Source organism: Lissotriton helveticus, chromosome 6, assembly GCF_964261635.1.
Source record: "Lissotriton helveticus chromosome 6, aLisHel1.1, whole genome shotgun sequence".
NCBI classification, from domain to species: Eukaryota; Metazoa; Chordata; class Amphibia; order Caudata; family Salamandridae; genus Lissotriton; species Lissotriton helveticus.
The window spans coordinates 747,010,332-747,082,420 of NC_136067.1; positions in this window are offsets into that span (position 1 = coordinate 747,010,332).

The window sequence follows — 72,089 nt, forward strand, 5'->3', positions numbered from 1 at the left end:
TGATCCGATTCCCTTCCTGCACAAACAGATTAAGAGATTGCTTCCCCCAGAATAAGCAGCATAAGTACCTGCTCCCTCCAAGCAGGAGCATTCCAGCTCCCACAGCATGCTCCCCTGTCATCCCACAATGAGGGTACGGTAGATGCGGGGTGGATTAGGAGTAAATCAATCAAGATGGTCACATTCAATTAATCCAAAAAGTAATCATAACATTAGCTTGTGCATGCAACAATGTAAACATATGAGGGCTCAGGAGGTGAGTTGGGTCCCAATGGAAACGTCATAATATCCAAAGAGAATGCACAATAATACCATATAATGACGTATCAACTTATGGGGGTGGAATAGGAGTAAATCAATCAAGATGGTCACATTCATTTAATCCAAAAAGTAATCATAAAATTAGCTTGCACATGCAACAATGTAAACATATGAGGGCTCAGGAGGTGAGTTGGGTCCCAATGGAAACGTCATAATATCCAAAGAGAATACACAATAATACCATATAATGACGTATCAACTTAAGGCTGAGTATCGGCCGCAACTCTCTGGGTTTTGAAATATGGCAAACCACTTTATCAGTAGATCTGGAGTGCATGTGTCTTCGCTGGCTTAAGCAGCAGACTTTATTGTGCGTGTGTGTGTATATATATATATATTTTTTTAATTTATTTATTTATTCTAAACATATACCAAATAAAATGTAACATAACTCCTAAAAAAATCTAATTTGAAAAAGAAGGCAATAATATTCAAAAGTAGAATAGAACAGTTAACAAATAGAGAACATCAAACTATTATTGTTGGTCAGAAATAGAACGGTTGCCAAACAGTCTAGCTGATACACAGTTGCCTGAGGCATGATGATAACTTCACTCTGGCATCCATTTTTTTTGTTGAATATTTTTATTGAAGATTTTTTCCCTTTTTTACATGCAGGGCACGGCAAAATATTACATCAGATCTCAATATAAAGCATTTCATTGATTCTTCTTTGTTAAAAAAATAAGTCACAATAAAGTCATAGGGGAAAGCAATTAACATACTACAAATCTTTCCAATACATGGAAAAAGATAAAAAAAGAGAATACCAAACAGCCAAAGGGGACCAATATCTGAAACACACTTATATATATTCCACTAGACAGTAAGCAAGTGCAATACTACAATTTAAGTCCATATTCCCTTCTTTCCATCGCGTAATGGGACCCCAAATTTGCTTGCCAAGCTTCCTACCTTTTTTCCCCTTCCTTGCATATATCTCAGTCTCCAAATTATATACTGCTAGTAGTTTAGCCAACCAATAATGAAATGAAGGGGTAAAGGGTCTAACCATGTAGATGCTATACAAAGTCTCATAACTGACAAAGCTACAAACAAAAATTCCCCCCCACCCTGCATTTGCCCCTCATCCTCATTTACTCCCAGAAGAATTATCGAAGGAGTTAGGAGAATTTCGGTTCCTATTACCTTATTTATAAATCCCTTTATATCTTTTTTGAGCAGTTGCAAGTGAGGGCATGTTGCAAACACATGTATCAAATCTGCCTCCAAACTTCCACACCTAAAACAACTAATCCCTGTTGTTGCTCCCCACTGAGCTATCTTTGCAGGGGTATAGTATAAATGGTATATAGTGTTAGTGTTGTGCCTGGAGAGGAGCCGAGCATAGCAGCGTATATCCCTTTTCTAAAGACATGTAGAAGCTTTCCCTCTTGATATCCAAACTATTTTTCCATTTGTCTGCCCATTTTTCCATATCATTCTGCTTCGAAATTATCAATTCAGCATAAAACCTCTTTATTGTACAATCCTCCCCTGCTTGAATCACTTCCATAATAGGATTTTTGCTGAAGCCCGCCGGTCCTCCCTTCTTTTTATACAAAGAGCTCCTCATTTGTAAATATTTATAAAATTGTCTAGTATCTAACAGAAACTTTGTCTGTAGTTCAGAAAACTGGTAGACCCCTTGTTCCCCCAGGACATCCCCTACCCTTCTGACTCCCTTCCTTTCCCACTCTGCAAAAATAGGGTCAGCGAATACCTCCTCTGGGAGACTTGGATTATCTTTCAGTCTGGTATAAAAGTTATATTTCCCCAACCCATATCTTTTTGAAAAAGCTTTCCAAACTGTATAAGCTGCAATGAGGGTCTTAAACCGAGTCCTTTTATAATAGCAAGTCTCCGTATGTTTCAGGAACACATTCTCTGCTTCTACTCCTAATACTAGTCCATATATGGCCAATGAACCAAACTCAGTACAGCCTACAGTCTCTCCCCCCCCAACTAAGCCTACCATATATTGTAAAGCTGCTGCCCAATAATATAGTTTTATCTCTGGCAGTGCCCACCCTCCCCTATCCCGTGGCAATGTCATAAACCTAAGTGCCCTCCTGGTCTTCCCCTTTGAACAGATAAATCTATTAATCATGTGTTCGATGTTCTTAAATAACTTGGCCACAAATAATAAGGGTATGGCTCTAAAAAAGTATAAAAACTTAGGTAAAACCAACATCTTAACTATGTTCGTCCACCCCACAATTGAAAGATGTAGATTGTCTAACCTATCTAAGTCCTTCCGCACTTTATTAATTAAAGGTGTTATATTCTTTTCTACCAAGCTATCTAGATCAGCCGAGATAGTCACCCCTAAGTATGTTCCTGCCTGTACCACTCGGCTATCAGTACAGATAGCATGACAATTTTTAATAATCTGCGTCTTGGCTGTGTTCAATTTATAGCCCGAGATTTGCCCAAACCTCAATGCCTCTATTTCAACTTGCGCTATAGCCTCCGTAGGGGTCGGTGTAATCACTGCCACGTCATCGGCGTATGCTAATATCTTACAATAGCCAAGACGTGTAGGCAATGGTGTTATTAGGTCACACATCTCTATTCTGCGGATCAATGGATCCATATACATTGCGAATAGAAGCGGTGAGCAGGGGCACCCTTGTCTCGTGCCTCTTCTTATCCGAAATTGTCCCGTAGACCCTGCATTCACTCTTACAGAAGCCACTGGATCAATATATAGTGCCTGGATCGCTTTAACAAATCGCTTTTTGACACCTGATCTTTCCATTACTAACCAGAGGTCCTGACCTATATCTGACAGCCGAACCCCCTAGAAAGCTTCTCGCACCCGCTCTCCACTATCCCTTTCTTAGTCCTGCATACATAAAGTGTGCTGATCCCTCCAGTTCCCTTCCTTCATTATTGCTATGTCATATGCGCTGTCTGTCTTATAGCTGCAACCCGGTCGCTTTGTGTCTTTCCTTCCCTTTGTGCCTTCCCTTCTCTTAGGAAGGTGAGGTACTCCTGTGCCACTATTTCAGAGTAAAATACTCTGAACTGACCATTAAATCCAACCTTGAGACAACAGGGAAACAACAAATATACCTCACATCCTACATTTTGAAAGGGTGTTATTAGCTGCCTCATGCGCCACCTTCTCTCAACAGTAGTATGGCAAAAGTCCGGACGAGCAAAAAAGATTATGTCCTTGTATGATCTCTTGGCCACTGGCTTTGCCTTACTAATTACTTCCTCCCTTAACAGAAAATTCCCCACATACACCAGTATAGCCCTTGGTTTAGAACCTGCATTGTTCTTTCTCTGAGTCAAAGGAAAGCGATGCGCTCGCTGCACCTCCTTATCCCAATCCCACTTATCCATCTCTGGGAAAGCCCCTTTCAGCAGATCAACCACAAAGGCACCCACGTCCCCACCCTCCTTCCCTTCCTCAATTCCCAGTAGCCTTATGTTGTTGCGTCTTTGTCTGTTCTCGAAGTCTTCAAGCTTCCAAAGAACGTCTGATGAGGTCTTTTCTTGCTCTTGTCTATACTCCTGTAATTTCACTACTTCATCCTCCACTTTGCCTGTCCTCTCTTCCACCTACTCCAGTCTGCCAGACACTTCCGCATACATTGTGTTAACTTTACGTAGAAACCCTTGAATTTTCTTATTTGCATGCTTAGCTCTCCGACTTTCAAGCCGAGCCTCCCCCTGCATTTGCTTCAGGGTTGAAAACAAAAGATCAAAGCTAGTTGCATAATCTCCCGTCTGAACCTGGGCCTGTGGCTGATCCTGACTTGCCTGGCTTGCTTGCTGGGGACCGCAAACTACTCCCTCCTGACCCGACTGGGAAGTAGCTGCATTGTCCAAATCCAATCTCTTAGCTACCCCTGTTTGCATTATGTTCCCGAGTTTCTTGGCTCTCCTGCAAGACCTTCCTTTGGCTCTATTTGATTTAGATACTGGATTTCGCTTCAGTGCGGTGTTGTGCTCTATCTCTAACTCTGACTCTGAAGTATCCATCGCTGACTCCTCCGAGCAGCTCTCTGTTGATGGTGATAGACCGTTTGACAAATCATCACTGAGATCTGAATCGTCGTCCTCTTCTTCGTTATCCTCATTGTCCTCTCTATCCTCATCGTTACCGGTGAAAAAGCAGTCATCACTAGGTGAGCCAGCGGCAGATAGGGGTATATCGTTTTTTCTACTCTCATCTCCCTCCTTCGCCTCTCCCATATCCTTGGTTTGATCATTGACTGGGCTTTTATAAGCTGCCTTGCCAGTGTTTTTCGTACTGCAGCCTTTAACTTTACTGGATCCGTCTGCTAACTCCGTGTTTAATAGAGCAACCCCCAGTGCTTCATTATTGCCCAGTGACAGCTGCGCTTGCTGGACCATCAAGATGCCATTGCTCAGCTGGTTACTCGCCTCTTGTGCCTTACCCGTCTGGAGTTGCTGCACATTTTGATCATTTACTGACACTTGAAAAACAGACACGGCCTCTGAAGCATCTGCTACCATATCCACCTGCGAGACTGTTTCCCCCTCCATAATACCAGTCCCGATACTTATCAGGTTGGAATCGGCCATCTGCTCCACGACTGTGTCTCTGAGCTGCGTCTTATTAATTAAAGTACTCTCGAGACCGGGAGTGACCATCCTGTTCACACCCCCTCCCTCTCGAGTCTGTTGCATCAAAGCTACTGCTGCTGCTTCTCCTACTACCTCCTCACCTCGTAAACCAACGCCGTCATTTTTGTCATCCAATTGCGCCGGGCGCTCACCTCCATGATTGAGCTGTATCACATCTGTTTCCCCGGGCTGTGTCCCGCTTAGTTCAGTGACGTCAGTCTCAACCTCCTGACGCGTGGCATTCCCTACAATAGACAGCAAGCTCAGCTGCTCTGTAACACCAGTTGGCCCGGCAACCTCCGAGGTCGTCGGCGCCAACACAGGCGCGGGCGTTTTCTCTGTTCTCGCCGCTGGAAATGACTCAAACAGTGTGGGCTGCCGCAGGTTGACTTCCCTCGAGGACTCAAAGCCGATATCCATACTCTTGAGGGGCTTTTTCCCAGGTAACTCCTTCTTGTTTTTTTCGGCTTCTCTGATCTGTTTTCTTCTGTCAGCTGCCGATAGCCTCTCCTCTTCGCGTAGTCTGGCAGCCTCCCTTCGTGCTCGCGCTCTGTGTCGGGCCTTTAATCTCAGGTTTGCCGCCGGAATATCCGAGTCACTCGCTGGTCGATCTTCATCTTCTTCTCTCCTGATCGTGTCTTTGATTGCTCAATGTACCTTCGGGGCCTTGATAATGTCCAAGCCCGAGTAGAAACGTCGGAGTGTCTCCGTGATCACCAGCCCGGCTATCCGCCAGATAACTCTTGTGTCGTCTTTATTGAGGCTATATACGTGATCTGGGGGCCACTCCGCCTGAGAAAGCCAGCTGATATAGTTCTCAAGCATCACTCTGCGCGGGTCGGCTGTAACTGTCTTTCTCCTGCATTCAATATTCAATATTCACTGTGCTGCATACTTTTACAAATGTTTCTAAGGAGAGGGTTTATGGCGTCTCAGGTCTAATTAAGCCAAGGATCAGCACGACAATACATCACGATGGGAGAGTAGGTTGGGAGCTGCTACCTCCTACGGTCTGTCGGCGGCCATCTTGCCTCCTACTGGCAACAGCAAGGCTGACTGTTCCATTCCACTCTGGCATCCTAACCTACATTCAACCCTTACTGAAGTAAGTGCAGTCTTTTGGAAACAAGTCTAAAATAAACATAACTTGATAAAAATACATATACCATAGACAGAAAATGTATTTTCATACTATTTCCCAATACAGATAGTTGATGAAAAACATAAATATAAAAAAAGCACATTAACTTGCAAGCAATATTTCACACTACATGTCTAAAGAGGAAACAAACATACAGCTGTAGTATAACATTTGTAACAAATATTTAGAATACAATAAATGTAAATTCATCCATGTTCTTTTAAATATAACACAAACATTATTTGTATATAAATGGTATCATTCACATATCTCACAATGACTTACCCAGCGAGCTAACTTATTTTCCGAAAAGGCCTACAATCCTAACTTATATGGAATATGCTTATTCAAAGGAATGCACCCTTAATAAGTGCACCCTTTGGAGGTGTACTGAATTCTTCCCCTAGTGGTGATATGCCACATGTGCAAGCCTTAAAGAAGGTATCTAGAAGCTCACCAACTCCTAAAGGCAAATTTTATTGAGAGTACGAACCCAAAACCCAACTTCAAGTGGTTGGACAAATGTAATCCAGTGCTAGAAATGGGAGGGATCCAACTGGATCCCGGATCCTGTTGCTAATATGAGCTGGAGATGGCCCAATTGAAATATGCTGAAAGCGTTCTGGTGTAATTTATCAACACCTGGACTTGGGCATTAGTGCTCGCACATTGTCTACTTTCCATTCAGAGCAACAACCTGCAGGGGCTGAAGGAGGTTTCCTATTTTGCTTTCCAGCTGGGCCTAACATAATGGCCTCACTTCACCTATCATCAGTCCAGCTTTTGTTGGTGTCTTATCCTTGCAGTTAACTATCTAGAGCCTAACACCTGGATACTGATGCAATGAATAGAAACAAAGTACCTCAGCTCCCCCCTTTACCTCTGGCATCTTTGCCATCAGGCAAGGGGAGCCACAGGGCTCCTCCCTGAGACCCCTGCTTTTCAATCTTTATGTACAACCCTTAGCCGTAGTAGCCAAGAGCAGAGGGTTGACCATGGTGTCCTATGCCTAAGACACACAGTTGGTGGTGCCTCTCTCCAGTGACTCCAAGCAGGACGTTTCTAAATTCCAAGGTGATCTTGCACCAGTCGCCGAGTGGATGACCACCAACTGTCTCCAACTGAATGCTAACAAGTCAGAGGTGCTGTTGGTGGGAAAGGACCATGGCCTATGGAATGAGCTCTGGTGGCCCAAGAGCCTAACCACTACCCCTGCACATAAGCAGGCAGTGAAGAACTTAGGGTTCTAGATGGATGCTTCTCTTAAGTTCCAGACTCAAACTAAAAAGGTGGCAGGAACCTGCTTTGGATTCTTGTGAGGCCTTGAACCCATCCTAGGCTTCATTGATGCCCTTACCAGGCAGATCATCGTCCAGGCCCTGATTATTTTGAGACTTGATTACGCATGCTCACTGTATCTGGGAGCGAACAAGACAGAAATGCATAGGCTACAGAGAGTTCAGAATGCGGCCGCAAGATCTCTCCTTGGTCTGTGTAAAGCCTGCTCAGTGACAAGCGCCATTCACCTTCTCCACTGGCTGCCTGTGGCTAGGCTGAGTGAGTTTAAGGCTCTCTGTATAGCCTTTAAAGTCCTGAAACTTGCATCTCCAAATATTTTGACCGACTTACTTCTACCCTATGTTCCCTCCTACCAGCTCCGCTCAATGGGACAACACTTGGAGGTGGTCCCCCGAATCAGGAGGGTTTGTGCCGGAGGTCATTCTTTCCAGAAGAGAGCAGCCATCCTTTGGAATTCGATCCCGGCCCACATTCAGGGGCTTAATAACTACCTTGAATTCAGGAAATCCATAAAAACCTTTCTCTTCCCCACTCTGTAGGTCTCCCTGGGCCCTCTCTGATCTTGGTGACCTCATTGCTGTTCAGCGCCAGGAGGCCTCTGTGCTAGAGCAGCTGTTGCGATTCATAAAACCCACTAACATAACATAACATTATCAAGTCACAACTGCTCATGAGACACTATGATGCTACTTTACGATGAGTAAAAACTATGACTGGACAAAACACAGATATCTCCAGCAAGTGCATTAACCACCCGAGTTATCTCACATTAATGTTATACTCTGGAAATGTCCACACAACAATCTCTGTTACAGGTGCCTTAAAGCTGTAATACATTTTAAAAAGAAGCCTGTTTAAGACCAATGAAGTATGCCAGAAATTATTTACTGTTATATTAGTCGTTGGTGTCAATTTCTATTCAGAAGAGGATTTTCATGACTCCACCCCTTTCTGCTGCCCCACCTTGCTGCTCTATTTATAGGGAGACAATTTTTCCATTTCCAGCACTGATGTCATCTATCTCAAACCTTAATATATTAATAAAAAGAAAAAGGAAATCTTAGAAAAAAGCAAGCCCTGCACTTAAAGCATAAGCAAAATAAATGTAACCTTGTATCAATTCTTAGAGATACTAAAAAAAGTACTTATCCTCCACAATCTAAGATAGAAATCGTCTCTAACCATCACTTTAAAATCAAAAAATCAAAGTAAAACAAATATATCATGACATATTTTTTAGCAAAATACAACTTTTTCAAAACTTTGAAGGGCTAGGTTTTTTAGAATCCATAGAATGTACATTATTTTAACTTGCACTAACAAAGCAATAATATGTCAACCAGATTTAAAATATCAAACCAAGAAAAGTAAATGCTGATCTGTCAATTTAAAAAACTAATTTAAACCAAATTGCCCAGTATAAACTTTTATTTTCATCTTGGATTTCGTTAAGCATGGACTGAAAATCCGTTCTGCTCACGGAATTTGTGAATTTTTGGCAATTTCGCGGTCTGCGAATCATGCAAAATTGTCAAAGAATACGCAATTCGCGAGTTGGTGTTTTTTTTTTGCTTGGTCGCGCTTCAAAAATACAATCGCGCGCGGCGTTGACTTGCCGTGATTCTGAGTTCGCCGAGTTGTTTTCCTCTCGGTTTGCCTGCGCTGCGCTATTTTGGATCTTGCTGCGTGATCGCGCGATACTTTTCGACTGCAAGTACGTCATGGCGTGATCGCGCGAGACTATTCGACCGCGAGTACATCATAGAGTCCCGCCGTCTTGCAATGCGAGACTTTCAGAACACAAATACGTCATAAGGGCTCGTGATCACGTATCGCGAGAGTAAACAAAAGCGAATACGTGGATGCGCCGGGCAGCTGACATCCGGCGGGAGATTTGAACATCTCGCTTTCCCGAAATCGCAAAAATTGCAATTCTGCACAAGAAATCTATCGCTGGCAGTATAAACCTTCTGAAATTGATGATTTGGATCAGAATAACTCCTCAGATTGACATTTGGCTGCACTTTTTTGTGCAAGGAGTGCATTTTTGGGGGGTTGGTATTAAAGAAGTGCCCCAGAGTCTCCAACTTCCTGTTCCTGTCCAGCAGGCTCCTCCCAGTGCTTTGTCGATGTCCTGGTCACTTTTCATTTGGATCTGGAGCTGGAAGGATTACTCTTTGTGGCTGATTCTGGATATTTGTATCTGAGGACTTTTTGTTTGGATCACTTTTGGAGTTGAGATTTTACAAGTAAGTTGGTGTTGTTTGTTTGGGGCATTGCAGTTGCTGCAACTACAATTTATAAACTTTTTCACAACTTTTTAAAAAATATATCGTGGGTAGCCCACAGTATACAGTAGGCCCAGGGTTAGTCATGGGTGCATGATACAACTGTTTCTGTGAGTTGTGTTGAACTTAAATATCATTTATGGCATGGATGGCATGGAATTGAATAGCTCACTGTTATATCTATGTGGAAGTTTTTTGTAATTTTGGGGTGCGTGTTAAAGCCACACTAGCCAGTAGGCCCAGGGGTAGTCTGTGGTGCATGGGCCAAGTCTTTCTGTGGGGTCTCTTGAATTTAAACATCATTTAGGGCATGGATGGCATTGGATTGGGGTGATTTTTGTGTGTATTTCGATTTTTTGGATGTTGTTGGGGTCTGGTCCGGGGCCTGGCCATGTGGGTGGGGGCCATTTTGAGGCCTGGTCCACGGCCTGGCCATGTGGGTGGGGGTGTAGGGGCCATTTTGAAGCCAGGCGGTGTGCTTTGTGCCATAGGCTTGAGCCCAGTCTGCCTTGCTTTCATCCATTATGCACAGGGGTAGTCAGTGGTACATGGGCCAAGACTTTCTGTGGGGTCTCTTGAATTTAAACATCATTTAGGGCATGGATGAAATTGGATTGGGATGATTTTTGTGTGTATTTTGATTTTTTGGGTGTTGTTGGGGCCTGGTCCGGGGCCTGGCCATGTGGGTGAGGGCCATTTTGAGGTCTGGTCCAGGGCCTGGCCATGTGGGTGGGGGTCTAGGGGTCATTTTGAAGCCAGGCAGTGTGCTTTGTGCCATAGGCCTGCACCCAGTCTGCCTTGCTTTCATCCATTATGCCCAGGAGTAGTCAGTGGTGCATGGGCCAAGTCTTTCTGTGGGGTCTCTTGAATTTAAACATCATTTAGGGCATGGATTGGGGTGACTTTTGTGTGTATTTTGATTTTTTAGGTGTTGTTGGGGCCTGGTCCGGGGCCTGGCCATGTGGGTGAGGGCCATTTTGAGGTCTGGTCCAGGGCCTGGCCATGTGGGTGGGGGTCTAGGGGCCATTTTGAAGCCAGGCAGTGTGCTTTGTGCCATAGGCCTGTACCCAGTCTGCCTTGCTTTCATCCATTATGCCCAGGGCTACTCAGTGGTGCATGAAACAACTATCTCTGTGGGGGTCTCTCTTCTATTAATTTAAACATCCATTTTGGATTAGAATTGCAATTTTTATTTTGGGTCTTTCCGTTTTTGGGTGTGTTGTGTAAATGCCTAGTTGCAAATATTAATTGAAGCACGACATATGCAAAATTTATTTAACTGATGTTTCTCTGGCTTCCTTTGCTTGTAGGTTCACAAAAACTGAGAACCAGGAATCATCCTCATCATCATCACTAGTTGTAGTGCCAGGAAGAAGTCCTGCTGCGGTGTGTGCACAACTGTCCACAGACAACTCTGCAACTCTTGAAACTGTGTCCTGCTGTTCTGACATCTGAAGAAGATGGGCCCAAAGAAAGGTGGCTGTAGCTCCTCTACCAAGAAAGTTGCCAGTGCCACTGTCGGTAAGAAGGAGCAGAAGAAGCAAGTGGCGCCACTCAAGGAGACTGGTGTGCCGACAGACACTTTTTTGGGGGAAATAAAATATGCCTGCAGCAGCGGTGTCTGCCGGGGACCAAGCTGGGAGCAGCACTTCCGCCTCAGTGCCACCACGCCAAGTTAGGCCCAAGCCCATGAGTGCCGCAGAGGCAGCCACTTTAATTGCTCTTTCACCATCGACCAGTGATGATGGGGTTGACTCATCGCAAAGTAGCATCCAATCAACGCAGGGTGTAACTCATCTGATGAGTGTTCAATCACAGCTGCAACGACAACCACAGGTGCAACAAGGAGAGGCGCAAGGAGAGGCGAAAGGAGAGGTGCAAGGAGAGGCGCAAGGAGAGGGGCATGGAGAGGCACAACTGTCCACAATGCTTATTCCTCCAGAAGTAGGGGCACATCAGGATATCGAGATTTATGTGGCGTATCAGCCGAGCAAGCCACTCCTCCTGATGATCCATTGTCTTCCAGATCCCCAGCAAGGAAAAGGTCAAGGAGGGCTAGTACAAGTTCTTCTTCAAGCTCCCTTCCTTCTGATGATCTAGATCTTGATTGGCACCCACCAATGCAGTCTGAGAGGCACGCCATGAACTGACAAAGCTAGGTAAAAGGAAGGTTCCCGCAAGGCTTTCAGTTATGGGTATGATGAAGAAGAAGTAGAAGTGGTGTACTCTGCTGCTTATGAACAGTCTGACGATGACGACCCAGTCATGACAGTCGTCACTCCAGCCCCAGCGGGCATGCCGCAGACAGACATTTTTACCCTATCCAAAAATGCTGCTGTGCAGGATGTGTGCGGCGTGGCACCACTGGTACCACCACCAACACAGGTAACTACTACACCAACACAACCAACAGCTTCCATATTTTCTCTTCAGAAGGGCCGGCAGGGACCTCCATCCAGCTCGACCTCCATTACCTCAAGTAGTGGTGCTGTAAGTGCACAACAGAGTGAAATTCCGCCACGCCCATCCTCCACTTCATCTGGCATTTAAAGTAGCACCTCCACCAGCACCAGAAATCTCAACTCCCCAGTTTGGGACTTCTTTAGTATTAGCAAAAAGGTGGAAAACCTAGTCATTTGTTCAATTTGTAAACAAGTAGTTAGTCGAAGTAAGCTTGGTACCAACTATGGTACCAGAGGCCAGAGAGGTCATCTAAAAAAACACCACATTATCCAGTGGGAGGCTCACCTAAGTAACATCCGGAAAGCCAAAAGTACAAATTCGAATGTATCCATTGATATTGCATCTGATGACAAGAAGCTGATCATGCAGGGGGGAGGTGAAGGACCGAGAAAAGACATTTTTTCCGGTACACACGGTACCCCTGGCAGCAGCACTGCAGTGGTAGCGCCCACACCCTCCTCTACACCTGCACCATCTAGGAGGCACAGTAGTCTGGTAGAGACACCATTTCGAAAAAGTACATCAATGAGCCTAACTGGGTTGAAGAAGTCTGGATCCTCATCACATATGAAAACGGTCCAGACCACCATTAAAAGCATGTTTTGGTGAGAGGCGCCATTTGAACGCAACCACCCAACGTCTGTATAATGCAATGCTGGCTAAAATGTTAGCGCTGGACCTTCTCCCTTTTTCTTTCGTGGAAGGGGTGGGTTTTCTAGAATTTGTGGCAACAGTCTGCCCTAAATGGAAGGTTCTTAGCCGGTCCTATTTTGACAGAGTTGCGGTTCCAGCACTACATCACGATGTGCTGGAGGTGATTGGGGCAGCTTTGCAGAAGAGTGCTGTTCACACTATCCACCTGACAACAGACATGTGGACCAGTTGCCAAGCCGTTGATTACATGTGCATCACTGCATACTGGGCCTCTTTTGCGGGGGATAGAGACAAGATAGCTGCAGGTGTTCACAGTGTCAAAATTGTTTAAGCTACTCAGAAACATGCAACAGTAGCCATGTTTGCCATGGAAATCTCATACTGCAGTAACAATTTTGGAGGAGTTTAACAGTAAGGTCTTTGAATGGCTGCAGCCAAGAAAGCGCATGATTGGTTATGTTTCCACGGATAATGGCAGTAATATAGTTAAGGCCATGTCTGATGGTGGCTATTTCAGAGTGCCGTGTTTGGCGCATAGTATTAACATTATTGTTCAAGATTTCTTGAAAAAAGAAAACACAGTCAGCAAGTTACTGACCACCTGCCGAAGAATCTGCACACATTTCAGCCATTCTTTTAAGCAGCTGAGGATCATTCAACATAACTGTAGAGTGCCAGTCAGAGGGCTCATCCAGGAGGTGGCAAAACGTTGGAACTTAACATTCTACATGCGTGAGCGTCTGTTTGAGCAGTACTTGGTAATCAATGAGTTTGTCTTTAACGCATGGGGTCCTTCTATAAAGACATGAGACTAGAGGTGGCAGAATAGGACCTAGTTAAAAGCCTGACAGACATGCTTCGTCCTTTTCAGGTTTTCACGCGTGAAGTCAGCAGGGATGGCTGTACTTTGGGCAAAGCTATCCCATTGGTGAGCATGCTAGAGCACCAACTGAAGGCGGTGTCTTCCACGTTCCGAGTTGATGCTGAAAAACAAGACGCATATCAGTTGGCGGAGAGGTTATTAAGCCGCCTAGTTGACAATGAAAGGCTTAAAGCAATACATTCAGAACAACATTACATTTATGCCACTATTCTGGATCCACGGTACAAAAAGGCACTGGCCAGCAATACATTCATTCCTTTTTATGAAGCAGATGTTTCAAGTACAAACATTGGCTAGCTCTGTCAGCCACTCAATTAGAAAAAGAGCGGCAGGAAATTAAAGGAACCTCCACAAGTACTACTGAAGCAGCAGGCCATCCGGCGTCAAGGTCCACTTCTGTGGCCAAAGGCAGTCGCTTTCCCTCACAGCCGTTACCGACCGCAGCAACCGTATCATCATCATCACCTGCACCAGACCCAGCCATAATATTGTCGGAAGCGGATTGGATAACTCATCATGAGTTTGCTCGTTCCAGTGTTGATGCAAAGGCAACAGATGGTATGCAAAGTGGAGCACCCATGGAGGACCTTGAGTGGATGGCGCAGGCCTATCTGGATGACCCAACAGAGGTCTTCCTTGATCAGAACATATTGGTGTATTGGTATGGGAAAAGGCCTTAATGGCCACTGATCACCAAGCTGGCTCTAAATTATTTGGCTTGCCCACTCACAAGTGTGTCTTCTGAACATGTTTTCAGTGCTGCTGGTGCCATTGTAACTTCAAAAAGGACCTGTCTCTCGCCCAAAAATGTGGAGAGGTAACACTGTTCAAGATGAATCAGCACTTCATATCACCAGATTACAAAATACGTGAATCCAGGCAGGAAGAAGAGGACACTGACTTAGGTGACGGAAGTTCTCTGTTAGCTGACCTACTCCAGGTTCAATTCACAGAGTTTGAGGACAAGCTCTACTTCCCTGACACCTAGGCTTGAAATACTTACTTTTTTTTTCATCCTTATTCACTTTTATTTCTGTGTGTCTGTCTTTGTTTTGCAACTTTGAGCACAACAAAACTCTAATCACAACAAATCCATCAGCAGCACTGTCTTCGTCTAATTTCCATATTGAAGGTGACGCTGTCTGCATTCCTGAAGTTCACAAGTTTACAACTCAGTCATGCTCCTCTATCCTCCTCCTCCAGACTCCCCCTATCCATTTGTTTCCCTCACGTCAGATGGCCGATTACGCAAAATCAAGAAACTGTCGCTATGCTGACTGTTACTTCTGAAATTGACACGAGAGGCTGCCCTGTGGCCCTTCACTTAAGAATAAGATGCTGACAAAAAGTGGAACAGGTAATGAATGATGAGACATGCAGAGTGGACAACACTGGCTGTGTGGCTTTGATGAAAGCAATTGCTGTTTGTTTGTTGTGCATGAAATGAATCCTATGTGTTCTGTTATTATTTAATCTTTTACACACTAAATGTAACTCAAGTCTACTCTGTTTTTACCTTGTTTAATACAAATTGTACTTCTACTGCAGGGGCCACTACGTTGCATTTTTTAATATGGAAAATGTCCTTGGACTCACTGTGTGTAGACTGTGACTGCATGAACAACATTGAGTTTGCCAATACCATGATGATGAGTCTTGATGATCAAAGTTACATAATATCTTTACAGCCACTCACTGGGAAGGATGGATCATCATCGTCAGTTTACGGAAGAACTATGGCCATTTCGTGAGTGGCAAACAGGCAAACAAGTCAACAACAACCACAGCAGAACTACATGTCTGTCTAGTTGTGGTATGGAGTGGTTGAGCCAGTGTAGTGTTGTATACCTGAGTCCAGACAGCAGTTCATGTAAAATTGCGGCTATGTGGCTAGCTGTATAAAATTAGATCTGCTTTGTCTGTCTGTGTCAAAGAGGTATGCTACATGGAGCTTGGTTCACTCAGAGGTGCCTGCCTTGACCATCTGCATGGCCCTGGCCTGCTGTGTGCTAATTATTATCCTTGAAAAGGAGACTCGGAGCACGCACTTTAGAAATGATGCTTGTATGTAATACTATCGCCTCTGAAAGTTAAAGTGTTATTTTTGCACTACACACCGTACCTTATATTTTTCCTCTGGGGTGTTTTACCCCCTTGCATGCTGCCGCGATTCTGCACCTGTGTGGCAAAATCGGGAGTGGGCGGGTTTATGACAGCCCCCAGCCATCATCAGCACACGAGCACCGTAGTGCATGACGGCATGATGGGGGTCGTCATCAGCATGCAAGGGGTTAATATCCCCTCCTGTTTTTCCATTGACAATTACAGGCCGGCTTTTACCCTGTGCATTGGGAAAAACATTAACTCAGGCTTACCATAGCAATCCGTAATCCCGCATCCGCTAGGCAGGCAGTGGACAGTGTGGTCACCAACATTGATCAGAGGAGCGTCAGGTGGAATGGAGGAGTACCGTGAATAAGAGGAATGGCTGGATGCATGCAACTTGATGCATCCAAATTGAACAGGACAACTACAACATGCAGTTACAGTATCCTCTTCACTTCACCTTATCTTTTAAATAATGTTATTGTAGAGATCTTCTATGAGTGCGACTCTGTGCATTTTCTCTCTGCTTCAAATTCATCCCTATAGCTATTTGATAAGTTTCTTTGCTATTTTTAAAACTAATTTATTGTACTAATAAGTGTTTATTCTCTCTGAGGGCAGATAGGCAAGTGAAATTGTGTAATTACTGCAGCCCTGTACTGTCAAATTGTTTATTCATAGTTAGTAAGTTGTAGTAAGTACTACTTTTCAGCAACCTAACCATCCATTTAGCAAACAACTTCATGCATCACTTCCTTTATGTCCCTTAAAAGATTTATGGATATCTTCATATCCAAAGATTTGTTTTTCTTCATTTTTTTGTTGTTTGTCTATGCTGTGTTTTTTTCTCTCTCCACAAAACATTCCCAAAAAACTCCATTCTCATCCAATTTTCAAACCCTAACCCTCTTCCCCCGGGCTGTGTGGTTTTCATTGAGGTGTGACTAAATGACAACAATAATTCCACACACTTGCTGGGGAGGATAAGGTCAAAAGCAACAGAAAATCAATTTCAAGGCAGGTCAAGGAATCCGAGGATATATTCTTATTCTGCTTGACACACACCCATCAGTGTTCGCAAATCAAATCTGAATTTCATGTGCGCCATCAAGTGGATTCATCATCAGCAACATCCTCCTCCTACACGCGACGAATGCTTACCCTGCTGTGTCCTTCAGTACTATTTTTTGTAGTAGCCATACTCCACGCAACTAGTAGTTAACTTTTCATGGAATACTTTAGCATTGCTTAGTCTACAATTTATGGCACTGTTCTTGTGTACTGTACTATGTATTGTACTGTTCTAATGCTCCTCTCAGGCCACTCAACGTTTCATTTCCTTTTTTTTCATATGCTGCTACTGCCAGTGTGCACCACTACTACTACCACCACAACTATGACATTTCATCCATACAGGACTCCGTAGCCAACCTTAATTGCCATTTGCCATGCAGCCAGCCCTATGCCTAGCCCTATTCTCAAACACGAATCACAGGTAAGATAAGCATTTTGGGGGAGGAAGATTAATGGAGTAGGAGAAGAGGAGAGACAGACGGTAGTACTAGTAAAGTAGTAGGACAATTGAATTCACTAACTCTGTCAGTGGCACTTTTGTACAAATTTGGGCGATTACTTGAATCAAGCAGCCAGTTATGTTTCAGGAAAACAAACGTACAGTTAACCCCCCCTGCCTCCCTCACAAATCAGTAAAAACGTGATTGCTATGTTTAAGTCAAAAATAAATAATTATTTTGATCCCTAACAAAATAAACTATCCTGCAATACCCGACCCACCCCCTCCCTAACCCCAACCAATGTCCATGAAATCAAATGTCCCCAAAAGTCAAAAAAACCCAACGCCCAATTCCCACCCCCCCAAAAGTCTTTAAAAAAGGGGTAAGGGACAGTCTCTCTACTTTCGCCGGCGGTGTCCTCCTGTGGCCAGGTGGTCACGCATGCTCTCTCCGGAGTTCCTTGAGCAGGGCTTTCTGCCTCGCCACCTCCTGCTCAAGGTAGGCCACTCGCAGGGTCAATCGGTGCATTCGAGCCTTGCAGGTACTGTGGGGGGCAGCTGTTGTTTTTGCTGCTCGGCGGGGGCGGGTGGCTGCCGGACCACGGCTCCGTACCTTTGGAGGATTGCGCTGACTGTATGACCCAGGGGCAGTGGAGGAGGATGCAGCTGTCATGGATGTTGACTGCGACTGTGAGTCATCCTGCTCCTCCTGAGCCACCAGCCGCCGATATTCAGCGATAATTGCCTCCAGCTTCCGTTGCCGGGCCCGGATAGCCAACTCCTTCCTTGTTAGTTTAGAAGGAGTATCTATATGAAGAAAGAAAAACATACTGTAACCAATACTCTTTAAGATTAACAAAAAATAATTCAACAGAAAGTTGTGTCACAGTAGCACTAGCAACTTGCAAGCACAGTACATAACATTTGTGGCATCTATCTATCTAACCTCCCACTTCGTCGGCCTCTGCTCTAACATTAGTGGGAGTTTCAGGAAATCTACTAGCACTATATGGACTCACTACATTAGGCTCAGACAGTACACCAGTCTTATTCTTCTCTCTTGTTTAGCGAAATTAGTACGTAAACTTGTCGAAGCCGGCATAATGCCAGCGCAGTCAGCTTGCACCCAAGAAAAACACACGCACGCCATGATGACGCAGACTTGCGTTACTGTTACCAGTCCAGTACAGGCAGGTGGTGAAGCTCTTACTTTTCTATTACGGGTGGCACCGGCCATACTCTGTTACAAGGGCTACTGCTCAATTAATTTAACTGTCACCCTGCCCTGCCCCTGTCTACTACAAAAGGAAAATGAAGAAGATAAATAATATGATCATCTATCCCTTCACAGGATATTTGCTTATATAAGGGATGACTTTAGGTGCTTTGTTTTTATTGATTGAGTGAACACCAATAGGCCACACATGAGTGACAGTTGAAAACAAATTATTAACAGAGGTAGTGAGTCCCCGTAATCGCCGGCGGAAGGCACTTGTGAGTTGTGATTTGACTTGATAATGTGAACTATACAATATAGATACACAATATATGCTGTGCTCGCAAACTACTGTTAGTCAAGAGAGTATTCTGAAAAATTACAACTTCTACTTTCCTCGGCTTTGCTACTCTGGCACGGACGTGCGGTGTTACATGCTCTTCAAAGTAACACTCTTCATCCAGTGACCGTCTACTCTGTCTACATACACCTATGCTATCTATGAGGAAGATACCATCCAGGCATCCATCCATTCAAAGTAAATGACAATCATTCTCATTAATATCCCAACTGGACAAACTTTACTTTTTCTCACCAAAAAACACCCTTTTTATTTTGTTTTGTAAACCGCCAGCCATGCATCCGTGCTTGACTTGCATTTGAATTTGAACCAACGGATATATTGCGCACACATACAGTTTCTGTTCCACCCACTCAGGCAGTCCTCTTTTCTTTCTCCTTGCACCCATCCTTGCTTCAGCCTTCAACCGACCATGCATCAGATTCCCAGCACCTGTGCCTGCATTCAAAAACACATATCATTCTTTGCCAGTCATTAATTTAACTCGCTCGTCCTTCCTTACACCCTTCTTTCCCTTTTCATTCTTCTCTGATCTGACTTGGCTTCTCCGTAAAACTTTCACATCTGAGTTGAAGTCAAATTTATAGGAGGCCATTGGTTACTCGTCAACTCCCGCCGCTAATGCCATTGCTAATGCGAAGTCCAGGGTGACTGTCTTCTACCTGGTTGACAAAAACTTAGTTCTAAATTTGTAAGTCTTCTTAACAGTAAAGTGTACTTGTACTGTATACACCCCTGCAGCCAGCCTACTCTGCAATAAGTAAGGAATATAATAGCTTACCACTGCCCGCCTCTACCATTGCATCCCCCACAGAAGTTCCTGCTGGCACCACATCCACCCCTGGAGTGACCACCTCCGTGCTGGTCCCGGCACTGGTGGTGGGCTGTGCCGATGGTGTTACGCCTAGAAAATACATTTAATATTTTTAGATGCCATATACACCACTCCCTATTTTATCTAGGAATGAAAAAATATGTTACTAAATAAACAAATTTAGGGCCAGATGTAGGTATCCAAATAGCGGACGGTAACGGCCGAAAATACCGATTTTCGGCCGTTACCGACCGGTATTTGGATACTGAGATGTAGGGCATCTTAAAATACAGATTCGGTAAAATGACAGATACGGTAAAATTACCGAATCTGTATTTTAAGATGTAGGTGGCACTGTAAACAGTGTCACAGGGTTTAAAGGATTCGCTATTCATTATTTATCACCAACTATTACCGATTCGGTAAAAAATACCGAAAATTTACCGACATCAGATTTACCGATTCTAAAATACCGAATCGGTAAAATTTGGTATTTTAGAATCGGTAAAAATGATTTACCTACATCTAGCCCTTAATTATTTGTGACTCTCTAGTCTAAACTGAAAATTCCCCTTTCGTACACTTTTTGGCACAACTGATGAATGCTTGCTTTTTAACATGCACCATTTTTCTCATAACAGACAGAAGCTTCCCTTCTACGAACAAGAGCAATATGTTACTCAGAGTCGTCATCATCACCACCAAGACTTTAAGTTCCAACCAGATGAGGGTTCTCCCACAATTATTGTGTAAAATCATCCACTGTTGAGTTTTCGAGAGTTCACTGATTATCTTATATGAAGTTGATTTTAATAAATATTTTTATATAATGCACAATTGAAATTTAATATAGTACACACAGAGCTAGTTGTTTTACTTTTAATAAAGCTTTAAAACTTACATAGACTCTGTGGTTTTTGGTCATGAGTGAGTGAGCGAAAGGGTTTGCAATTTGCAAGCATGAGTCCGGGACTCTGAGAGGTCGGGACTCTGACTCCGTAGTCTTATGTTCTGGGTTGTATAATCATTGGGGATCATTTATCGCTGCATTTGGGAGCTAAATAATGACTTTGACCCACTAGCTAGTCAGTAAGGAGATTGGGGGTTCAACTTCTGTTATGACTGAGGTATGTGGAAAGTCTAACTGCGCCTATTATCACCAATGCCCTATCTCTTGTCCATAGTTCTGTTTGTGCAGAATAGTCCCTGCAAAAGTAGTAGTATGTCCTCCTATCCAATCAAAAAGTAAACTAGTATCTTATTATTGGTGGCCATTGACATTTTATTGTTGGGAATTGTCAAAGCATAAACATTAAGAAGACATCAATAGACATTATGGACAACCCAGAGGACTGCACTCAGTGCTTAGAGCTATTGCTGAATAGGAGTTTTGTTTTACCACCTTTTGCCAACTGTGCAAGCTTAGCTAGCTACACAGACAGACTAATAAAAGAGTCATAGTAGAAGCAGGATAAGACTTTAGAGACAGGAGGATCAGTGGCAGTGATCCTCCTGGACTTGAGTGCTGCCTTTGATACCGTGAGTCATCAGGTGCTCCTCCAACGCCTGTCAGAGGTAGGTGTCTCAGGGACGGCCCTGAAATGGCTGGGATCTTTTCTCACCAACCGTTTCTACCAAGTCTGGGAAGGAGTAGAGCAGTCTTCCCTATTCCCTCTTCAATGTGGAGTCCCGCAGGGCTCTTCGTTGAGCCCTACCTTATTTAATACATATATGACTCCACTTGAAAGAGTGGTAGCCCCTTCGGGGGTGAAGATCATCAGCTATGCTGATGATACTCAGTTGGTGGTGGGCCTCACTCAGCTGGCGGAACAACCCAAGGTGCTACATGACTGCCTGGCCAATGTTTACTGTTGGATGTCCAACTCTGCTTTAAAGCTTAATGGAGGAAAAATCGAGCTGATGCTCCTGGGTAACTCCAGTCCCTCCATTATTGCTAGCTGTTGGCCCCGGTCTCTTGGTGATCCACCATCCCCCAAGAAGGAGATCAAGTCCTTGGGAGTATGGTTGGAGGAAGATCTGTCCTTCAGGACCCACGCCAGGAAGACCGCGGGGGTCTGCTTCGGTCTACTGAAGTCAGCCCGAAAGGTGTTACCACTGCTTTCGGATCCAGCTAAGAAGCTTTTGATACGTGGTTTAATCCTATCGAGGCTCGACTATGGGAATGCCCTGTTTCTCGGCGCCCCCGAAGCGACCTTTAAAACCCTCCAACAGGTGCAAAATGCAGCTGCCAGAGTCTTGATGGAAATTCCCAGAAGGCAGTCTGCCGTCCCGGCCCTCAAAGCGCTTCACTGGCTCCCCGTGAAGGAGCGGGTGAAATTTAAGGCGCTGTGTACGGCCCATAAAATTTTACATGGCAAAGGCCCCCCCATCCTTTTTAATATGGCCCGTCTTTATAAACCCCCACGCCTTTTGCGCTCGGACCAAAAACATCTTCTGCAGTCAGCGAGAGTTAGGAGAGCTCGTACTGGGGGCAGGCGTTTCTCGGTGCAGGTGGCGACTCTGTGGAACTCTCTGCCCCTCGAGATTCGCTCAGAGCCCAAGATCCTACTTTTCAGGAAACTTCTTAAAACCTATTTGTTTCCACAGTAGTGATTAATCAAGTCTCTCCTTTTTTTGGTCTGTCGCGCCGGGATGCCCCCGGGTAAGCTGAGCGCGTTATAAGTTTCATATAATAATATTAATAATAATAAGACAGTCTACAAGAAGATCAAAGACGATTTAGGAAAAATTAGGTGCTGTAAAAGTTAGGGAAGTATAATTATTAATATTAACAGGAAAACTTACTGGGGCCAGCAGAGGAGCCCTCGGCGGACCGATCCTGGCCTTCCTGCTCCGCCGGCGCCGCTACCTCCTCTGTCCTCTTGCCCCTGGGAGGAGCTGATGTACATGAAAGAAAGACACAAACATGTTTGATTGTTGTCAACCAAATCAAACATTTCAAAAAAACAATAGCAAATTATTTCAGGGAAATACACAACAATTGCACTAAATTATTGACCTATCGGATGTGGTCTACTAGGATATTAGTATTGCTGGATTCGCGGACCGTCTACTTGGAAAGTTATGTAACTCACTAAACCAACTACAAAAAGGTTCTACTAGGACTGGCAGGCAGCACTCCGCAGCACGCGAAGTGCTAGACACAGTCCGTCATGATTGCAGACAACTAAAAAGTTTCCTACTACATAACCAGTCATAATATACTCAAACTATCAATCCACCACCACTATCTCTTCTTAGTGGCAAAGAGTACAAAGGAAGTACTAGACTTGAGTCTCTAGTGTCTAGCATTACGCAGTTCTGTAAAGTACTCTCATACATAATCACTCAGGCCAAATGAGCACAACATTGAAAACAAGTAAGCATAGTAGCACCCCCAGTGAGCAGGCGAGCACCTGCAATCACAGAAGCTTTTGAAACATAATTTACCTGCAATGTAATCTCTAGTGTCTAGCATTACGCAGTTCTGTAAAGTACACTCATACATAATCACTGAGGCCAAATTAGCACAAAATTGAAAACAAGTAAGCATAGTAGCACCGCCAGTGAGTAGGCGAGAACCTGCAATCACAGAAGCTTTTGAAACATAATTTACCTGCAATGTAATTGGCAGCATTCTTGCTCTTCGGAAAAAAAATATATTTGCAATATCATAACACAGAGCAGAAGACAACAAAGTAGTGATTAAATAGCTACTAGTACTCACCAAGTCCAGGGATCTCCACGCCAAGCAGGTCGAGCAGGTCGTTTTCCCGGTCCAGTATGTCCGACCACCGGTGCGTCACCTGGTTGTAGGTGCGCCGGATCCCAGACTCCCGATACATGGCCCGGCACACCTTACCCCATAGCTGGCGACACCACCGGAGGCCGTACCCGGTACCGGGCCTGCCACCTGCTGCCACGGTCTTGGGGAGGTGGCGCTGCACGAAGAAGACCAGTACGGCCACCTCCCTCGCGCTGAAGATCTCCCTGGGACTTACAGCCTGCCCCCTTAAGCGCCCGCAAGGGAGCCGGCTACGGGGTGCGGGACACTTCCCCTTCAGGTTTTTGCCGGCTCCCTTTGCCATGGTCCTGGACAGTTAAAGGAAAATAAAATAGGAAAGAATAGGGAAAAAGTAAATAAAAGAAAAGAGAGTTAAAAAAAGTAGTTTTAAAGTAACAAAAAGTAGAAAAAAACACAAAATATAGATGTACAAAAATAGAGTGATAGATAAAGAGTAAAAAAGATTTTTTTAAAGTTCAAAGAAACAAAGGATTACAAAGATTGAAGGAGGATTGAAAAAGCATGCCCAGAACCATAGCAATGAATGAAAAACAAGATGGCCGCGCCCATTGCGACCACGTGGGTAAGTTTGCGCGATATTTCCCCCGTGGGCACGCAAAAACGGACGCAAACATGCAATTGCTCACCGCACGTAGGAAATGCACAACGCGAGCATGCAACTAGCGCCCGGAAACGGAAATAGGCAACGCGAAAACTGAAAACAAGATGGCCGCGCCCATGTACGACCGCATTTGTAACATCGCGGTAGCCGCACTGAAAAAAATCCCGTGAACACGCAAAAGTAAAAAAATCCGCAAGTTCGATAAAGTTCACCGATTTTGCGGACCGCGAGTACGTTTTCGCGCAAATTCCCGTGCCGCGAATTCGCAAAATTCGCCCATACTTAGATTTTTTTTTACATTATATAAATCATTATGGGCCTCATTATGATGTCAGTCAGCCAGGCTCCGAACGGCATTCAGTTTGTCTGAATCCGTGTTGGAACCCGTGCTACCAACATACTCGGAAACATTTCAGACCAACCGAATAACATAGTAGGTAACCATTTGGTCCTTTTGACTTGGTACCGACTGGCATTTGGAGGAACTGAGTCAGTCAGAGCCGACTTGTACGGCTCTATGTACCGCATTTCCGAACAACAGATTACGATTTCAGATTTGGACAGCCTATCTGACTCGATTTGTCCGACACGGATCAGCTGTCAGAATTTGACTTTGGTGTCCAGTAGCAGGAATCCCTTCACCCGGAGGCCTCCGGTTAGGGCCCGTGTGGGTACCCATGGGACCTCTCTTTTCAACCAAGCACAGTGCGGCAGGCACCATGGGGTGCCCGCCACAGGTTGCATGGTTTTCCTCAACCACCTCTTTCTTAAAAAGGGAGCCTGTGTTGTTGGTCGGCATACAGGCTCCCATTGAAGTCAAAAACAGTTCGACCGAACGTTGTTCGTAACCATCGTAATCGGTCGGTCGGACTATCGGTCAGAAACCATTCCAACACCAAGTCAGTCGGAATGCTTTCCAACCGATATCGTAATGAACCCTATATGTGTTTGCATGCAGTGCAATAAAATCACACTAGATAATTTATTTACGAATAACAAAACTGTCACAAATGCAGACAGTTCCTACACTGACAACATTTTAAAAAGTAAAAAATATTTTTCTTAACATCGGGTAAATTAGAAATCCTAAAAAAATGTACTATACAAACACTCAAATTCAATAATTCATAAATCAAAAACAGTATATATTGACAACATTAAAATCAAAATCATTTAAGTCCCCCACCCAATATTTTTCCCAAATTAACAATTTTTTCAGTGATCACAGTTCTGTAGCAATAGAAAATTCACAGGAATGATTCCTCTTTCACTGTGGAAAATCCAAAAGGTAAAGCCACAACACTTCATAACTTCAACCCTCCAAAAAATAAAAATCCCTTAAAAAAATCACTTTAAAATAAATCTGCTAAACAAAAAATTAAATAATATAAACTCACCATACATTTTACAAGTAACAATAAAATACTAAAAAGACATTTGCATATTAGGCCTATACTAAATCACTATAAAGATACTAAGGGCCCGATTACGTGTTTCACAGTGTGGGTGAAGCGGTACACCACCGCCGTGCCCCAAGACTACCAATACTGGACGAGTGGTGGTGCCAGAGCAGTACCTCATTCAAAGGTGGTGGTGCCAAAGGCACTGCAGTGGGAACGCGCACAAGGTTCCTGCACTGCAAGGACTTGAAATTCCATGCCATGCAGGAACTGTTGTGCATGCACACGGGGGGGGACCATGGTTTGACCACCTGTGTGCATCCAAAAGCGCAGGAGGCACAGCGGGGCGCGGTGGTCCCGCTAGGCATATTGCAGCCTCCTGACCACCACACCACCTCCAGGGAACAGGGTAATGGTGAGGTCGCTGGTGCGACAGTGGTTGGACTGCCATACCCCCGTGATTCTGATGGTCCTCTGGCTGCCAGACTCATATTTGGGGCCTAAGAAGCTATAAACATACACTAATTCCTACCAAAACAAGCTAAAAATAAATAGAAACAGTAATCTGCATGGGCCATCCTCAACTTACGCTGACCATAACTGTTGAAAAAAGACTACACAAAAGAGTTAACACAAACACAAAATGGTGGGAAAAAGAAATGAAAAGTAGACTACAATCATATTGGACTTAATACAAAATTGAAAAGTATTTCAACTTTATGTACTTAAAAATGTAATTCAAATGTTTAAAACCTTGGAAGGAAGTAATAAAATGTGTATGTATTTACAAATATTTTAAAAAATGATTATTGAACAATAATATAAATAAAACAGATAGCTACAATTTTATTACAGTAAAAGCGATAAGAATAGTTCGAGCCTTTCCTTATTTTTATTTTAAAAGATTTTTTGTATTTACTACATTTTTTAAACAATATAATTTTAAAAAGCATGGTTCTTGGGGGGAGGGTGGGTTTCCGATTTAGTAGTAAAACTACAAACAAATACACATTGGAGGATGTGCGTATATTGGAAGGTGTCAGTTTTACTGTTCTAAGACCAATGTCACAAACAGGGGAAGTTCATATATCAAGAGGAGTAAAAATGACTGCAGAAACTGTAATCCTAAATACGCAATTCAGAAACTGTATATATTGTGAGGAGGGGGCTGAATTACTTCTCTAGCGTTAGTGCTACACAAATTGGTGAAATGGAATATATTGAGAAGGGTGAAAATTAGCATTTAAATCCAAATCGCACGGGCATTGGAAAAAGGGAATTTATGGAGATAGGTCTATGTTTTACTATTGTGACCCCAATACCTCCAATCTCACACACAGTGGGGGAAATACAAATATTGAGAGGGGTCTGTTGTGCTAATCTAACTCAAGTACTAACATATTGGGGATAAAGTATATATTTGGGGGTCTGTTTCACTACTCTAACCCTAAAACGACACACATTAGGGATAGTGTGCATATTATGATGTGGTGGATTTAATATTCTAAATCTATTCCACAAACATTGGCCTAAGTGTTCAGAATCAAGTTGCAAATAGCCTGTAAATCTGAATGTTGCTGCAGGAACGATGCATAATCGCTAGTCCCCTTCCACACCAACAGTGCTGGACCCCGTGCTTGAAACTGAGGTTCAATAGGGGAGCGGTATGATAGGGTTTTGCGAGAAGGCAATGAACAGACATTGCCAAATTATATTCACACAGCTAGTCTTGTGAAAGGAAGGCTTTATTTGATTTTCTGTAATTTCTCATGAGCAACAGATCTTTTGTACTAAATATAATAAATGATACTGTTACTGTCTACTCTTACATCAGTTTCAATTGTGTGCAAATTATTTTTTCAGAATGCACATGAATAGTAACATTCTGAAGAATCACTCTAGCAAAAGCTGCATTTTAATAAAAACTCAAAGTATTAAAGGCACAGTACCTTTATCTTGCCAGAGCTAAGGACATTGTCGTGAGACTGACCTGGTGCCAATGTCCTAAATAGTTGATAAAGGTCCACAATTGAAGACACAGAACAGAAACAAAAGTTCACTCAGGGCTTGTAAATAACTCTACAAAAGCCTAAGTGCAATTATTAAGGTGCAACATAGAAGGCAAATAATTTGGTGTGAAGATTGAGCTAAACATCAAGGAACTCAGGAAATTAGCAGAGCCCAAGCAGGAGCTTCCACTCATCAACTGGGAGGGAAGCAGAACTATGTTTAAATTATTACAAAATGACAAATGAGTGACTACATATATATGTATGTATGTATATATGTATGTACGCATGTGTATATATGCATATATGTGTGTATTCCCAGGTCGTCTCCCTCACGAGAAACAAAGCAGATCGCACTCCGATATCGTGCAAGGTTTAAAGTAATTTATTATCCAAATACTCCATTGGATTGAAAACACACCAACGCGTTTCGAACTCAGCCGAGTTCTTGATCACGGTAACGCCCACACTCTGCAAATGGCTCTCTGTTTGAACCCATGGCAAACTATATTGATTTTTTTCTGTTACCTTTTGTTTCAAAACTGAGCTCCTACATCAAGGACACTACTGATATGTTGAGACACCTAAATGGAAGACCATGGCTACCAACATACAAATTGATCACGATGTATGTCGTATCATTATATACGAATATTGACCACGAGATTGGAATAACAGCTTGCAATTTCTTCCTAAAAGAAAGGAATATTCACTATACCGAACATAACATAATGCTGGAGGAAATGATCAGAACTTGTTTGAAACAAAACATTTTCTACTTTGGAGATGAACTGTTTTCCCAAAAAAGAGGAACTGCAATGGGATTTTCTTTTAGTCAGAGTTTCGCCTGCCTCACCATGGGTTGGTGGGAGCAGAAATGGGCATGGCAAGCAGAGAATGACGAATTCCTGAATAAAACAATACTGTGGATACGTTTTATCGACGACCTCCTACTGATTTGGGATGGTTCGGAGAAAGAGTTCGAGGCATATTTTGAAATATTGAATAAAACACCAGCAAATTTCAAATTCACGTATGAACTGAGTGAAAAACAAGTAACTTTTTTGGATACCGAGATCTACATTGAGTCAAACCAACTAAAGTCAACATTACATGGAAAAAAGACAGCAACCAATGCAACACTGCATGCAAACAGTTTTCACCAGCAATGCCTTTTCCAAAACATACCGTAAGGAGAATTTTTGAGATTACGGAGAATCTGCTCCGAAGAAGACCAATGGTTGAAACAAAGGGAGTCTACTGCTAAAAGATTTGAAAGGAGAGGGTACTGCAAAACACAAATTATGAATGGATGGGAAAAAGCAAACCAAAAATATAGGAATGACCTTTTGCAACCAACGCAAGTGAATTCAAACAAAACAACAGATAATGAACCAATAAGATTCATCACCACCTACTCCAAAGAATCAAATCAAATCAGACAAATCTTGAGAAAAAATTAGAAGGTTCTAAAGCTAGACTCAACCATTGGAACACTTGTTGGCAATGCCCCACAAGTGACATATCGGCGAGCACCAAACTTAGCAGATCGATTAACCCACAATCACTTCCAAAAAGAAGAGAATAAACGTGGCTACAAAGTAAAGGTTCAAAAAATGCTACAATTGCAAGGTCTGTCAAATCGCGAAAAACACTGAACTGTAATGATGGCCAATGGAAAAAAATTCAACATACACAATCTGATTACTTGCAAAACCAATTTGTTGTTTACGTGATCGAATTGCCGTGCCAGCTAAAATATATTGGCAGCACCAAATGCGAACTAAAAAAACGTATCCTCGAACACGTCAGAGCTACCATACACAATGACTTGAGCAATGCTGTTGCCAAGCATATGGAGAGTCACCATGAGAGCAATTGGAAAAATCTATGTTTCTATGGGATTGACATGGCGAAAAAACAACCTCGAGGCGGAGACAGAGAAAAAACTTTGAGACAATTAGAATCACATTTAATTTAAGATTCCGATCAATGACCCCGTTTGGTTTGAACCAGAGTGAAGAAATGTATATCCATTTGTAAATATTGTATATATGGGAAATCAGTAGAGATACATATTACAGTGAGTCTTATATTACAGCAGGGAGTTAAGACTTGCAAAGTTCAGCCTCTTAAAATCTACGAGCTATTTGTTTATATAATGCTTATATAATTTTGTATACCCACTTTAATTTTACATGTTTATTTTTTTTTTTTTAAACACCCACATTTATTGTTTGTTCAAGGAGAGCCGATCGGAACTAAAGTAAAACATATAAGGTTAAAATTGTGTAGGTTAATATGGTAACATGCATGACGATTTAAATCAATGGAGGCAGGGTGGAGATATTTGTTTTGTCCGAGAGTCAGCCACTGGAGGCTCAAATCAAACAGAGATTGAAACAGCTAGAGAATACTGATGAGGTGAAAGCATGAGACCCAATAATCAAAAAGATAACCTTTAAAAAGATTATAAAATTATATAAATTGAGGCTCCCGAATCTCAATGTAACATCAGTTATTTATGTTTTAAATTTGTTTTTATTTAATTTTGTTTTATTCACACAAAAAAAACTCTAATTAAAAAATGTTTGTTCAATGCACTACCATTACCATAATGCCTTAACACAAGAAAGCAGGAAATGATGTCAGCAATGTAGCACTGTTTAAATAATCCTGTAGAGGGTGTGGGCGTTACCGTGATCAAGAACTCGGCTGAGTTCGAAACGCGTTGGTGTGTTTTCAATCCAATGGAGTATTTGGATAATAAATTACTTTAAACCTTGCACGACATCGGAGTGCGATCTGCTTTGTTTCTCGTGAGGGAGAGAGAAGACCTGGGAATATTGGCGGCTTTGCTCTGCCGCGAGATTACGCACAGCTGCAAGCGCGCCCTGTCCGTGAACAAAGCTACACAAGGAATCATATATGTGTGTATATATATAAATATAACAGGAAAGACCAGTCAGGAAAAGTGACCCAAGGACACAGCGGGGATTATTGAAGAAGCCCTTTATTCACCATATGTTGTGCAGCATAATGCATTTCGGCTATGACAGCCTTCCTCAGATGCTGCTTGCAATTAGGTGATGCCGTTTCCCTCCTTGATATTCCTGCGGTTCAGCTGCTCCTGCTTGATTGGCAGCAGCTGTAGTTACATCCGAGACTACAGCTCCCAAAGTGCAACATCCAGTTAAGTGCCGAAGCAGGATGAATCCAACTCGATTAAGCACTGGAAATACCATATCCAGGGGGGCCTTGTAGCGGCAGGCATCATCCAAACGATGACCGTGTTAAGGGATCCATCAAGTCCCCTATGCCCCAGCCAAAAGAACGTAACATCTAGGGTCGTGGAAAATGCTGCAATGAGCCCTCTCTCCTTTGAAGTTACAGGCTGCAACCTTGCAGCGGCCACAGGAATGGCCCGATCTTGTGGCGGTACCTGGAATACCAATATCTTGATGCACAAAAAAGTTATTTGCCAGCAAATCTCGGGACACTTGAAAGGGCGGGTCCTTGTACCGCGTTTTCCGGCTTGACGTGGAATATATAACAGGAAATACCACTCATGAAAAGTGACCCAAGGACAACGAGGGGATTATTGAAGAAGACCTTTATTCACCATATGTTGTGCAGCATAAAGCATTTTGGCTATGGCAGCCTTCCTCAGACGCTGCTTGCAACTGGGTGATGTAATTTCCCTCCTTGATATTCCTACTGTGTTCAGCTGCTCCTGCTTGATTGGCAGCAGCTGCAGTCACATCCGAGACTATCGCTTCCGAAGTGCAACATCCAGGCAAGTACCGTAGCAGGATGAATCCAACTCGATTGATCGCTGGAAAAACTTTGTCCGGGGGACCCTGTAGTGGTAGGCATCATCCAAACAATGACCGTGTTAAGGGATCCATCAAGTCCCCTACGCCCTAGCCAAAAGATCATTACATCTTGGGCCGTGGAAAACCCTGCAATGAGCCCTCTCCCCTTTGAAGTCTCAGGCTGCAACCTGGCAACGGCCACAGGAATAGCCCGATCTTGTGGTGGACTCCGGAATATCAATATCTTGATGCACAAAAAAGTTTGTTGCCAGCAAATCCCGGGACACTTGAAAGGGCGGGTCCTTGTACCGCGTTTTCTGGCTTGACGTGGAATATATAACAGGAAAGACCACTCAGGAAAAGTGACCCAAGGACACAGAGGGGATTATTGAAGAAGACCTTTATTCACCATATGTTGTGCAGCATAAAGCATTTCGGCTATGACAGCCTTCCTCAGATGCTGCTTGCAACTGGGTGATGCAGTTTCCCTCCTTGATATTCCTACAGTGTTCAACTGCTCCTGCTTGATTGGCAGCAGCTGCAGTCACATCCGAGACTATAGTTCCCAAAGTGCAACATCCAGGTAAGTACCGTAGCAGGATGAATCCAACTCGATTGAGCATTGGAAAAACGTTGTCGAGGGGGGCCCTTTAGTGGAAGGCATCATCCAAACAATGACCATGTTAAAGGACCCATCAAGTCCCCTACGCCCCAGCCAAAATATTGTAACATCTTGGGCCGTGGAAAACGTTGCAATGAGCCCTCTCCCCTTTGAATTCACAGGCTGCAACCTGGCAGCGGCCACAGGAATGCCCTGATCTCGTGGCGCTCTCCGGAATATCAATATCTTGATGCACAAAAAAGTTTGTACACTTGAAAGGGCGGGACCTTGTACCGCGTTTTCTGGCTTGACGTGTAATATATAACAGGAAAGACCACTCAGGATAAGTGACCCAAGGACACAGCAGGGATTATTGAAGAGAATTGAAAAGTATTTCTACTCTATGTACTTAAAAATGTAACTCAAATATTTGAAACCATGGAATGAAGCAATAAAATGTTTTTGTATTTACAAATATTTTACAAAATGTTTATTGAACAATATTATAAATGAAACAGATATCTACAATTTTATTTCAGTAAAAGCAATAAGAATTGTTTTAGCCTTTCCTTATTTTTATTTTAAAATATTGTTTCTGTTAAAAATATGGTTTGTATTTACTATATTTTTTAAACAATAAAGGTTTTTAAAAACATGGTTCTTGGGGAGAGGATGGTTTTATATACATATATGTGTGTGTATATATATAAATATATATACACACATATATACATAAATACTTATATATGTAGCCACTTACTTGTCAGATATATATTTATATATTACCTACTGGCGGTCGCCAGTAGGTATATATAGTTAGGATTTTTTCCCTATGGGATTTTTGAAAATTCTATGTCTAATAACTTTGGCGTTTGTGGACGGAATTGGCTGAAATTTTCTGGAAAATGGCACATTTTGTTTCTGAGCAGCCCCTGGAAATTTGGGGGGGGTTCGTTCAGGGGGGGCCGAGAAAAAAGGGGGGTCCCAAAACGTGTTTTTAACATTGAGTTTTCCATAGGGCGGTTGGCCTCACTTTTAGCCCGAACGGCTGAATGGATTTGCACGAAACTTGGCAAAATTGTAGGGACTGGTAGCCCGATGTGCCTTTTCTAGGTCTCAATATATGTGCTCCAGTGGATTTTGAGAAATTAACGTTAAAAAAAAGATATATATCTGTAAGCGCGCTCTGGGCAGCGCTCCGGTCCGCGGACCTTAAGCGTACCGGAACTTCGCGTAGCTAAGCTGATTGGCTCTCCGGTGTCTGTCAACATTCTAAACAGTCCGGAGCGGCCGCCATCTTGTCTCTCGGTAGGATTGAGAGACAAGAGGAGGCCAAAACAAAGGCGAAAATGACCATAAGGGGGCATACTAGATCCTCCCTGACCCCCTAGGTTTAATGTGGAGGTTTTAAAAGGGCCCCGCGGGGCAAAAAAAACAAAAAAACATTTTTTTTTTGCGTGGGGAGCGCCCGGTCCGCGAACCGGGAAGCGTTCTGGGCAGCGTACTGCAATGAAAAATGAATGATAGACTTTTCAAATGCTGTATGTTAATTGATTGTTGTTTTTGTTGATTATTTTTTATTTTCTTTATTTTTTAAGCATTTTTTTTAATGTGATTGTGTTTCATAATTTATTAAACTTTCTAACATTTCATTGTCAGAAATTTCATAATTATCATGGAATATACATTGTAGTCTCTGAGGGTGTAAAATGTCCTCATTTGCAAGGAGGTTATCTACTGCTTGTACACATTGCAGTAGTTCATTGTCCCAAGTTTCATCGAAAAATTCAATGTCAATTTGATCAATTGTATCAATCAATTCTTGGCTGCTGTCTTGCAGGTCCATTTCAAAAGAAACTTGGTTTTCGCCTTCCATTTTGCCTGAAATTTGAATTAAAAAAATATATATTAGTAGAGATAGGGCAATGTTGGGAATAATTTTAGATAGGCATTTTTTATCAGTGAATTTATCTTTGGGCAGTGTATAGTATCAGAGTGGAAGTAGGAATATAAAAATGTGTATGTGATTTAACGTAAGTAAATTCATAATTATACAAGAGAAGCCTAACTCCATCCTTAACTATAACAGAGAAGTCTCTCTAAATCTATAACTACTACAGAGGGATAGTATATATCTATCAGAAAAAGTTTACCATATTAACTTATAGTGCACAATATACTTCAGTTTTAAAAATAAAAACTTACCTTTAGAAAGAAGTTGAAGGAATTAGTGAAAATACTATTGAAATGTACAGCAAGAAGTAGTAGTCAAAATGGCTGTGTTTTCTTCTCTTCCTTTATATATATATTCAGGTATATAACCAATGAAATGTCAGGTAAAAAAAATAGAAAATGAAAGTAACATTTTCATCGGTTGTCAATTCCAACACTTCAGATGTGTTTTGTGAAGTAATTTACCTCAGGGTATTTAGAGAGGTCTACAGGCTAAATGACTAAATGGAATTCCAATCAAATTTGTGAAAATGGTAGGGATTGGTATGTAGTATGAGCTAATCTATATTTGGTGAAATTGTCTCCAGTGGCTTTTCTGTGAACTACTTTCCCACCTTTTTTGATGGTGCGCTTCCCAGGGAGCGACCCGGTACGCGAACCGTTGAGCGCCCCGGTTCGCGAACCTTAAGCGTTCCGGGAGTCCACCATTTTGTGTTTCGGTCGAATTTAGATACAAGATGGAGGGCAAATAATGTTCAGAATGGGTAGAAGGGGGCACGGTAGACTTATCTTGACCCCCTAGGTTTTGTGAGGGTGGCTGAGGAGGCAAATATGTGCGAAAAAAAAACATTTTTTTTAAAAATTTCGCGAGGTTAGCTCCCGGTTCGCGTACCGGGTAGCGCCCCGGGGAGCGTACTTTGTTGAAAATTAGTGAAAATGTTAGAGTAAAATAATAATTGTGAGTGATTAGATGTAGGGTAGCTCTGAGAAGAGCTTTTGGGTTTATGGTACATTTAGGTACTTATAAGTAGGTACCAATGCACATTCTTAAATTCAGAGTGAAAACTCTGTTGCCCTCATCTGAGAAGTGAACTCCATCTCCTCTGTAGATATCTTGCATGTAGTATCGCAAGTTATTGTTGTACAGGGAGCCCATTCCATGGTCTCTCATGTAAGCTGAAACAGATTTGTTTACATGCTTCCTCGACTTCTCAATTTGTGGACAAAATTGGTTTGACCACCTCCATTTCTGTCTTTGGTATATATTTGAATATACCAAGGCAGTCTGAGGAAAAAGTGCCATTAATTGCTCAAAGGTGTCCTTTAAAAGCATTTCCAGACCTACACCAGTCAAAGTGCCCAAATCATTTCCTCCACAGTGCACAATTAACAGGTCAGGTTTGGGCAAATGCATAAAGGTTTTCACCAATGGTATCAATTGGTGACATTTTAATCCTCTGTGGCCAAACCACTTAATTTCCACATCTTGTAAATTGAGGTTAGGTAATTTCCTGTTTTCAACGTACCTTTGAGCCCAGTGAATATAACTATGTCCAACAATCCAGACAGAAAACATGGTGAGAGAAGGTTCTCCTGCAGTCAGATGAAGTGTGGCAATGAAATGGCAGTTGAAAAAATGAGTGTAAAATGAAAAAAAACTGTGGAGTTTCTGTGTTCATGAAGCAGTAACAGTGATTGGTGGATTTTGATTGCTGAAAACAGAAAGTTAGGGTGCACGGATGTGTTCTTTGAAAGATGTATTTTGAATGGTCAATAAAAAATCATTCAATGAAAGAATGCACTGGATATGCAGGTGCACTGAGAGTTCAGAGTTCAATTGCAACAAAGTTGTGTGAACTTGCAAACACCAGAAGTCTTCCAATGAGGTGGTTGCCATGCAGAAAAGACAGAAAGGGCAGAGGGGGGAAGGGTTTTCATTTGAAAAAAAGTGAGGGAAGAGTTTTGATTGGGTGACATGAGAAATATGTGTGAAGAATTACAGCATTTCTGTGCTTTTGATAGCTGCAGACTCTGGAGTGCATACCTTTTGCTCTGCTGAAGACAAATTGGTGTGTTTCTGAGACTGTTTTCAAACTCAAAGTATTTGCTAAGGTGAGAAAATATTTCTTTAACTTAGATAGAGAATAGTGTGCTTTAAGGAGAAAATTATGAATTATGTGGCGCAAATTGCTTGTAAATATGCTCCCACCTGTGCATGGAAAATTTAGATTTTGAATGTTTGTGTTACATAGCCATGTTAAAAGTGACCCAACCATGCAGGAAAGGCAATCAAAAAACGCTTTTATGTGTCTTAAGGACATTTTAAGTAATTTTCCCATGTGCAGTGTTTTGAAATTATGAATTGAAAATCGTTTTTGAGGTAAAGGAATTGATTTTAAATTTATGACAAGGACATAATGGTGTATGCTTCTTTATAAGGCAATTGACTGTCCCTGATGTTATTTTTCCCATTTTAATGTAAGTCTTTTCTCTGTGGCGCAAATTGCTTGTAAATATGCTCCCACCTGTGCATGGTAATTTTAAATTTTAAATGTTTGTGTTACATAGCCATGTTAAAAGTGACCCAACCATGCTGGAAAGGCAATCAAAAAACGCGTTCATGTGTCTTAATGACATTTTAAGTCATGTTCCCATGTGCAGTGTTTTGAAATTATGATTTGAAAATCGTTTTTGGGGTAAAGGAATTGTTTTTAAATTCATGACAAGGACATAATGGTGTATGCTTCTTTATAAGGCAATTGACTGTCCCTGATGTTATTTTTCTCATTTTAGTGTAAGACCTTTCTCTGTGGCGCAAATTGCTTGTAAATATGCTCCCACATGTGAATGGAAAATTTAGATTTTGAATGTTTGTGTTACATAGCCATGTTAAAAGTGACCCAACCATGCAGGAAAGGCAATCAAAAAACGCTTTTATGTGTCTTAAGGACATTTTAAGTAATTTTCCCATGTGCAGTGTTTTGAAATTATGAATTGAAAATCGTTTTTGAGGTAAAGGAATTGTTTTTAAATTTATGACAAGGACATAATGGTGTATGCTTCTTTATAAGGCAATTGACTGTCCCTGATGTTATTTTTCCCATTTTAATGTAAGTCTTTTCTCTGTGGCGCAAATTGCTTGTAAATATGCTCCCACCTGTGCATGGTAATTTTAAATTTTAAATGTTTGTGTTACATAGCCATGTTAAAAGTGACCCAACCATGCTGGAAAGGCAATCAAAAAACGCTTTCATGTGTCTTAATGACATTTTAAGTCATGTTCCCATGTGCAGTGTTTTGAAATTATGATTTGAAAATCGTTTTTGGGGTAAAGGAATTGTTTTTAAATTCATGACAAGGACATAATGGTGTATGCTTCTTTATAAGGCAATTGACTGTCCCTGATGTTATTTTTCTCATTTTAGTGTAAGACCTTTCTCTGTGGCGCAAATTGCTTGTAAATATGCTCCCACATGTGAATGGAAAATTTAGATTTTGAATGTTTGTGTTACATAGCCATGTTAAAAGTGACCCAACCATGCAGGAAAGGCAATCAAAAAACGCTTTTATGTGTCTTAAGGACATTTTAAGTAATTTTCCCATGTGTAGTGTTTTGAAATTATGATTTGAAAATCGTTTTTGAGGTAAAGGAATGTTGTTAAAATTTATGTGCGCCATATGCCCCCAAATTTCTTTTTCAGGGGTGCAGCAGGGTGTTATTGAGACACCCCTGCAGCTTTGGAAAAATTCCTAATTTGTGATGAGCACATTGTTAATCGCAAATTGCACCTTCATTTATATGAGCCTCCTAGCCCATGGAAATGAATGGGTAATTTGCAATTAGCAATTTTCTCATCGCAAATTTGGAATGGTAAAGAATCGCTATTTATTCCTTAAAATTCGCTTTTTTGGAAATGCAATATAGTTATATGATACATATGGCGGTTGATGTCTAACAAGATAAGAAGCTTAGGCATACATTTATGATGACTGGCGCAATGAAGTAGAAATCACTTACTTCATTGGTAGAGCTTTACATGTATTATCTCCTCTGTATTCTTCATCAAGCGTAACTTTAATCTGCAATCCTGAGTAGGCCTCACTTTAAACAAACCTCTGGATAGGCCACATCTTATTGTTATCTTGATTTAATCATTTAAAATGCTAGGGACAGATTTATGATAGGTGTATGCCTCTTTTGCGCCACTTAGAAAACATTGTCCATGGGGAAATGACTTAAAATGTCCTTAAGACACATGAATGTGTTTTTTTAAAACGTTTGCAATTTTTTTGGGTCACTTTTAACATGGCTATGTGACTCAAACAGTCAAAATCTAAATTCGCCATGCACAGGTGGGAGCATATTTACAAGGAATGTGCTCCATGGGGAAAGGTCTTATAATGTAATATGGGAAAAATGACATCAGAGACACTGAAATGCCTTATAGAGAAGCATACACCATTATGTCCTTGTCATAAATTTGCAAACCATTACTTTTCCCCAAAAACGATTTTCAAATCATAATTTGAAAACACTGCACATGTGGAAATGACTTAAAATGTCCTTAATTCAAAATGTGCGATTCCTTAAATGCAATGTATCAAACAAAAAATATGTAAAAAATGATATTAAGGATTTGGAAACTACCACCAACTTCTAGTTTGTGGTAATTTGCGAATTCTTTTCAAAAAGCATTTTTTTCCAAAAAACAAAAGGTCCCATATGACGCCCATACATGCCCTTAGGGCATGTAGGTGTGCCATATGCCCCCAAATTTATTTTTCAGGGGTGCAGCAGGGTGTTCTTGAGACACCCCTGCACGCTTGAAAAAATTCCTATTATGTGATGAGCTAATTGCTAATCGCAAATTGCAACCTTCATTCCTATGAGCCTCCTAGCCCATGGAAATGAATGGGTAATTTGCAATTAGCAATTTGCTCATCGCAAATTAGGAATGGTAAAGAATCGCTATTTATTCCTTAAAATTCGCTATTTAGGAAATGCAAAATATTTTGATGATACATATGGCAGTTCATCTCTAACAAGATAAGAAGCTTAGGGATAGATTTATGATGACTGGTGCATCACCAGGGATGTGCCAGTCATCTTGCGCCGCTGTTCCGCCACCCATGGTGTGCTGCATTTACAATGCAGCGCAGCATGGGGCAAAAACGGCACAGATGCTTGACGCATCTGTGCCGTTAAGGTGGCGCATTGCTGGAGTTGTATCGCAAGTGCGATGCAGCTCCAGCAAGGCTCAGGGGTGCACCATCTCCACAATGTTGCGTCAAGACCTATGCCTGCTTCAAGCAGGCGCAGGGTTTTGACACAGGTTTCTCCTATCTGATTGTAAATGCGGCACACCATGGGTGGCAGAGCAGTGGTGCACGTTAACTGGTGCATGCCTGGGGATGTGCCATTTAACATAAATCTGCCCCTTTACATTTAAGTATGTGCAGGGGACACAGAGTCGGTGAGGCTTATCCAAGGTTAAGAACAGATGAGTCCTGTTCAGTGAAAAATTAGACATAGGCTTCACCTGCTCAGCATCGCTGGACATGGCTAAATAATAGCTGCAAAATGTTACTCTTGTTAAACAATTTTACTATTATAATCTGTGAGATTTGTCTCTTACTCTGCAACATCTCATTGTTGTTATCTTTCTTTAAAGATAAAGACAACCTCAACATGAGCGACAATCTGCAATCAGTTGATTTTGACCTCATCATTGAACTTGTAATTGAAACATCAGTGGATGTTGATCCATTGGATGATTTAAATCATGAGGATGAAGAAGAGCGTGATGAGGATGCAGATTTGTCCGAATTATATGATATAGGATGGGAAGCTGACCTGCTTGAGCCTTTGGAAATATAAACATTTATTTTTAAAATTTATAATTAATAAAAAGTAAAAAGGTAAACCGTTTAATTTAAAAATAAAGACACATTCAAAAGCAGGTTATGTGTAGTGTCTTCAATAAAATATTAAAATATGCTCATAAAATTAGATCAGATTCACATATAAAATAGCATAGGTAACATAAATATAAATGTCATTTCTTTTCTGGTATTTCTGTATTGTAAATTTGCCAACGACTAAAAAATCTTCTAATTAAAATGTCAAGTAGTGTGTTAAGTTTTTTATCACTGTTACTGATTTACTGTTTGGTAATAATGGTTAATAACATTATTTATTATATTTTTCCACAGATTCAACTGCAGATCATTTCAAGATTTCACCATGCCTACAATAGAAAGACAGAGAAAGGCTGCAAAACGTCAAAGACAGCAGGTGAAAAATAATACGCAGCAGTCCTCTAACAAAAAGATTTGTCAAGTCACGAAGAAAGCACCGGGTAAGAGCACAAAACACTTTATAAGAAATATGTGTAATAAAAAAAATATTACTACAGAAAATGTTTCAGTCCATAAAACGAGAAGGAAATCAAATGGAAAAGAAAGGCCAATGAAAAATGTTACTGCTAGAGCAAGAGATAACTCTGTGCATGATAGTAGAAGGAAACAACAGTTTAGGGAGATTCGTAAACGAATGTTCCGGAACAGGATAATTGGCAATTTGTTAAAAAATATTAAGAAAGGTCAACATAAACTAGTTTTTTATAAAAAAAAAAAAAAAGTTGAGAAAGTTATTGATCAGGCATTTGAAATTAAACGTAAGTTATTTATTTTGATAATCAATAGAATTAGGAAGCTAAACAAGGCAATTTTTGATTTCAAAAGAAATAGTCGATGGAAGAGAATAGTTAATCGTAGTAATTTTTGTGAAGTTTTTTCTGGAGAATGGATGCATAGTTCAAGCTGTGAGGCATTTTTTAATGAGGAGAGTTATTTCCAGGATAATGATTTGGTGCATGCAGTTGACACCAGTGGTCGTGCTTATGAAGTGAAAGATGGTTGTCCAGTTGAAAAAGAAAAACTTGTGACAACAGAGGCAGAAGAGGTGTTAGGTAATGAGGTTTTAGGAAGACGTGCTAAGGGTCCTGTGTACACCTGGAAGTGTAGTAGTATTTGCAGTGTGCGACAGGATTCCATCAATTTGCTTTGTGATTTTGTACGGTCATTTAATAAGAAAAGTTTGAAGCAGAAAATGAAGTTGTTGCAAGAATTAGATCCTTGCAGAGTGAGAGAAGTGACAGGTTTGCATGGTCATTCACTGGCTTGTCTTTCCAGGAGAGTATGCCAGAGTGTTTTTCATCATTTCAGGATGCTAGCAGTGCATCATAATAAAGTGAGGAAATTAGTTAGAATGTTGTATTATGCTAAGAGTCCAGCAATTATGCTTAAACAATTATGCGCTGCTCTTTTGCATGGTTCTGAAATAGATGTGAAGAATATATGTGAAGAAATTGAGTTTTGTTACTTTGGAAGTAAAGAGGAGAATGTTGAAATTGAGCAAGAAGAAGAGGGTCATGTGGAAGATAGTGTACAGGTTTCCAGTACAGATAATTTCCAGAAGGAAATTGCGACGTTTGAGGTGAAATCAAGTGAGAGGCCTAATTTCACTTGTGTGTGTTGTCGACGCACTTATTATAAGAATCAGACTAAGTTAGTGGATTTATATGCAAAAAGTGAAAGGGAAAATAATAGTGAATGGAAGGATTTTGCAACATACTTGATGGTAGAAAATTGTTTTGATTTGGGATTGGATCAACGTGTGTGTACTTATTGTTCTTGCAAATTAAATCAAAACCAGATGCCTGCTAGAGCAGTTCATAATAATCTGGAATTGGTTGAGATTCCTTCTGAATTGAAGGATTTAAATACTTATGAATCTATTTTGATTCAAAGTATCCATCCCTTTCAGGCTATTGTAAGAATGGAGCCAAAGACAGGGAAATTGCCTCCATCAGATTTACAGAGAGGATTAAAGGGAAGAGTTGTTTATTTGCCTCTAGATTTGAAGAAAAACATTAACACAATTGGAGTAGAAAAAGTGGAAGAGGAACCTCTGGTTATCTTAGTTAATGGGGTTCCGACAAAGAATAAGAAAATATGGCAAGATTTAGTAGATGTTAGGAAAGTTAAAAAGGCAACATTGTATTTGAAAAAAAATAATAAATACTATAAGAATGTATATGTTGCAGAAGAGGAAGTAAGTGAGGAAGAGGATAGTGATTTGTGTGCTGGTCAAATTGAGAAAGTAGAACCCTCTACTAGTGAAGAAATATATGAACATTATAGTGTTCATCCTTTGCATTCCAAGGATGTCATGGGGAATGCTATTGAGTTGTTTCAAATGAAACAAGCCAAAGGGAGTCCCATTAGTGTTTGGGAGGAAAGTTTGGAAGCTCGGTGTTTCCCACAGCTTTTTCCAACATGTCAGGGAGGAAGATATGATGAGCGACCTCATCAAATTCCTGCTTCTGAATACCGGACTTTGCGATTGTATGCAGGAGATGCTAGGTTTCGACAATGCATTCCTTATTTGTTTCATCTCCTGTTTAAAAGCGATCTGTCTGGACTGTCATATGCAGTGAACCACATCTTGAAAAGTGGTATACACATGCAAAACATCTCGGCAAGTGACTTTATGGATAAAGTCAATGTCCAAGATAGTATTTTGGATTCTCACCTGATTAATCTCATGGCGTGTCAGCGTGGTACTAATGAGTACTGGTACCGTCGTCATGGTGATTTAAAATGTATGCTGAGGAACTTAGGTACTCCCACATGGTTCCTCACTCTGAGCTGTGCCGAGTATGGCTGGGAAGACTTACTTGAATTTCTACGAGAGGCAAATGCTAACGTAGATAACATCGAATTCAAGACACCCGGAGAACTGTGCTCTTTGGATCCAGTCAATGTATGTAGGTACTTCAATCATAGATTTGAAGCTATGATGTCTTTCATCATGAATAAGAAGAATCCACCTCTTGGAGAGGTGTTGGATTTCTTCTGGAGAAAAGAGTACCAAGCAAGAGGTGCTCCTCATATACATATGTTGCTGTGGATCAAGGATGCACCTAAATTTGGAACGGATCCAGAAGACTCAGTGATGAGTTTCATCCAACAGTATTCTACGTGTGCTGTTCCAAACGCAAAGGAGAAGAAAAGCCTAAGAGAAAAAGTTCTGCGTTTCCAAAGCCATCGATGTGGAAAGTACTGCCGTCGTAAATTCCGAAACAAGGACAAGTTCTACACTAAATGTCGTTTCGGCTTTCCACGACCGGTGATTTATAAAGGAAGAGTAAACAGTTTGATGTCTTCGCTGCGACACAATGTCATGAAGAAATCACCTAAAAACACTTACAATTTGAAGAGGAACGAAGAGTCCAAGTACATCAACGACTACAACCCGGTGATTTTGTCCATGTGGAATGCTAACATGGATATACAGTTTGTGGCTGATAACTGTATGGCTGTGGCTCGGTATGTGACGTCTTACATCACCAAAAAAGAGAAGACAGAATTGAAGGATATGTGGGAGGACATTTCCCATGAAAAGAGCCTCAGCAAGAAGTTGTACAGTTTCAGTCTGAAGATGTTGTCGCATCGAGAAATCGGAGCGTACGAATGTTCTGACCGGTTGTCTTCAGCAAGTCTCTATGCCAAGTCCAGGAGTATCGTTTGGGCGAGTCTTGGTCTTGCTGCAACGCGTAATCGAGTTCTCAAACCTGTGCGGGAAATTGAGTATTTGGCGGAAAAGGAGCCAAAGAGTACCGACATTTTGAAGACAAACATGTTGGATACATATTATCCAAATCGAAGCAGTCACCTCGAAAATGTTTGTCTGTATGAGGTTCTGCAAAATTACATATTCAAGAGGAACATCAAAGAAGATACTGAGAAAGGAGTGTATGCTGTAATAGGAAGTGAGGGATGTCTGGTCAAGCAAAGAAAATGCCACTTGGTAAACCATCGAAAATTGAGTGGCGAATCTCCTGAAAAAAAGGAGTTTTTCTATTTAGCACTTTTGCAACTTTTCAAGCCTTGGCGTGCAGAAGAGGAACTGCTTGGAGATTTCCTCTGTTACGAAGACTCTTTCAATGCCGCCAAGGAGACCATAGAATGTCCTGCTTTTCCCAAATATGTAGAAATGTTGAATGCGGAAATTGAGCAGGAAGCAACGATTGCAGCCGAGATTGCCAGAGACAGTTCTCAGGACAGTCAGAGTTCTGCTTCATTGAGTCAGGATCCACTAGGAGGACCTGTTATCGAAAATGAAGCTGCCACTGCCATGAATGAAGTGGAAAGAGCCATGGCACATGCTCAGGAGGATGCGGTTAACTTAGAAGAGTTGGAAAGACAACTCAACGTTGAGCAGAGGAAAATATATGACGAAGTTACCATGCAAATTGATCATGGATTAAGTCATGACAAGAAAGAGTGCTCATGTACGTCGTTGAAGCCTGTCCGACTGTACGTGAGTGGAGAAGCGGGAACTGGAAAAAGTTTCCTCATTAAAGCAATTTCATGCTATTTGCAGGAAAGGACAGAGTCATCGCTGTCTTGTGTTGTCACTGCTCCAACTGGACTGGCAGCACATAATATTAAAGGGATTACTTTACATCGTTTACTGATGCTGCCAGTGGAGCATGACAACAAATTACAATATCACAAGCTATCTGGAGATGCTTGTTTTGAAGTTTCAAGAATCTTGAGGAAAATGAAACTTCTTATCATTGACGAAGTAAGCATGGTTTCCAATCTCATGCTTGCCTTTGTGCATTTGAGGATGCAAGAAGTTCTCAAAACAGAGTATGATGTGTTATTTGGTGGCAAACACATCATTGTTTTCGGAGATCTTTTGCAGCTGACACCAGTGAAAGGGCAACCTGTGTTCAAAATGCTCACGCATGAAGATACCAGGAAGTGCCTAGGCAGCATTGGCAACGTCAATATATGGTTAAACTTCAATTATGCTGAACTGCATGAAAATATGCGTCAGGCGAAGGATGAAGTTTACAAGACTATTCTACAAGATGTTAGAATTGGAAAAGTGACCGAGCATGGGAAAGAAGCTTTACATGCACGATTACTGTCAAATTTATATCCAGAACAAGATGTTGTGCCTGAGAATATTTTTCAGAAAATTACTGAGAAGAAATCTGGAATATGTTTGATGCCAACTCTTGCAGAATGTGCCAAATTTAACAACAAAATGTTGCATTTAGAAAAGCAAGAGATTGTGAAACTGGAAGCTATTGATAGAGTAGAGCATATGGGATCAACAATTATTTTGTCTGAGAATCTGAAAACAAAATTGGATTCATTAGAGAAGAGTATATCTAAAACTGCAGGTTTTGAAGAGACTCTGAATGTGTGCTTGAACTGCCGTATAATTTTAAGAAGGAATTTACATGTTGAAAGAGGTCTGGTAAATGGATCAATGGGTAATGTTGTTGATTTTGTGAAATACAGAAATAGAGATGGAATTGAATTTTTAAAAATTAAATTTGATGGCATTGAGGAAGTACAGCTAATTGGTCGTTGTTCTGCTAGATTTTTGCTTGTAAAAGACTTATATGTTCGCCGTAAGCAGTTTCCTGTTTGCTTGGCATATGCGGTGACAATTCATAAATCGCAAGGTTTAAGCGTAGACAGTGCATTGGTGAATATTGGCAGTTCTGTGTTCAAGGAGGGTATGGCATATGTGGCATTGTCACGAGTTAGAACTTTATCGGGATTGTACTTGATTGAGTGTGATGTCACAAACATTTGTGCAGATCTAGATTGTGTTAAGGAATACAATAGGTTAAGAAGAGAGTATGCGCCACATTTGCCTCAGTATCCTTTGTTTGAGAAACGTGTGGTAGGCAGGAAACGAAGAAATGAGAACAATACTGGGGAGGTTGTAGCAAAAAGACAAAAAGTCAATGAACCTAAAATTACAAGCAGAAACAAAAAGGATTCTGTTGAAGATGTTGTTGGTTTTCAGTTTGAAAACAGTTCTGGTGTCAACTGCTTTGCTAATGTAGTAGTTAATGTTTTATTTTCTCTACAAAATGTAAAAGAAGAGATTGTGGTCAATTCTGATCAAAGATTTTGCAGTTTGTTAAATTCTGTGTTAGAGAAATGTACCACTGATAGAAGAAATATAGAAAGTGTGTCTGAAATTCGAAATCTGTTAGACAGATGTTCAGGCCAAACACAATTCTCTCAAAATATTCAGCAAGATTGTCAGGAGTTTTTAATGTATATGCTTGATGTATTACATGCTGAAGGTGTAGATGTAGATCAGCTGTTTGGGCTTTCTTATCAATGGCAGCATGACTGCGAGAACTGTATGGTATCAAGTACTACTAGTGTAGACTCAGAAAGATTTATATATTTAACTTTGCCAGACAGTAAATCAGTCTCCTTTAATAAGCTAGTAAAAGCAGCTGATCACAACATGGAGTGTAGCCAATGTAAATCTGAAATGATGTCCACATTATTTATACGAACATATGGCCAGTATGTCATTTTAATGTTCCAACGATGTAGGCCTGATGGAACAAAATTGACAACTTTAATTAAAAATTTTGTAGCTTCGCAGTTGTCAATATCAGGAAGGACTTTTGTAACTGCAGCAATTATATATCATGACGGCCCTTCAATAACATCAGGACATTACACAGCTTATTTAAAGTCTAGAAATGGCTGGTCATTCTGCAATGATTCTGTTTTAATTTTCAAAAAAAAATTGCCGTATGACCTTAAAAACTCTTACCTGGTGTTTTTAAAACCAAAATTTTAGGGAAAGAATCTCGGGATGTGCTCTGTGGAATTTCAAGAAGTTCTAATGGCTCCTACACAATTTGGCCTTGAGGATAAGTGTAGTTCAGAGACATAACTTCTAACCATAGGACTGGACATTATGGAGAAATACGTGCACTTTGAATGAGTTCAGAAAAACTGTATCTTTTTATAAACTAATTGAAGCAGCCAATCAAAACATGGAGTAGAGGGAATGTAAGTCTGCAATGCTGTCTACTGTTTTACATTGCTTTGTGATTAAAAGTGATGTAGAGAATTAAATAATTGTAGTAGTCATAGAGGTAGTGTAAGTCTGCTTGTATCAGTGTCATAGGAAAAGTAGAACATGACTGAGCAAGAAGGGGAAGATATTACTATTCCAGGATTGTGAAAATGATCTTCAACATTTTAATTCTGAAAGTTGCGGAAATGCCAAATGACGGGATTGGCTTACAAGAAATCCAAGAGTTATAAATGGCTCTGACAAGATTTGGCCTTGTGGAAAATTGTGGTAGAGAGCAAGAAGTCATTTATTGCATGTAACGTGTTTTTAAAAACGATGGAGATTTTCTTTCAGAAAGTGGCGGGCTGAAAGTAATAACAGCACAAAAGAGTGTAAGCTGTTCATAGGACATCCTTGGACGTCATGGAAAGTAAGTTAACTTTAAGGAGTTCTGAATTTTGATTTCTGATGTTGTATGGGTTTTTTAAACACAATCATTTTGATTGTGTTTTTTTTTCCCCGCTGTTACATGATGAATACCTTCAAGTCACTGTTTTTAGTGAATTTTGATACATTCTGAGAACAGCAAAAATAAACCATTTAACATGTATAATTAATTCTGTACTGTTTGCATTTATGATGTATATGTAGAACTGTGTAGGAGGCATGGAGAAGGTGAGGCTTCTGTAAGTGTCAAAGTTGTTGCATGCAGTGCTGCACTTCTGCGTATTCTTTCATATGCTAGACTACATCTGCACAATGAGATACCTAAGCAAAGGAAACGCAAGTGATGTGATTGAGAAATGAGCAAAATAAATTGCATGTATTTCAATTAGATCACCTGTGTTTCCTATCATTACGAATCACATTGTGCAGATCAAGTTTAGGTCTGTCCAGGGAAACATAGGAGGTTTGGACTTTGTTGAAGAGTACAGTGGACATGACTCACTTCATTGGTAGACCTTCACATGTATTATGTCCTCTATTCTCTTCAACAACTCGAAATTTCATCTGCAACCCTGAGTAGGCCTCACCTGAAACAAAACTCTGGATAGTAGACATCTTATTGGCATCCTGAAGCAATTATTTAAAATTTTAGTGTCTTGCGACACTTTTCTGAAACAACAGCAATGCAAAATATGCACCATGTTTTAAGATAGGCCTCACTTCATCTGCATCAAGATACTGTTAGTTTAAAATGTATATCTTTAGGGCTGTGTAGGGGGCCTGGAGAAGCAGAAGCTTCTGTAAGTGTCAAAGTTGTTGAAAAACTGTTTGTCCTTCAATCTTTGCCCTTGTCTTTTGTAATTTTTAAATACATGTTTTAATATTTTTCAAATGTTTGTTCTCTCTTTCACAGATTGAAAGTATAAAAACAAAAAGTGAGTAATTTAACGACAATTATAAGGTAAATATTTTGTACTCTTTTCGTTACATTTCTATCACATTGAACTTCTATTAGTTCCACTGCTTCATTTCTTTAACCCTCAGTTTCCTGCCTTTGCTACTTCCCTCATTCCTTTCTCTATTATCTACTTACTCAACTCCTTCCACTCTTTTTCTCAGTCCCTCTCTTCTCATAGTTCCTCACTCTTGTTCACTCACTCCGTCTCTATTACTCTTAGTGTCTTTGACTGATCACTCTATCACTACTTGTTCATAATGCTTTCTCTGTGTAGTTGAAGCACACTAAGGGGAATATTATGAACACAGCCAATAAAATTATTGCTCTTTTTATTGGCAGAAAACTGGTTAAAAAGTGGTTTTAGCGGCAGTTTTCTGCCGCAAAAGCGGCTTTAGCGACACATTTCTGCCAATAAAAGCTGCAAAACTTTTATTGCCTATGTTGATGATATGGCTCTATGTTACTTACATTTCTTTGCTGTTTCAATTAATCTTTTTCTGTTATTTTTTGTTTTCTGTTTTCTATTTTTTCTCTCTGTTATTCCCCATATTTTAATCTTATTTTGAACATTCACTCACATTCTCCAAGAAACTCTTCTTTGTTAATGTTATACTCTCTTTTTTTTTCTTTCACTTCGTTATCTATTTTGTTTTTCACAATTATACCCTCTTCTGTCTTTTCTTCGGTAAATAGATCTATTAAACAGTATCTCTTCTTTACTCCCTATAGCTGTCTTTCTTTTAACATCACTCTCTGTTTACTTTCCTTATACTTACACTTTTAAAAAAAAAAAAAAATGTTTTGGTTAGCTCCCGGTCCGCGTACCGGGAAGCTAACCCGGGAGCGAACCAAAAGAAATAGAGCTTGTCAGAGTGCTAAACATTGTAGCAATTTTTTTTGAAAGGGAAGGTAGTTCTGAAAAGAACTTTTTTTTAATATTTTTGTTGTTTTATATTTTTTTTTATTTTTTGAACATTTTTTTTTTTTTTGTATTTTTTGAACGATTTTATATTTTTTTTGGTTTTTTTGGGGGGGGGAAACAACAAAAAACAGGCGTTGAAAAGGGCTCAACAGGAGCAAAAAAAAATTACTGGGGGCGGTTAGGGCAATCATGGTGTTCATATGAAAGGTTGAGTGCATTGATGCTCATGTTGCCACAAGCTAATAATGCACGACAGTGCATACATAAATGTATCATATGCCCAAAATTTTCTTGGATATTTGGCACAGTTTCCCGTGCCTCCTCTGGTGTTAAAGAAACCGGTATTGTTGGTCTGGCCACAGGAGTTGGTCTAGGATTGTCCAGCATATCCCTTAATTCCGCCCGGCTGTAATTTAGGGGATGTTTCCTCGTCATGTGCCTATGCATGGTGTGATTACCATAACTGTATTTTTTGTCCGTCCCTCTGGACAATTGTTCCTTGCATATGAGGCAGGTGACATACCTCGCGTTGACTTTTTTTTGTCCACGAGGCATCGAAAAAAACTGCCAGATGAAACTGGCTTTCTTTCTGGAAACCCGGGGCAACTCTTCCAGGAATTGTGGTTCTTCTCCCTCCTCATCCATTTCTTCATCTTCCTCCTCAGTGTTGGTAATCACCTGGGGAGGTGGTCCTCTCTTCCCATGAGGAGGTGGTGGTGGTGGTGGGGGTGCACCAGCTGAAGCAACCAATGAAGCCATTTTCACACAAGCAAAATAGGTCTTCCAACAAGCAAAATAGGTCTTCCTCTCACAATGATGAAAGTCAGAGTGAGGAAAGAAGGAGGGGTTTTCATCATTTGGAAAAAACAATACTTCTCAACCAATGAAAAGTGTTATTTTTAGGTCACCTGACCTAGCCTTCCATAATTATGAAACTAAAAGTGAAATGAACCAATGAAAAGTTTTATTAACAAGTCACATGACCTCTCACGCTCATGTTACGCGCTGCGGAACGCGCCCCGGTTAGCTTCCGGGTCGCTAAGCTTCGCGCCCCGGTCCGCGCCCCGGGACACTTCCGGGTGCGCTAACGCGATACGTCACAAGACGCATTTCGCGGCAACGCGATACGTCGCGCTTTCGCGCCGCGGATCGCTTCCGGGGAGCTGCGTTTCGCGCCTCGGTCCGCGCCCCGGGGCACTTCCGGGTGCGCTAACGCAGTACGTCATAAGACGCATTACGTGGCAACGCGATACCGTCACTATGTTGATTTCTTACCGGTTCGCGGACCGGATCGCGGAATCAAATTGAGCTAACGGGAAGCTTCCCGGTTCGCGGACCGGGAGCGAAACAAAAAAAATATTAAAAAAAAATTATTAATAAACATATAAAATATATTTTTGGATTTAAAGAAGAATAAATTTTACAGCTATAGATATTAGCTTTTAAAAAACCAATGAAATTCATTGAAAAAACCATAGGTTATAGACCATATATAGTTAGGAATTAGCATTTAAAAAACCTTATTTTACTCACACAAAACCAATGAAATTCCATATATAGTTAGTTGTACTAACTATATATCGCGCACCCGCAATCCACTGCTGATCATGTCACATATTACATCATTCATGACATGGTCAGTGACATCACTGATGACATCACTGATGACATCTCAAATGACATCACTGATGACATCACTGATAACATCTCAAATGACATTACTGATGACATCTCAAATGACATCACTGATGACATCACTGATGACATCTCATTTGACATTACTGATCACATCACTGATGACATCATTCATGTGATAATACGATGAACCTCTTCAGACTCTAATATAACCTTAGATACACTCAGTGTAAACACAGACTCGCAGATTGTCACTCATCCATGAAGTTACACACACACCTAGTCAGTCATGCAAACAATCAATCACACCTCCATTTCCTTAACTATACAGTTAAACACACCTTACTTATTCAAACATATACTAAACATATTTACTCACTTATACAATCCTGGATACAAGAGCACAATGATCCATACAGCCACTCACACATTCACTGGCTCTTATGCACAGTTATTTATATATGTCAACTCTCACATGTACTGTGTTTTACATATGTACTTACTTTGACATGTAGCACTGAGATATCCATTCACTCACCAATACAGTCATGCACACAGTCAACCACCCATACAGCTGTTTCCACATGCACTTTTGAACCCATACATTATGCACAGAGTCATACACCTTCCCAGCCACCCACACACACTCCCAGTTTCCCATACAAATGCTTGGGCAACCAATCAATAACCCATATAGTTACTCATATAGCTACTGATCAACACATGCAGCAGTTTACAGAACAACAGACATAATGATGCACAAATTAAGACAGTTTAGTCACTAACCCATGCACTCAATGAGACACATTTAACCACTCACTCATACAGTCAGTCAGTCATGCACCTACTAAATCCTTCATCCAGACACTTATACATCCACTCATTCTTCAATATGTAAAACATATTTTTACTTTACAGAAAAATACAGTCACTGGATGTTGTCATCAGTGATGTCATCAGTGATGTCATTTGAGATGTCATCAGTGATGTCATCAGTGATGTCATTTGAGATGTCATCAGTGATGTCATCAGTGATGTCACTGACCATGTCATGAATGATGTAATATGTGACATGATCAGCAGTGGATTGCGGGTGCGCGATATATAGTTAGTACAACTAACTATATATGGAATTTCATTGGTTTTGTGTGAGTAAAATAAGGTTTTTTAAATGCTAATTCCTAACTATATATGGTCTATAACCTATGGTTTTTTCAATGAATATATATATTCACTGAAAAAACCATAGGTTTTACACACGTTATAGTTAGGAAGTAGCATTTACAAAACCTATGAAATTCACTGAAAAAACCATAGGTTTGACACCAGTTATAGTTAGCTGGAAATTTTACTGATATAAAACCAATGAAATTCCACGTTATAGTTAGTTGGACTCACTATAACTTGCGCGTGTAATGCACTGCTGATGACCTATGGTTTTTTCAGTGAATTTCATAGGTTTTGTAAATGCCACTTCCTAACTATAACGTGTGTAAAACCTATGGTTTTTTCAGTGAATATATATATAATTCACTGAAAAAACCATAGGTTAGAGACCATATATAGTTAGCTGGACATTTTATTGACATAAAACCAATGAAATTCCATATATAGTTAGTTGCACTAACTATATATCGCGCACCCGCAATCCACTGCTGATGATGTCACATATTACATCATTCATGACATGGTCAGTGACATCACTGATGACATCACTGATGACATCTCAAATGACATCACTGATGACATCACTGATGACATCTCAAATGACATCACTGATGACATCATCTAGTGTCTGTGTGTTTTTGTAAAGTTTAAATATGTTTTACATATTGAAGAATGAGTGGATGTATGGAAGACTGAGTGTGTGTGTGGCTGGCTGGGAGGTGTGTGACTCTGTGCATATCAATGTGTACTTGTATCAGTGATTGTATAAGAGAGTAAGTATGTGTTAGTATATGTGTGAAAAGTATGGTGTTCTGTGTTTAACTGTATAGATGAGGAAATCGAAGTGTGATTGATTCTTCACAGGACTGACTAGGTGCATGAGTGCATATGATAGTGTTGTAATAATGAGTGACTGTATGTATGAGTGATTGTACATTTGAGATGTCATCAGTGATGTCATTGGTGATGTCACTGAAGTATGGTGTTCTGTGTTTAACTGTATAGATGAGGAAATGGAAGTGTGATTGATTCTTTACAGGACTGACTAGGTGTGTGAGTAACTCCATGGATGAGTGGCAGTGTGTGAGTGTCTGCATAGGTGTATGAGTGCATATGATAGTGTTGTAATAATGAGTGACTGTATGTATGAGTGATTGTATGAGTGAATGAGTGAATGTGTGTAGACGTAGGAATCAGTGAGTGCGTATGTAGTAACTGGTATTGGTGTGTCATGATGTCATCAGTGATGTCATTTGAGATGTCATCAGTGATGTCATCAGTGATGTCATTTGAGATGTCATCAGTGATGTCATCAGTGATGTCACTGACCATGTCATGAATGATGTAATATGTGACATCATCAGCAGTGGATTGCGGGTGCGCGATATATAGTTAGTGCAACTAACTATATATGGAATTTCATTGGTTTTATGTCAATAAAATGTCCAGCTAACTATATATGGTCTCTAACCTATGGTTTTTATCAGTGAATTTTCAAGGTTTTGTAAATGCAAATTCCTAACTATATATGGTCTATAACCTATGGTTTTTTCAGTGAATTTCATTGGTTTTTTAAAAGCTAATATCTATAGCTGTAAAATATATTCTTTATTACGTGACGTATCACGTAGCCACGTGAGACGCCTCATGACGCGTCGCATAACCGTGACGTATCGGCTCTGCAGCGCAAACAAAACCCGTAACGTAAGCGTGCCGGAGCACGCTTACAGATATATATATTTTTTTAACCTTAATTAGACAAAATCCACACGTGCACATATCTTGAGGCCTTGCAAAGGCACATCAAACAAACAGTCCCTACAATTTTGCCAAGTTTGCTGGAAAACTATTCCCTTAATTTTTTTTTTACTGTTTCTCTTGGTTTTCCCCTTGTTACGCTTACCGGGACGCTACCCGGTACGCGAACCGGACGCTTCAAAAACACAAGATGGCGGACTCCCGTTACGCTGCCGGTTAGCCGCCCGGTTCGCGTACCGGGAAGCGCCTCTACCGCAAAAAATCGCGGGGGAATTTAATATCCCCCTCATCAATCCTAGGGGGTCAGGAGGGGTTTACCTTGCCCCCTTTCCTTCATTTCCCCCTTCTTTTTTCACCACATCTTGTCTCTCGAACCTACCGAGAGACAAGATGGCGGCCGCTCCGGACTGTTTACAATGTTGACAGCTACGCTGCCGGTTAGCTGCCCGGTTAGCTGCCCGGTGAGCTGCCCGGTGAGCTGCCCGGTTCGCGTACCGGGACGCACCTCTACGGCGTAAAATCGCAAAAAAATTTTTTTTTTATTTTTTGCCCCGCGGGGCACTTTAATATCCCCCTCATCAATCCTAGGGGGTCAGGAGTGGTCTACCTTGCCCCCTTTCCTTCATTTCCCCCTTCGTTTTTCACCACATCTTGTCTCTCGATCGTACCGAGAGACAAGATGGCGGCCGCTCCGGACTGTTTAGAATGTTGACAGACACCGGAGAGCCAATCAGCTTAGCTTCGCGAAGTTCCGTTACGCGTCAGGTACGCGAACCGGGGCGCTAACCGGAGCGCTGTCACAGATATATATATTTTTTTAAACGTTAATTTCTCAAAATCCACTGGAGCACATATATTGAGACATAGCAAAGGCACGTCGGGCAAACCATATCTACAATTTTGCCAAGTTTCATGTAAATCTATTCAGCCGTTCGAGCTAAAAGTGAGTCCAACCGCCCTATGGAAAAATGAATGGGAAAAACGCGTTTTGGGACCCCCCTTTTTTCTCGGCCCCCCCTTGACAAAACCCCCCCAAATTTCCAGGGGCTGCTCAGAAACAAAATGTGCCATTTTCCAGAAAACTTCAGCCAATTCCGTCCACTAACGCCAAAGTTATTAGACATAGAATTTTCAGAAATCCCATAGAGAAAAAATCCTAACTATATATACCCACTGGCTATCGCCAGTAGGTAATATACATATATAAACATATATAATCTGCATATCTATATAAATATAAATGCATGCATACATATACATATATGCATACATATGCATGTTATTTACATGAAAGTTTTAAAAACACTAATAAAAGCAAAGCTAAAAAGCCACCTCATTACAAACAGAATGGCTTTAACTTAAACGAGGGCGAGATCTATTGCATTTTCAATGCTTGTTTACTTTGGTTCTATCAAGAAGGCATTCAGATGTGTCACACATTTGCCATAAATTCTGAATGTTAGCACTCTAGTTGCTCATTAGATCACTGTAGTAAAGCTAGTGCTCACCAGGGAAGTCTGCTGCTAATCATGGTTTGCAGCCATTTTCCCGCATTTTTTATCCCGCAGACTTTCAGTCCACATACCATTATCCCGCAAGGTCATTGACCTCGCATACCATTATCCCGCATTTTTTCAAAACGCATGTGCATTTATCGCGCATGCCTTTACAAAGAATTACGTTGTAAAGGCATGTATGGTAAATGCATTTGCGTTGTGAAAACCACGATGACGAGAGAGGTAAGTGGGTTTGTGTTAATTTTTTCGTGGGTTAGTGATTGTGTAGTGTAGTGTTGTGTTAGTGTAGTGTAGAGTTGTGGTGGTTGTTTAGTGTAGGGTCATGCTGGGGGTAGTGTTTTAGGGTTTAGGGTTGTGTTGTAGTGTTTGCGTAGTGTAGGGTCATGCTGGGGGTAGTGTTTTAGGGTTTAGGGTAGTGTTGTAGTGTTTGCGTAGTGTAGGGTCATGCTGGGTGTAGTGTTTTAGGGTTTAGGGTTGTGTTGTAGTGTTTGCGTAGTGTAGGGTCATGCTGGGGCTAGTGTTTTAGGGTTTAGGGTAGTGTTGTAGTGTTTGCGTAGTGTAGGGTCATGCTGGGCGTAGTGTTTTAGGGTTTAGGATAGTGTTGTAGTGTTTGCGTAGTGTAGGGTCATGCTGGGGGTAGTGTTTTAGGGTTTTGGGTAGTGTTGTAGTGTTTGCGTAGTGTAGGGTCATGCTGGGGTGTAGTATTTTAGGGTTTAGGGTAGTGTTGTAGTGTAGGGTCATGCTGGGGGTAGTGTTTTAGGGTTTTGGGTAGTGTTGTAGTGTTTGCGTAGTGTAGGGTCATGCTGGGGGTAGTGTTTTAGGGTTTTGGGTAGTGTTGTAGTGTTTGCGTAGTGTAGGGTCATGCTGGGGTGTAGTGTTTTAGGGTTTTGGGTAGTGTTGTAGTGTTTGCGTAGTGTAGGGTCATGCTGGGGTGTAGTGTTTTAGGGTTTTGGGTAGTGTTGTAGTGTTTGCGTAGTGTAGGGTCATGCTGGGGGTAGTGTTTTAGGGTTTTGGGTAGTGTTGTAGTGTTTGCGTAGTGTAGGGTCATGCTGGGGGTAGTGTTTTAGGGTTTTGGGTAGTGTTGTAGTGTTTGCGTAGTGTAGGGTCATGCTGGGGGGTAGTGTTTTAGGGTTTTGGGTAGTGTTGTAGTGTTTGCGTAGTGTAGGGTCATGCTGGGGGTAGTGTTTTAGGGTTTTGGGTAGTGTTGTAGTGTTTGCGTAGTGTAGGGTCATGCTGGGGGTAGTGTTTTAGGGTTTAGGGTAGTGTTGTAGTGTTTGCGTAGTGTAGGGTCATGCTGGGGGTAGTGTTTTAGGGTTTAGGGTAGTGTTGTAGTGTTTGCGTAGTGTAGGGTCATGCTGGGGGTAGTGTTTTAGGGTTGAGGGTAGTGTTGTAATGTTTGCGTAGTGTAGGGTCATGCCGGGGGTAGTGTTTTAGGGTTTAGGGTAGTGTTGTAGTGTTTGCGTAGTGTAGGGTCATGCTGGGGTGTAGTATTTTAGGGTTTTGGGTAGTGTTGTAGTGTTTGCGTAGTGTAGGGTCATGCTGGGGGTAGTGTTTTAGGGTTTAGGGTAGTGTTGTAGTGTTTGCGTAGTGTAGGGTCATGCTGGGGTGTAGTGTTATAGGGTTTTGGGTAGTGTTGTAGTGTTTGCGTAGTGTAGGGTCATGCTGGGGGTAGTGTTTTAGGGTTTAGGGTAGTGTTGTAGTGTTTGCGTAGTGTAGGGTCATGCTGGGGGTAGTGTTTTAGGGTTTAGGGTTGTGTTGTAGTGTTTGCGTGGTGTAGGGTCATGCTGGGGGTAGTGTTTTAGGGTTTAGGGTTGTGTTGTAGTGTTTGTGTAGTGTAGGGTCATGCTGGGGGTAGTGTTTTAGGGTTTAGGGTAGTGTTGTAGTGTTTGCGTAGTGTAGGGTCATGCTGGGGTGTAGTGTTTTAGGGTTTTGGGTAGTGTTGTAGTGTTTGCGTAGTGTAGGGTCATGCTGGGGGTAGTGTTTTAGGGTTTAGGGTAGTGTTGTAGTGTTTGTGTAGTGTAGGGTCATGCTGGGGGTAGTGTTTTAGGGTTTAGGGTAGTGTTGTACTGTTTGTGTAGTGTAGGGTCATGCTGGGGGTAGTGTTTTAGGGTTTAGGGTAGTTTAGTTGTTTAGTGTATGCTAAAGGCATATTCGTTCTAAAAGTTTTCGTTATTTTAATTTGCGGCCTAATAGTACATGCGGGATTTTTTTTGCGGACTGATGGTATGCGGGATTTCGTCATATATTCGCTAATCATACTTTCTATGGCAAAATGAACCCCCTCATTTTGTTCCTTTTTAAATTATATGTTTTAAGAGTTACCACTTTATTCCAATCAAGATGGCTTCAGGTGTGCCATACCTTTGTAATAAGTAGGACTGTTAGCACTCTAGTTGTTCTTTAGAACACTCTGGGACATTCTGTCATTGGGCTATAGTTGGGCTACATCTGGCTGATATTTGGGCTACATTTGTTTTTTTTGTCTCTGGTGGCCATCTTTGGGCTACATTGGGCTACATTGGGCTACATTGGGCTACATTTGGGCTCCAACATATATATAGCCCAATGTAGCCCAATATATATTTTTCAAAGTTAATTTTCGTAAAAACCACTGGAGCCTATATCTCGAGACATAGCAAAGGCACATCGGGCTACCAGTCCCTACAATTTTGCCAAGTTTGGTGTAAATCCATTCAGCCGTTCAGGCTAAAAGTGAGGCCAACCGCCCCATGGAAAATTGCATGGGAAAAACACGTTTTGGGACCCCCCTTTTTTCTCGGCCCCCCCTTGACGAAACCCCCCCAAATTTTCAGGGGCTGCTCAGAAACAAAATGTTCCATTTTCCTGAAAATTTCAGCCAATTCTGTCCTCAAACGCCAAAGTTATTCGACATAGAATTTTCAAAAATCCCATAGGAAAAAAATCCTAACTATATATACCTACTGGCTATCGCCAGTAGGTAATATCTATATATCTATATCTATATCTATATCTATATCTATATCTATATCTATATATATATATATTCACTGAAAAAACCATAGGTTATAGACCATATATAGTTAGGAATTAGCATTTACAAAACCTTGAAAATTCACTGAAAAAACCATAGGTTATAGACCATATATAGTTAGGAATTAGCATTTAAAAAACCTTATTTTACTCACACAAAACCATTGAAATTCCATATATAGTTAGTTGCACTAACTATATATCGCGCACCCGCAATCCACTGCTGATCATGTCACATATTACATCATTCATGACATGGTCAGTGACATCACTGATGACATCACTGATGACATCTCAAATGACATCACTGATGACATCACTGATGACAACATCCAGTGACTGTATTTTTCTGTAAAGTTAAAATATGTCTTGAGTGGATGTATAAGTGTCTGGATGAAGGATTTAGTAGGTGCATGACTGACTGTATGAGTGAGTGATTAAATGTGTCTCACTGAATGCATGGGTTAGTGACTAAACTGTCTTAATTTGTGCATCATTATGTCTGTTGTTCTGTAAACTGCTGCATGTGTTGATCATTAGCTATACGAGAGGCTATATGTGTTATTAATTGGTTGCCCAAGTATTTCTATGGGAGATTGAGTTTGTGTGGGGGTGGCTGGAAGGTGTGAGACTCTATGCATAAATGTGTGAGCAGTTTATTCACTAGGTGTATGAGTTCAAGAGTGCATGTGGAAACAGCTACATGGGCAGTTGACTGTGTGCATGAGTGTATTGATGAGTGAATGGATATCTCAATGCTACATGTCATAGTAAGTACATATGTAAAACACAGTACATGTGAGAGTTGGCATATATAAATAACTGTGCATGAGAGCCACTGAATGAGTGAGTGGTTGTATCGATCATTGTGAACTTGTATCAGGGATTGTATAAGAGAGTAAATATGTGTTAGTATATATTTCAATAAGTAAGGTGTGTTTAACTGTATAGTTGAAGAAATGGAGGTGAGATTGTTTCTTTGCATGACTGACTGGGTGTGTGAGTAACTCCATGGATGAGTGGCAGTGTGTGAGTGTCTGTATACACTGAGTGTATCTAAGGTTATATTAGAGTCTGAAGAGGTTTATCGTATTAGCACAAGAATGATGTCAAATGAGATGTCATCAGTGATGTCATCAGTGATGTCATTTGAGATGTCATCAGTGATGTCATCAGTGATGTCACTGACCATGTCATGAATGATGTAATATGTGACATGATCAGCAGTGGATTGCGGGTGCGCGATATATAGTTAGTGCAACTAACTATATATGGAATTTCAATGGTTTTGTGTGAGTAAAATAAGGTTTTTTAAATGCTAATTCCTAACTATATATGGTCTATAACCTATGGTTTTTTCAGTGAATTTTCAAGGTTTTGTAAATGCTAATTCCTAACTATATATGGTCTATAACCTATGGTTTTTTCAGTGAATTTTCAAGGTTTTGTAAATGCTAATTCCTAACTATATATGGTCCATAACCTATGGTTTTTTCTGTGAATTTCATTGGTTTTTTAACAGCTAATATCTGTAGCTGTAAAATGTATTCTTCTTTAAATCCAAAAATATATTTTATATGTTTATGAATAATTTTTTTTTTAAATATTTTTTTTTCTTCGTTCCCGCTTCGCAAATCGGGAAGCTTCCCGTTAGCTGACCTTGATGCCGCGAAATAGACCGCGAGCCGGTAAACGTTTCTTTACCGCAAGTGCCGCGTTACAAAACAACATCGTGACGCCTCCCGTCCGCATGACGTTTCACGTTGTCGCGTGATACGTCATATGACGTACTACGTTAGCGAACTGGTACGCGAAGCGAGTCGCAAAGCGCAGGTTTCTGGAAGCAAACCGGGAGGCCCTGCAAAGCGCTTAACGTAAACACAGCAAGTCATGTGACTTGGTAATAACACTTTTCATTGGTTCATTTCACTTTTGGTTTCCTAATGATGTAAGACTAGGTCATATAATCTAAAATGAACACTTTTGATTGGTTGAGAACTCTTGTTTTTCCCAAATGATGAAAATCCCTCCTTCTTTCCTCACTCTGACTTTCATCATTGTGAGAGAAAGACCCTTTGTGATCACTGAGCAATGGCTTCTTTAGTAGCTTCAGCTGGTGCTTCCCCACCACCTCCACCACATCCAAGGAAGAGTGGACCACCTGCTCAAGTTATAATTCAACAAGAAGAAGAAGAAGAGGAACAGGAGGACGAGCACGAAGAGAGGCAGTTTTTGCCTGAGCAGCCCAGGACGTCTCACCGGAAAGAAAACTTCATTTGGCAATTTTTTAAAATTCCCAAAGGTCAGAAAAAAGTAAATGCAAGATACGTAACTTGCCTTATATGTCAAGATAGACTGTCCAGAGGGACCGACAAAAAATACAGTTTCGGAAACTACACAATGCATCGCCATATGACTAGGTGGCATCCTAACAACTACAGTGCTGCACAGTTTCGGAACGACCTAGATAATCTCCCTATTATGGCCAGAAGATCTGTTGTACCGGAAGTAACGGGACCAGAGGGCAGGGAGATGGTGCCAAATATACAAATGAGATTTGGTGAAGTAAAACACACCTGCGTATTTTGCGATGGATTCATTTCCTACGGAGAAAGAAGCATCACTCTGATCAACAGAGCTATTGACTATCATATGCAAGTTTGTCCGAAACGCCCAAAATAATAAATACTTCTTTTTTTTGTTTTGTTGCTCCTGTTGAGCCCTTTACAATGAATCGTTTTCATTGCCCCCTCCAAGAAAAACCCCAAAAAATATAAAACTGTTCCGAAAAATTCAAAAACAGTAAAAAAATGTTCAGAAAAATAAAAAAAAAAGTTCTTTTCAGAACTACCTCCCCGTTATTAAAAAGTTGGTACAATATTTGGAACTGTGCCAACCTCTATTTCTCTTAGTTCGCTTCCTAGTTCGCTCGCCGGTACGCGAACTGGAAGCGAACCAAAAACAGTAAGTATAAGGGAGGGAAACACACACTTATGTTAAAATAAAGACAGCTATAGGGGAGTAAACTAGAGATACTATTACCCGTAATCCACTGCTGATGATGTCACATATTACATCATTCATGACATGCTCAGTGACATCATCAGCAGAGGATTGCGGGTTTTTTGACAACATGCCTTATCCACGGTTTAATAACGCTGCCTTTTGCTTTATATAAGTTTTCAAATTGTATGAATTATATACCAATAGGTCGTTATGAACCTTTAGGTAGTGCTTTTCTTCATGAGGTCTGGTCGCTTCCATACACATACAGATGTTTCAAAGATGATCAAGAAGTTTATCTGAATGGAGAGGAATGCACTGAGACGCCAGATCATTCACTAATGTGTAGGCACATACAGTTACACGGTTCATGCAACAAACACCGACCAAATATGGCTTGCGTGTTGCAAGGCACGCCAGTTCCTGCTATCATCCCCACGTTCAAGTTGTTGGAAAATGGTAGTTATTTGATGCTCAATAATGAAGATTGTTCTGAGTTAATTAAAAGTATTCCTTTTATCGTAACAGTAAGTGAACGGGTTATTTGCTGCAGAAATGTTCTATTTCCTCCCACACATGAACATAGGGAGTTTTCAATCTGGCCACAAATACCAACCTTGGGACACGTTTCAACGGCATGGCAAGAATAAGAGCTCTTTTGTCTCAGAGAGAGGTGGCCTTGAGTTCGGCCCGTGAAACTTTCGTACTTCACATAGCGAACACCCGTACAGAGGTGCACACCCTTTTCAATTAAGATTTGCCTTTCAATTTCAGCAACATGTTTCCGACTATCTTTAACGCATCCTCCACAAAGTCCCTGACACACTTTTTTAAAGTTGTTACCAGTGGTCTCGTGACTTCATTTGAGAAAATCTATGGAGTCATCCCTGCTTCCTTTCATTGTATTTTCTGCACTCTGGTTCGTGGATTGGCATTTTTACTTGCATTACCAGCGGACGCTCTTGTGCTTTTTTACATTTTTAAATATGGATGTCCCTCCTATGCAACCTCCGACCCTGCAGCTGCTGACACTGTTCCGCAATCGCATGCTAGAATATTATGGCACAATGCCGTTGGCGATATTAAGCACGGCATATGGATTATCTTTTCGGTTCTCCTACTTCACCTGTGTCCAGCCTGTATTTCACTGCCTGACCTGTGATTTCGATTGGGCCATTGATTTGTGTCTCTGCGGACCGGTTTCTCCTGACGTCGACTTTAATCAGCTGATGACTCCTATCATTACTCACGAGTTGGTTTGTCCTGGCGAAAGGATTATGGCTGTGGCATTGATGCATGGACTACTTGGTCCCTGGAATTTACTGGCGGCAGCACAGTCTTTCTTGGAAGAGAGCTTTCTTGAAAACCCACCGAGCTGTCCTCTGATGGTGATAGAGGATCCGGTGCTGGGAGAGCACGTATGTTCTTTTCCGCTTTTAAATTGGATGGCTGAACTGTTTTCGGATGAAGACGGTGACTTCCTATTGGAGGCTGTTGCAGCTTATTTTGCATACACAGTTATGTCATAGACCTTTTTCATGTTTGATATGCTGAGTACTAGCATTTCATTGACAATTCATTGACTTATTTGTCAAGTTTTTATTATTTACCTTGCCTATTGGCTTAAGACTCGATAAAGTACTTGGCTGTTTTATTTTTCTTTAGCATTAAATTTTCCTAGTTTTTAATGCTTTACCTTGCGGACCGTCCACATATAAACTTGCAATCTGCTCTCATGAGATGGCACTTCTATTATCTTATTCAGTTCGTTTCCGGATCATGAGGAGGTGTCATCTAGGTCCTGGATATCTTTACACCGTGTTAAGTTAGCATGGGCTCATTACCGGTTTAAACGCCATTTTTCCTTTTTTGCAACTTCTGCACACGACACTTAGTTGTTGCTTTAGCTTTCCACCTAGTAGTTCATCGTGGTTTACATGAGAATAATATGTTATTGGTCTACTATCTGCTTTACTTGTTAAACTATATCTGTACAGCGAGTGCTAAAGTTTCAAGAACAACACGATACAGAATTGTTATGAGGTCTGATCTCCACGACTTCATACTCATAACATAAGTGCAACTTCTGCCAATTCTGGGCATGAGGCGGGTTTTATATTGCTTTGCCAAACACACATACACAACAGTTGATGCGGTTCACATGAAGAGAGAGCTGGTGTATGGTGATGTGATTCCTTCAAATCTAAGACACTAAAGTATGGGCACGCCCTAAACCAACACAAAGAGACCTTCTTAGCAAATAATATAATATGTGTATTAGGGAGGGTGAGATATAAGCAGCCGCGGGCCGTGGAGGGAGTTACGATGGGGCAGGGAGGCGGGGAGGGGGAGAAGCAGGGTGGAGCCCTCTCTACCTTGCCCCTCCCCCTCCCCGCCTCCCTGCCCCACCGTAACTCCCTCCACGGCCCGCGGCTGCTTATAAGTGTTGCTAACTCTTATTCATTTACAGCATGTTAACATACTGTCACCATTCGCTTTTTATGTACTAGTAACTATGCTGGTAATTTTGCTACTGATAATATGTGTACTTGTATTCTCCACCCTGCTTCTCCCCCTCCCCGCCTCCCTGCCTCACCGTAACTCCCTCCACGGCCCGCGGCTGCTTATAAGTGTTGCTAACTCTTATTCATTTACAGCATGTTAACATACTATCACCATTCACTTTTTATGTACTAGTAACTATGCTGGTAATTTTGCTACTGATAATATGTGTACTTTTATTATCTAAGGTACTACGCCTGAGAAGACGGCATTAGTAAATAAACATTTCAAATACACATCTGTTCTTCTTAACTCCATGTTCTGGTTTCTAAGAAATCTATAACGACCGACTGTTCATGAGTTCCACGTATCCTGAGGTACTATAAGTTCATATTCTGGATTGTCTAAACATTGAGAGTTTGTTATATCCAATGTGACACTGTACCTAGCTTGCTAAGGAGTTTTTGATTACTAACGTGAGTTTTGGGACACCCTAATGCGCCGAGGTTCCAATCCTCTGTCCACAGTTCTGTGTGACAACAGAAACCCTGCGACAGGGGCACCCCCGACCCTTGCTGGAGCTTCATCACACTTGCGATACAACTCCAGCAATGCATTCGCCGAGGTTCCAATCCTCTGTCCACAGTTCTGTGTGAGAACAGAAACCCTGCGACAGGGGCACCCCCGACCCTTGCTGGAGCTTCATCACACTTGCGATACAACTCCAGCAATGCGCCACCTTTACGGCACAGATACATCACGCATCTGTGCTGTTTTTGCCCCATGATGCGCCGCATTGTAAATGCAGCACACCATAGGTGACGGAACAGCGGCACAGAATGACTAACACATCCCTGGTAATGCGCCAGTCATCATAAATGTATCCCTATGCTTCTTATCTTGTTAGAGATGAACCGCCATATATATCATCAAAGTTTTTTGCATTTCCTAAATAGCGAACTTTAAGGAATAAATAGCGATTCTTTACCATTCCTAGTTTGCGATGAGCTATTTGCTAATTAGCCGAATGTAGCCCAATGAAGCCCAATGTAGCCCAATGTAGCCCAAAGATGGCCGCCAGACACACAAAAAAACAAATGTAGCCCAAATATCAGCCAGATGTAGCCCAACTATAGCCCAGTGACAGAATGACCAATCAGCTTCGCAAACCTCCGTTACGCGAAGCGGAGCGCTGTTACAGATATATATCTTTTTTTGAACGTTAATTTCTCAAAATCCACTGGAGCACATATATTGAGACCTAGCAAAGGCACATCGGGCTACCAGTCCCTAATATTTTGCCAAGTTTCCTGCAAATCCATTCAGCCGTTCAATTATTATTATTATTATTTTTTTTTGCCCCGCGGGGCCCTTTTAAAACCTCCACATCAAACCTAGGGGGTCAGCGAGGATCTACTATGCCCCCTTATAGTTATTTCCCCCTTTGTTTTGACCTCCTCTTGTCTCTCGATCTTACCGAGAGACAAGATGGCGGCCGCTACGGACTGTTTGGAATGTTGACAGACGCCGGAGAACCAATCAGCTTCGCTTCACAAAGCTCCGTTGCGCGAAAAGTCCGCGAACCAGAGCGCTGCCCGGTCCGCTGTTACAGATATATATCTTTTTTTAAACGTTAATTTCTCAAAATCCACTGGAGCACATATATTGAGCCCTACAAAAGGCACATTGGGCTACCAGTCCCTACAATTTTGCCAAGTTTCGTGCAAATCCATTCAGCCGTTCGGGCTAAAAGTGAGGCCAACCGCCCTATGGAAAACTCAATGTTAAAAACACGTTTTGGGACCCCCCTTTTTTCTCGGCCCCCACTGGACGAACCCCCCCCAAATTTTCAAGGGCTGCTCAGAAACAAAATGTGCCATTTTCCTGAAAATTTCAGCCAATTCCGTCCACAAACGCCAAAGTTATTAGACATAGAATTTTCAAAAAACCCATAGAGAAAAAATCCTAACTATATATACCTACTGGCGACCGCCAGTAGGTAATATATATATATATATATATATTCACTGAAAAAACCATAGGTTATAGACCATATATAGTTAGGAATTAGCATTTACAAAACCTTGAAAATTCACTGAAAAAACCATAGGTTATAGACCATATATAGTTAGGAATTAGCATTTAAAAAACCTTATTTTACTCACACAAAACCATTGAAATTCCATATATAGTTAGTTGCACTAACTATATATCGCGCACCCGCAATCCACTGCTGATCATGTCACATATTACATCATTCATGACATGGTCAGTGACATCACTGATGACATCACTGATGACATCTCAAATGACATCACTGATGAGATCACTGATGACGTCATCCAGTGACTGTGTGTTTCTGTAAAGTTTAAATATGTTTTACATATTGAAGAATGAGTAGATGTATAAGTGTCTGGACGAAGGATTTAGTAGGTGCATGACTGAATGTATGAGTGAGTGATTAAATGTGTCTCACTGAGTGCATGGGTTAGTGACTAAACTGTCTTAATTTGTGCATCATTATGTCTGTTGTTCTGTAAACTGCTGCATGTGTTGATCATTAGCTATACGAGAGGCTATATGTGTTATTAATTGGTTGCCCAAGTATTTCTATGGCAGATTGAGTTTGTGTGGGGGTGGCTGGAAGGTGTGTGACTCTATGCATAGATGTGTGAGCAGTTTATTCACTAGGTGTATGAGTTCAAGAGTGCATGTGGAAACAGCTACATGGGCAGTTGACTGTGTGCATGAGTGTATTGATGAGTGAATGGATATCTCAATGCTACATGTCATAGTAAGTACATATGTAAAACACAGTACATGTGAGAGTTGGCATATATAAATAACTGTGCATGAGAGCCACTGAATGAGTGAGTGGTTGTATCGATCATTGTGAACTTGTATCAGGGATTGTATAAGAGAGTAAATATGTGTTAGTATATGTTTCAATAAGTAAGGTGTGTTTAACTGTATAGTTGAAGAAATGGAGGTGAGATTGTTTCTTTGCATGACTGACTGGGTGTGTGAGTAACTCCATGGATGAGTGGCAGTGTGTGAGTGTCTGTATACACTGAGTGTATCTAAGGTTATATTAGAGTCTGAAGAGGTTTATCGTATTAGCACAAGAATGATGTCAAATGAGATGTCATCAGTGATGTCATCAGTGATGTCATTTGAGATGTCATCAGTGATGTCATCAGTGATGTCACTGACCATGTCATGAATGATGTAATATGTGACATGATCAGCAGTGGATTGCGGGTGCGCGATATATAGTTAGTGCAACTAACTATATATGGAATTTCAATGGTTTTGTGTGAGTAAAATAAGGTTTTTTAAATGCTAATTCCTAACTATATATGGTCTATAACCTATGGTTTTTTCAGTGAATTTTCAAGGTTTTGTAAATGCTAATTCCTAACTATATATGGTCTATAACCTATGGTTTTTTCAGTGAATTTCAATGGTTTTTTAATAGCAAATATCATAAGCTGTCGAATGTCAAGTACGTGGTAAGTGAAAACATTTTCGTGTTTATGCACACTGATCTGCTTTGAATGGTGCCCCCCCCCCCTCATTTCTATTAGGAGTACTCTCTCTTTGCAGATAGTGAAAGGTAGTTAACGCAGGCCTTTGCCCCCGTTGTAATCCGTCGTGCCTGCTTCTCTCTCCATTTGATTGATTGTTATCCAAGTATTTACTGTTTTAGAATTAGTTCTCTTTGGTTCATTCTCTATTTACAAACAAACACAGAGTCGCAATACTCTGTTTAGTCTTTGCAGATAACGAAAAATCGTGTAAAAAAAAAGAAAAGGAATCGAGCAAAATCAGTAGGCCACTAATGGGATCTCTTTTTGACCTCGCTAAAATAGAAACATTAGGAACAACCCCTCATGACAAATACAAAACTAGTGAGATGAACTGAACTCCACACAATGATGGCTGCAAAACAGCTCGGCTCCGCCACCCACCCCGCCCAAAATAACGATAAAGAGCGGCTGCCATGATTGGTTGCGGAATGGCCACAACGGAGCTACGAAATGGTGGTGCTCTCATGCTAACCCCAGCTTCAGTCTGAAACATCCAGAAACACTGTAGACTACCAATTCGATCAGTTCCGGTAGCGCCCCAATGTAACCCGGTAGAGAAGAACTAGCCCTCCCCTCTTTGACTGATGGTTCTTGTTGCCTGTCCCTTCTGTTGTCATTTAACAGAACTATTTAGCCTGCTGAAAGGGGTTGTGTTTCGACCGCTGGTTGGTGGAGACATTTTGACTATATTCTGGACCTGCGTTGTCGCGTAATGCGTCATATGACGCGCCGCGTTAGCACATCCGGAAGTCATCCGGGGCGCGCCGCGCAACGTAAGCATAACAAGTCATGTGACTTGTTAATAAAACTTTTCATTGGTTCATTTTACTTTTCTTATTCTAATGATGAAAGCCTTGGTCATATCACCTAAAAATTACGCTTTTAATTACTTCCGAACATTATTTTTTCTTAAATATATGTTATAATGTTCCAGGCTAATGTACTTTCCCGGAAATTTTACAACTGTCCTGCAAGTAAAATATATTCTTTTTTTGAGAAAAAGAGCGTTTCTTCGTCCCATGATGGAGCCGTTGAGCAAAAGAGGGTCGACCTGCTGTCTTAGTCGCCGATACGCCTGAATATGAGATTCTTATCGATCACTTTATGTTGCAGGAATAGAAAACACAACAGCCCTTGACCATTTATCTTTACTGCGTTCCTTCGTATTATACCTTTTACCCTTCATGTAATTGGTCTGCTTTATTTCACTTGCCTTTTAATGATTCTAAAACAGTGACTATTATTAAAAACTTTACCAATGTATATACTACTACCATGTTTTCTTTTAAAAACCTTTATTGTGAAAATTTCATTATACAAATACGAGCCTATAACCACGTGGGCCTGCCACGGAGCAAACTGTAATCGTATATGATGAATAGACATTTACACTGTAGAGGAACGTAACGGGCGGGCCATTAGGTTGCAAGAACTAAGGTGTCTAACAGTTACGGAATCGGTGGACGTACATTTTATAATTAAAATACGACAGGGCCAGTTACAATAAAATTATCTAGATATACATTTGCGGGCAAGTACCATGGGTGACGTTAATTCGAATTTTCAACAGTACAGTAATCAATAACACATCAGAACTTAATATCAATAGGGATGTCGAAATATTCAATCAATTCTCGTCCCCGCCCGCCATGTGCTTCAAAACTGCATACGTATCTCGTGATTTCAAGGTTCTGCAACCAGTACACAACAAGGAGTTACGAGTCCCATTTATTCCGGCGCCATTTTGGGCGAGGACGGGCAGGTCCAGGATATAGTCAAAATGTCTCTACCAACCATCGACTATGATGATGTTCATATGCTGTATTTATTAGAGTAACACTCATCTGTCCACATGAAATTAATTTACCACAATCTAAACATGTCATTTTAATCTTTCCAAAGTTCTTCTAAATATTTGGGACCGTTTCCCTTGCCTCTGAAGCTCTCAGTGCCACTTCTTAGATGAATGTACTAGCAGGTCAGGGGTTCTCCTCCAAATCTCTCTTTTATGCAGCACTATAATTAATTGGTGCCACCTCTCCATATGACGATGCATGGTATAGTTACCACAACTATATTTTTTTTCGGTTCCTCTGGAGAGTTCATCGTGGCAGATGAAGCGTGTAACGTACCGGGCATTTACCTTTTTTTGCATGTACAGGAAAGGAAAAAAAAATCGAGCGTCCGAGTTCTAAGGTGTCCCAGGGCCATTTTAGTGGACCAGGCCCAAATACAAAGAACAGGCCGCCATTTTGAGAGTCCTCTTGCAGCCGCCTGTCGCTGTAGCATCAAGAGCAGCCGAAACTCAGCTGAATGGCAACTGAAACGGTAAATGGGCGCCCCACTACATTTCAGCATTGTAGGATGACCACACCAGTACAGCAACTTGCTAGACATCACCTCGGTGCCATCCGGATCTCGGCGCCCCACTGCAGATGAAGTGCCTCTCAACTATGAAACCACCACGGTGACATCCGGATCTTGGCGCGTTGTGCTGCCTTCGGCCTATTCGCACATCGGTCCGCTACTGACGCCATCTCACAGGCTAATGGGGTGACCCACGCCGAGTTTCAGCATTGTAGGATGACCACACCAACTTGCTAGACATCACCTCGGTGCCATCCGAATCTTGGCATCTCAACGCCTAGTGGTATCTTCCATACAGAAAATATTGTTACGCTGCCTTTGGCCCCATTCGCACATCAGTCCGCAACTTAGACATCACCTCGGTGCCATCCGGATCTTGGCATCTCAGCGCCTTGTGGTGTCAGTCAGAAAATATTGTTGCGCTGCCTTTGGCCCCATTCGCACATCAGTCCGCTACTTGTGGTATATAAATAAATAATACCGGATCTATTTTTGAATGAATGAATGAATAACAGATAGCTCAATAAAATAAGAGTCAAGATTCGAGGTAGTAGGAGTTTCTGCAGGTTTATTACAGCATAAGGACAGGATCAGGACAACCTGCATAGGAACAGAGGTGACAGGGCCCAGCAGGACAACTGGGGCCCAGCAGCTGCCGGGGCTTGATCTGGGATGAGCGCGCTAACTTTTAATAACAATACATTGACTTATATACATAGCACAAACACATAGCATTACATTGCAGTAGGCGTAACAGTGGGTGGAGCAGAAGGCGTGACGTGTAGCAGTCGCGAGAGATAACAGTAAAAGTAGGTGTAACTGGGAGTATACATAGACATGTGGTGCAAACGTAACAGAATATGTCATGAATGGGCGGAAACATAGGAGGGGGCTACCTAAGGAGCCGGGACCTCTAACCTAATGGTGCGCGAAAACTGGCAATGACGTATTACTAGGAGAAGCTGGGGGCTACGAACTCTGTGCTAGGAGCAGAGACTAAAGTCTGGAGGGTCGGAGCGACATGTACCTAAACCCTATCTGGTATCTGATGTTTAGGGAACATGTTGATATAAACTAGAAGTCATGAGGGGAGAAGCTAACTTGACTCTAAGACTGGACCATGCATTATTCTACATGTAGTGCGTGATGAAGAATATTAAATGACCATTAATACAGTATTTCTTTACATGGAGCCGAATAGGCTAGACAATGACGGAAACTATTGATGCAGTTCAGTAGCTTAGGAATGCAGAGAAGGAGGACTGAACTGATAACTGGAACTATAACATACTTTTGGCAGACTCAGAGGCAGAGCCAAGCTGCACCGGGCACTGCGAGGCAGGAAGTAAGTGAAGGGTCGAGGATACAGGTGGGGGCTGTATCGCTCCTCAGCGAGGCTTTCAGGAGACAGGAGCTGAATCTGATGTCCGGGCCCTTTTGAGGCCTGGAAACGGGGACTTTACAATGGAATAACGTGCACACTGAGAAACGTGGCAACATAACTTTACCTAGGCCTAATATTCGTAGTATTCACGAGGACTGGAAACTAGCATACTAGAGGTGGACACAACTGGAATTGCGTCATTAATCAGACATGGGGAATAACATATGCATATTGGTCATGCACACATAACATATGATGGATGAGGCGTAGGGACACAGAACATGGCAAAATTTACTTTTCCACATTCCCTCCTTGTCACTACGTTTCCATCAGGAAACATCAATTTTCATGATACCGTCTATCATTTCATACAGTACCATTTGCTCGTCTCGAATTGTCTTGGAACGGGATTTAGAACGGGGCTTGGGACTAGGAATACAAGAGGTAGCGCACATGCTGCAAATCGCAGGGCCACATTGTATACAGAGGCAGCAGCTAAATATGATCGCTACTGCAATACCTAGAAAAGACAGGACTTTCCATCCCCAGGCGGAAATTATATTCCAGAACCAACCGGACCATGTCCAGGTGCCTGGATCTTGGTGTAACAGATGGGCAATTTTATGGAGTCTGGTTATAGCTGAATAAACAGACGGCGCGTTATTTGGAATGAAAATGCAGCAACTGGATCCGATGACTCTACAGGCCCCGCCCCTATCGGCCAGTATGACGTCAAGGACGAGACGATTTTGCAAAACGACAAATCTCATAGCAGATTGTTCTTCGGTTAAGTTACCTAGAGCAGAGGCAGTCTCATTTACTACAGCTTCAAGGGTTCTTGTTAACCTACGGATCAGTTTACTATTCTGGACAGGTCCTACAAAGAAGAAGAAACCTTTATTGAAATCTGTATACTGTTCTAGAGTAGTTTCAGTATAATCGACAATTGGGGACTCCCTTCTATGTCTAATGTGTACTAGATGTGTGTTTCTGTGATAATCAGATGGGGCTAGGAAAACAGGTGGCAGTAGGAAGGCAATGTAACAGGTTCCCT